At 39.1% G+C, this 72089-nt stretch overlaps 2 protein-coding genes and 2 long non-coding RNA genes across 4 annotated transcripts; 1 reads left to right on the top strand and 3 right to left on the bottom strand.

The window, feature by feature from the left end:
• Nucleotides 1-16668: 16668 nt before the first annotated feature.
• LOC121794085 (probable WRKY transcription factor 49) lies at nt 16669-18234 on the top strand. The gene is made up of 3 exons (XM_042192087.1): nt 16669-17029; nt 17130-17288; nt 17710-18234. Exons 1-3 carry the CDS (start codon nt 16824-16826, stop codon nt 18098-18100), a joined length of 756 nt encoding a protein of 251 aa, XP_042048021.1. The 5' UTR covers nt 16669-16823; the 3' UTR covers nt 18101-18234.
• Nucleotides 18235-18516: 282 nt separating this feature from the next.
• On the bottom strand, nt 18517-20396 carry LOC121796434. The gene is made up of 4 exons (XR_006049758.1): nt 20289-20396; nt 20140-20211; nt 19169-19229; nt 18517-18702 (listed from the first exon to the last, which is right to left on the bottom strand). It is a non-coding gene; the product is annotated as an uncharacterized LOC121796434 (long non-coding RNA).
• Nucleotides 20397-24188: 3792 nt separating this feature from the next.
• LOC121796435 lies at nt 24189-26068 on the bottom strand. The gene is made up of 4 exons (XR_006049759.1): nt 25961-26068; nt 25812-25883; nt 24841-24901; nt 24189-24374 (listed from the first exon to the last, which is right to left on the bottom strand). It is a non-coding gene; the product is annotated as an uncharacterized LOC121796435 (long non-coding RNA).
• Nucleotides 26069-28769: 2701 nt separating this feature from the next.
• On the bottom strand, nt 28770-29387 carry LOC121796825. Its single transcript, XM_042195603.1, has one exon. The coding sequence runs from the start codon at nt 29385-29387 to the stop codon at nt 28770-28772; it is 618 nt and encodes a 205-aa protein (XP_042051537.1).
• Nucleotides 29388-72089: the final 42702 nt, after the last annotated feature.

The following is a 72089-nucleotide window of genomic DNA, read 5'->3' on the forward strand; positions in this document are numbered from 1 at the left end:
AAATACAGATTAAAAAGGGGGGGGTAGAAAAATTTTATGGCCCAGTGAAAATAAAGTAGGGAAAATAAGGCTAATTAGCCATGGAACATCTCCAATATGCTGGGAAAGATAAAATCATACACGGGAGGTTGTTACCAAGTTATCCCTAAGTTCACATGTCCGCGTCATGTGTTTACCTATACTGTTGAACTTAGATCCTTTAGGATTCTCACCGATAAACACTGTAATCCCCTAGCCCCGTTACAACCTAGTGAAAGACCTTAAGGAACTATTCTGTGGCATCAATCTTAAGGCATCAATGGTATGGCAAAATGAAGAGCGAATGATCCTTACGTCCCTGGTGAGGAACGAGTGATCGTGTGAATCTAACGGAAGGTAAAATTTTAGGCTATCTTGACGAACTAACAGCTTGACTAGATAGAAGAAGGGAGGGGGAAGAATCTGAGGCTGTAAATGCTTGGATTGACCTTAAACTTGTGGGAATGGCTGCTAGAAAAATAACAGCTTATGCGCTTATGTGTTTCCTTTTCTTTGTCTTGTGATTTCTATGTGTTTCGTCTTTGTGTGTTTCTAGGTTTAGGAATTTTCATTTTTTTAGGATGGTTAAAAGGGGAGGATGCATTGAAACTTGCCTTATTTTTTTTCTTGTCTTTCATACTTGAGGACAAGTATGGTTTAAGTGTGAGCAGTTTGTTTAGGCTCGTTTCATGCATCTATTTTATATATAAATTCTGTGTTTTCTACGGTGCTAACATGCATTTATAAGTCCAGGTGCGTGAATTATCTGTCAGGCCCAAGAACGAAGAACAGTTACCAGGGCACAGAATTAGAAGAGAAAAAAGTGAAGAAAAAGAGCGAAATCCTCGAGGGCACAATCGTCAAATCAAGAAGACCGTTGCCCTAGGGATTTGGGCCACACCTATAAATACCAGGAAGCTTGCGATAAAGAGGAGACTTTTAGTTAGAAAATTTCCTTGGCATTTCCGGCTCGCTCTCTAAAATTCACTCACATAGCTCACGCACTTGGTTCCATGGAAGATCTGGGGTAGTTTTAGTGTGGTGTTTTGTTTAGTTGGAAGGTGTACACCACTCCGAGAAGGAGTGAAGAAACGATTTACATTTCGTACGTACTTTTTATCTCGCCAATTTCCTTGCCGGAAATCAGGCGACTGTTTTGTGACTCGTTTACAGTTTATGGTTAATCTAGTTTCGATTCGGTTTTCATTTGATTCTGATACTTACTGCTCTGAATTACTGTGTGGGATGCTTTGCGCAATTAATTTGTTGATCGAAGTTGAGATCGATGTTGATCGGAGTTGATATTCTAAATTGAGATTGAATCAGAGTTGGAATGATGTTGAAAGTTGTGGATCTGGCCTAGTTGGTGGTGAATCTGATAGATCTAGTTTAGATTTCATTTAATTGTTCGAATCTGAGTACGTAAGTTATGATCTGCATGGAAAACTCTGTTGCCACTAATTCGCTCGGTCTGATAGATTAGACTTGGTGGTTTTTAGTTTAATCATAGCTTTCATTGTTCGATCTGAAGTATGTTCTGTTTTCATGTTCTGTTCTATTTGTTTCGTATTTGATTATTGAAGAAGATGAAGTCGATCAGTAGTTATAGCAAGTTTGCTTTAGCTGTTAATTGCAGCTTTCTGTCAGTGGCCAATTAGGGAAATCTGTTTTGCCGTTTGCTTTTGCATGCCTTGTGTTTGGTTATTTTAGGAAACTCTTTTACTTGACCCAGGAATTTAGTGAATACTCTAAAGTTGCATTTGGATACGAATCATGCATGCATTTATGTTTTACGTACTTTCAATTCTCCAGATCTGATAGTTAGAATAGACTAGATTTCAATTCCCATGCCTAGTAGTTAAAACTCAATCCTCATGTTGCGTGGCAGCAGCCAACCCTCCAAAAGTTCTCTCAATGCATTCTAACGCTTCCATCCTCATGGATTCGATCCCGACTTCACTATACTAGCCAATAGTGTAGAGGGTTGAGGTTTTGAAGCGGGATTTGCTGTGACAACGACTGCATTCTGAAGTTCACGATCTCCTAGACCCTGTGCTCTAGCGAATCCTCTGGACCCAAGAATTTGCATTTAAATAAGAGCTATCAAAAAACACACACCACATAATCCCACAACTTCACCCCCACCTCCCTCCCACTTCATTTATGCTTGTCCCCAAGCAATCCTTATGAAGTGGAAAGCAGGGCAGTTAGTGGCGACAACAAAACAGAAATCACAAACAAGAAAACACAAACTCCTCACACTTAGACCAAGAATTGGGCTAAGTGTAAGAAGGTAGAACACAAAGAAGACATATACACAACAGTCTTCTCACACTTAGGCCAAGTCATGGACTAAGTGGGAGAAGAGACACAAAAAACACAGAAAACAATACATGCTAAGCACACCAACTCCTCACACTTAGGCCAAGCCATGGCCTAAGTGGGAGAAGGCATAAGAACAGCAAGAACCTAGCATGCATACTACTACACAAAACTAAAAGTAAAAACTAAAACTGAAAGTAAAATTTACTTGGTTTACTGGGGGATTAATTATGAGCTTTCTTGGGGTGTGGTGTTGGTGCATCCTTCCTGGTCTTTTGCTGGGGTTTGGAGCCCCTTGCACAGCGGAAGTCATGCATTCACAAATAAATTAGATCTACGGATCTATTTGACCGATTATGGGATTAATTAACTACATGTTAAACACATAATTGCATCCAAGAACGCACATAAATCATGTAAAAGGAATTAAAACCTAAAACATGAATTTCCTACGGATTAGAATTACCGATCTGATTCTCCAAAGAATCGACGATTGCTTGCGCCTTCTCCACGTGATGTTCTTCGTACTCAACCACGAACCTTCTAATCTGTATCCCGAACTCAGATAATGACCTTTGGGTGGGCAAAGCTTGTCAGAATCGAAAAGGGCTTGATTAGAAAGAAGACAGAATATCAGTTTTCTCAAAAACCGATTTTTCGTCCACTCCCACAGGGGAGCACGAAAATTAATGATTAATTCTCTAATAATCTCCTTTATAATCTCCTTTTATATTGAGTTATAATGGGTCAGATTAGGGATCCATGGAGGTTGGACTTGGGCCAAACCTGTTGGACTTTTACTAATTAAATTGAGCCCCAATTTAATTTAAATCCAAACAGAATATTATTATCATCCACTATAGTATAATAATATTGACTGCCCATCCAATCCCAAATTACGAGTAATCCGGGCTTTACCTCTTTAATTTATTATTTCCGTGTTTAAGATATAAATATCCATTAATTAATTTAAGCCTGCTATTTGACTTTAATTAATTAATATCTTTTTCCAAGAGTTGTCTAGTTCAAAATCTTTATTTATTATTCTGGAATAAATTCCAACCGGCCGGGTTTCTGAATAATAAAACCTTTTTCGAACATCTCTTGAGGATATTATCAAACTGGACTCACCCAGCACACGATTCATTGCAATAACAATACTAGCACCTCTAGACATTAATTACCACTACCCAATATATCAGGATTCTTGGATTGCGAAAAATCCGCACCGTTTGATAAATCAAAGTAGTGCATAATCAATATCGTATGCTCAATGTTATGTCAACAATGATTAAGAAATAACAATAACCGAGACCTCGTCTTTCAGTAAATAGCAAGAAAGACTTATCTCAACTGTTAGATCCTTCAGTGCTATACCACATCAGTGTCGTTTATTTCCTAAGGTAAGGAAACATGCGGACTGACACTGCAACCTTTCACGATAGGTAGCCAAAGCCTATCTGGGTTGTGAAATTCTATTTCTCTTCTACAAAGGACCGACTGCGTCACCTTCTGTGAACGTCGTTCACGACCAGTCTACTATGCAGAAGAATTAGACTTATTTGCTTCTTATACATTTGAATGTTTGAGAAACATCTTATAAATGCATAAGCAAACACCAATGCGATAAAATTAATTCTTCTCGCCTTGAGTTAAAAGTGGATTGTAGAGTTTATTGTATACAAGCAATTCTATTTGTGCAACATGCTCGAAATATGCTTTTCAGTATACCAATCCTAACAATCTCTCACTTATACTCAAAATCATGCTTTCGAGTATTCCCACTGCCAAAACTCTCCCACTTATACTCTAAGCAGGTCTCAGGCCATGATACATCGAACTACCGTACTTTTCACCTCATGTGTAAAACATGTTGCCATGTAGGCATTTTGTGAAAAGTTCTGCCAGGTTGTTCTCTGATGATATCTTGGAAACCATAACGTCTTGCTGCGCACTTAATCCTTAATTAATTTGATACTTCATCTCTATGTGATTGCTTAGCTTTAACAGATCGTGTTTCCCTTGAGTTAGACATATGACTAGAGTAATTATAACAAAATATAATACTCATACACATACTCGGAATCACGGTCTAAGCTATTAGGAAGTTACTGAGATTAACAACTACTTAGTAGTTTCTGATGAAACCACACTTGTAATTTTTATGATAGAGTCTATGATGTAATCACACTCCTTCATGACTCAGTTTTCAACTCCTAACGTTAACACATAGTCAGAGGATAACTCGATCATCAATCAATTATAAAATCGAGTCGAAGTAACCTAAAGGACATAACATGGATGTCTGGTAAACTAGAGCATACCGTTTAGTCTTCTTCAAGTACTATAGTATATTCTTTACACAATCCAATGTCCTTGGCCATGGTTAAAATGATATCATGCTTCTATGCCAACGGCAAAACTAATATCTAACTTAATACACATCATAGCATATATGAGACTTCCAATTATGGAACTTGTCTCATTCTTCTTGATCTCAGTCAATGTCAAAAAACACTTGACTAGAGACAAAATAATTCCGTCTAGAAAAAGAAAAACTTTTTCTTGGAATTTTCAATGCTAAAGTGTCTAAGTATTGTGTAGATGTAGGATTCTTTAAGAAAACATACATTCTTTTCTAGCAATCTAATGGCACAGATGCGTAGAATGTAACTAGATTATCTTAAATCCATCATCCTTAAACTGGGTAGACGACCAGTTTCCTACGCTAGATAACCCTCTTAGTTGTTTATCAACTTTTATAGATGTTATCATCGTAGAGTACCAAGAATACCAAATATAGTGCACTTTCAACTTTCTTGTCCTGTATTACATAACCATTAAGATGTTCCATGCAAATGATCTCCTCAAGACTTCTACTTAAAGAAAACTGTCTTGACAATCATAGTACATACATCCTAATTTATGTAGGCTACAATAGACAATATACAGATCGACTTAGGCAAAAATGGCAGGCGAGAATATAATTCTCTCTGGGTATAACCCTTTGCCATTATTCTAGCCTTTTGAGATCCATGCTTACACTTGCAGGTCCACTACCTCCCACTGACTGAAATAGTCTATGGGTAGTATCGCAAGTCTTGCAAACATTCTTGTCTATTTAAGATTGTTATTCAGAATCTATCATCTTATCAAGAATGATTATCTGAATAAGTCATTGCGTCCTTGTAGTTACAGGGATTATGTTCAAGTTGATCTAAGACTGAGTCTTAAGACTCTTTTAGACCCATGAACTTATTATGTTCGCAAAGAACGCTCCCACTACGACACGACTCTTACAATATTAGATACAAACGTTGATTTTCTTAGTGCATAAGTTTCTAATGGTATGACTTCTTGGTTAAGATGGAAAATAGATATTCTCATTATCTTGAGAATTATCATGTTTGTTAGGCTTGTAGTTCTCCTCATAATCTTCATCAAAGAATCTAGTATTCGTGTAAACAAACACATATCTTGTCGTGATGATTATAGAACCTGTACCTTTTCTATCATTTGGGACAACCTTAAAACATACCTCAGTATACAACTCCAATTACTTAGATACCTTTTCCAAAACATGTGTTGGAATAACTCCACACCTTGTGATGTGCTGGACTAGACTTGCCTCTAGTCCACAACTCGTGTGTTGTAGAAGGTACTGATGTTATGGTAGTTTCTTTAAGGTATGACTCATTGTTTCCAACGTATATCCCACAATGATAAGGTGTTATTGAGTAAAACTGTTCACTTATTGAAATTGTCTTCGAGAGACTTCGATATCTTCTTATATGACTATCCCATTCTGTAGAATGCTTGGAGTAGTCAACTAGGATTTAACTCCCACTGCTGATCTTAACTCATTTGCTCATCTCCTATGGTGTAAACCATTGAGACTTACTAGTCTTTCTATGTTGCATCTCTATAAGTATTCTGAATCCCTTGAACCACCAAAGGATTCTAACTTATAGTGCATCAACCAGACTTACTTGACCTTTAAGCTATTTAACAAACAAGTTGTTAAAATCTTGATAGTCACTTGAGTTAGACAGAATTAGTTTGAACAATTACTAAGTATTTTCTTGGCCTTATGTTTAAGTACCATAAATACTTTATCGTTCATTGTTTAAGAAGTTAAACTGTCGTGTTAAACTCAATCTTTTTGCAATTATATTGTTTAGATACTATGATGTATAATTTATTTTTCTATGGTACTATGATAGATATTCTATCCACATTTCTCAATAATGCACGCATTAAATGACATCGAACATCATTTGATCATTAACAAGTTTAGAAACTGAAACTGAATTCTTTTCAAACTGAACTGTACCAATAAAACAAAGTCTTATACATCAAGACAAAACAATAAAGTGAGCATAAAAAATAGCTCCCACTGCAACAACAGCCCAACTGGATCTAGATCTCTCTTTTAGAAATTGCATTGTTATCTAAGTCATTGTCCTTCTATAGAAGAGGTCAATCCGACTTACAGTGCATCTTCTCTTTGCCTTTTCACCAAACTTTTCTTGCATTTCTTGCTTTCAGCAGGCATTGATAATAATTCAGCTCTTCCCTCTTTCCATTGCTAGTCTTCTGTTCGATTGAACTAAGACATAGGAAAGATGGAGCCTTAATGAATTCGTCAACTATCATGTTATCTTCCTCTAAAAGTAATAAAGTGAATATAATGTCAAAGGTTTCCAACTTTTCAGTAACAGTCTTCATATAATCACTTCCTATTACATTTGGCGATGAACTGAGTGTAGAAATTATTTGAGTAACTGAATCAGAAGATTCATCAAAACTTTCTATCTCTTTTGGATGTTCCAATAGAATCTGGACAACGTCCTCATTGGATATTCCTTTATCATCGGTATAAACCAAGACTTGTCTCACTACTTAAAAGAAAGTAGTTTGACCTTCTTCCTCAAAGAACTTATCGAGTACATGCATAAAATGCATTCTCAAACTTTCTTTGTAGAATTTTGTCGAGGAAATGGAGGACATGAATTAGTGAGTACAAACTTTAAGTTTTCAGCAATGAGAATCTTATCCATTTATTTTTTCCAGTCTACATAATTTTGGCCTTCGAGTTTGATTTCTTTAAGGTTCGCAGACATTATTAAGAATTTGGCTGAGAAGAAATAAAACTATTTATCACATACTATGCTTAATACATAATCGCAAACAACCACAAAACAATTTATGTATCTCGCAACCGTGAAAACCAAAATAAGTACGCCTCTAGGGAGGTCATACAAATTCGGATTCCAACAATTTCCTGGTCACAATATCGACGAATAGTCCAGAGACCACTAAGGTGGCATGGCCGCCAAATATTGCCTAAGCTTTAACCATAAATATTAGCATCTAGGAATTTCGTTTCTGTTTTGATACTCCTTCTAGGGAAGGTCGCACGCCACTAACAAAATTCCATAGCTATCTTATAAATATATTTAAACATATAAACTTGCAATTTCGTAGGATTATGGCTCCCACTAGGGTGGGTCGCGATAATATTAGAAACATGCTTCCAGTTTAAACAATTTACCATTAAGGAGTCTAATCTTATGAACTTGCTATTTCGTAGGATTATTGCTCCCACTAAGGTGGGTCGCGATAATATTAGAAACTGCTTCATATAAAGACCAATTTATGGAGACCATATACACGCACTGTTGTAATTATCGCTTAGTCATTTTAAACATGGTTTTTGCATAATTATCACATAAGTAGATAAGGCAGATAATCCACTTAAAACATATTAACACCAAATAAACAGATAAATCTATTTACTTCATGGTAATTAATCACACTGGATAATTATTGAAATTATTTAATAAATCTAGGGAGATTTAAATAAATAATTAATTCCTTATCTTATCCAAAATAGGAATTTCAGATTTGATACGATTTATGTGGATAATGACTATCCAAATTAATTTAGGATTTATCTAGATAGAATGGAATCTATCTAAATCCTTTTAGTATTATTCTAGATTTTACATGGATAAAATCAAATCCTAAAATTCAAGATAAAACTGACCTTGGATTATCATTATCTAAATCTTACCAGGATATTTCAGAATAAAAACATATTTCTCCAAATCCATAAGAAGAAGATAAAATCCAATCATTCTAAGATTTAAACTATCTTAGATTATTTAGAATAAGAAACTAGAATATATCATATCTATTAGGATTTATTCTAGATAAAATTAACTTTATCAAAATCCAATTAGATTAGGATTATCTTATATTATCTTTATCCAAATTTATCTAGGATATTTTCTAAATATAAATAAATATATATTTATATCCATAAAATTAGGATAAAGTAGAATTAATATTAATTAATTCAACTAGGATTTAACTAGATAGAACTAAATCTATCTTAAATCCAAAAGATAATTACAATACTAGATTAACAATTATCTAAATCTTCTAAGATATATTCTAGATAGATATAAATCTATCAATATCTATAAGATAGAGATACATTTAATTATCTAAATCTACTAGGATATTTTCTAAATAGAATTAATTCTATAAATATCGACAAGATAAAGATAAACATGGATTTTAATTATCCAAATCTACTAAGATATATTCTAGATAGATATAGATCTATCAATATCTACAAGAAGTGGATAAACTTAATTAATATTTATCTTAGTCAATCAAGGATTCAACAAGATAGAATAAAATCTATCTAAATCCATATGACATAAATAAATTTAATTATTCATCCAAATTTAACTAGGATTTATCTAGATAGAATCAAATCTATCCAAATACATAAAATAAGGATATAATCCAAATTTAATTAATTTATCTAGTCTATCTAGGATTTATTTACATAGAATTAAATCTATATAAATCCATAAGAAAAAATAAAATTAATTATAACTATCCTAATTTATCTAGGATTTATCTAGTAGAATATAATCTATCTAAATCCATAAAATAAGGATAAATAACCAATTAATCTATAATTTAATTAAAAATTAAATTTTAGATAATCCATTTAAAGAGATATTCAAATCATATACTAAATAAAATCTTGAAATATATCCAAAACTGATTTTGGAAAAATGGCATCTTAGAGGCCGAAACTGTCGCAGCACGACTCCACTCAATCCGCACCCCTTGAGCAGCTCTCGGCTGAAACGGAACTCCCCAGCCTGTGCTCAAACTGCCCTAGTCCAGATCTTGCCCAGTTCGAGGCTGTTACTGTAGCGTTTCTGTAGCGGCCAGCGCTGCAGCCTCGTCACACCTGTCGCTGCCGGTGCCGCTGCGTCGACATCGCCTTCGCAGCGGCTGTTGCCCGGTGCACGCAAAGCTCCTACTGCTTCAGCGTTGTCCACCTCGAGACCAGGATACTGCCCACGAAGGGCTCCCACTCGAACCCCACCGCTGATGCAGTTTCTTGGAACAGATTGCAACCGTCAATTGCTACGTCGTCTCCGTCGCAGCTATGGTGACAGCTCCTTGAACTCCAGCGAGCAGCGAATGAAATCCCCTCAAAAGTGTATTGACTCGAAATGATTCACGGCACCGAATCCATTTAGGATTAAAGAAATCATTGACTCAACGCAATGATTGCAAAAACAAATCACATTACAAGATTCACCGTAATCAATCTTACAAGTCATGCAATTAGGTGAGATCACGAGTTCACCCAGTACTAGGATTTTCAAAGTTTACGTGTTGTAACACATAATCCAACAACGAAAACACATCTGGTCATGCATTCAAGCAATTCACATAACATGAAATTAATCCACATAATCAGAGCCAAAAATTGGCTTTGATACCAATTGCTAGGGTTTGGAGCCCCTTGCACAGCGGAAGTCATGCATTCACAAATAAATCAGATCTACGGATCTATTTGACCGATTATGAGATTAATTAACTACATGTTAAACACAGAATTGCATCCAAGAACTCACATAAATCATGTAAAAGGAATTAAAACCTAAAACATGAATTTCCTACGGATTAGAATTACCAATCTGATTCTCCAAAGAATCGACGATTGTTTGCGCCTTCTCCACGTGATGTTCTTCGTACTCAACCACGAACCTTCTAATCTGTATCCCGAACTCAGATAATGACCTTTGGGTGGGCAAAGCTTGTCAGAATCGAAAAGGGCTTGATTAGAAAGAAGACAGAATATCAGTTTTCTCAAAAACCGATTTTTCGTCCACTCCCACAGGGGAGCACGAAAATTAATGATTAATTCTCTAATAATCTCCTTTATAATCTCCTTTTATATTGAGTTATAATGGGCCAGATTAGAGATCCATGGAGGTTGGACTTGGGCCAAACCTGTTGGACTTTTACTAATTAAATTGAGCCCCAATTTAATTTAAATCCAGACAGAATATTATTATCATCCACTATAGTATAATAATATTGACTGCCCGTCCAATCCTAAATTACGTGTAATCCGGGCTTTACCTCTTTAATTTATTATTTCCCGTGTTTAAGATATAAATATCCATTAATTAATTTAAGCCTGCTATTTGACTTTAATTAATTAATATCTTTTTCCAAGAGTTGTCTAGTTCAAAATCTTTATTTATTATTTTAGAATAAATTCCAACCGGCCGGGTTTCTGAATAATAAAACCTTTTTCGAACACCTCTTGAGGATATTATCAAACTGGACTCACCCAGCACACGATTCATTGCAATAACAATACTAGCACCTCTAGACATTAATTACCACTACCCAATATATCAGGATTCTTGGATTGCGAAAAATCCGCACCATTTGATAAATCAAAGTAGTGCATAATTAATATCGTATGCTCAATGTTATGTCAACAATGATTAAGAAATAACAATAACCGAGACCTCGTCTTTCAGTAAATAGCAAGAAAGACTTATCTCAACTGTTAGATCCTTCAGTGCTATACCACACCAGTGTCGTTTATTTCCTAAGGTAAGGAAACATACGGACTGACACTGCAACCTTTCACGATAGGTAGCCAAAGCCTATCTGGGTTGTGAAATTCTATTTCTCTTCTACAAAGGACCGACTGCGTCACCTTCTGTGAACGTCGTTCACGACCAGTCTACTATGCAGAAGAATTAGACTTATTTGTTTCTTATACATTTGAATGTTTGAGACACATCTTATAAATGCATAAGCAAACACCAATGCGATAAAATTAATTCTTCTCGCCTTGAGTTAAAAGTGAATTGTAGAGTTTATTGTATACAAGCAATTCTATCCGTGCAACATGCTCGAAATATGCTTTTCAGTATACCAATCCTAACACCTTCTGTACAGGTGGGCCGGCTGGGTGAACTGGTACTTGTTGAACAGGTGTAGCAATGGGCGGCCGTGTTGAGGGGATTCGTTGTTCGACCACTTCTATCATCCTCAACACTACATTGATGGCTTAGGTTATTTTACTTGTTTGAGCCTCTATCATCCGTCTTTGTGAATCAACAGCCTCACCTAGCTTGACCATCATTGCTTCCATCTGATTCTTCCAGTCATCATTGGTTTCCTTAGCCGTCAATGCCTCTTCTTCTTGTTTCGACTGTACAACCACCACTTCCTGCCCTCCGCCCTCGTAAAATTGGACCTCACCATCCTTAAGTACAGTGAGTCCTTTGTTAAAAAAGGAAGGGAGATCAAAACTCCCTGAGGTGTCGTACATGGGCAGGTTGGTGACTGAATCAGCGATCTTCATCACTATGTTTGTTTTTAGGAACGCTCCAAGCAAGTTGCATGTAAAGAAGTGGCGATCAGGGTGAGTCTGAACCATGTGGCAAGCATGGGCTATCCAGTAACCCAGATGGACCTTAACTCCATTAACCATACACCACATGAAGTAAAGCTCTGGCGTGGTGAGAGTGGCCCCAACTTGCCCCAAGAGATTGTATCCGATGTAAACTTGGGCCAATCAGAGAACGGGATCAGTGATGTGTGCTCCTTTAGAGTAGCTAGTCTTAAATTTCCCCCCTCTTTTGTGAGCCACCATCCTCCAGGCTTCACTACGTTGAACCCCTTAGTCTTTTTAAGTGGGCCAATGAATCTCTCGTTCCATGCACCATTCTCGTCCTCATCAAGTGTCAAAAGGCCAACCGCAGGGACCATTTCCTGATATTTAATAGAAATTCCTGATTGAACAGCCGGAAAGAAATCGAATCTGCATCCGGATCTACGATGGATTTGAATGTGAAGGTTGTGAAAAATTCTCTGGCTAGAGTGACCGGAACCTCTTTGGTACAATGGTTCAGGAGCCATTGAAACCCAATCTGCTCGAAGTAAGTGGTAAACATCTTATCCACACCTAGATCCTTTAAATCCTCGAGACACAGATTCCTTCCGGCTTTGGCCACCTTCCCGTTAAACTCTCTCCCCGCGCACGCTGCACTATGTTTGGGGTCCTCAAATTTGGTCATTTCGTACAACAACTTCTTGGTTACCAGAATTTCTATCTTTTCGAACGCCCCCTCTTCTTCCTGGGGGTTCTCCATTTCTACGTCGTCCTCATCATCGGACCATGATACCTCTGGATCAGATAGCTGGTCGAAAGGGACTATAATTGTTTCTGGAACGGCTTCCTAGACTCTCAGACTTATGGGTGTTTGGCGGGGTTTCTTAGGAGTGGGTTCAGCTTCCTGTTTCCCCTTCTGTTTTCTTTCTGAAGCATAGTGTTCGTCCAAAGCCTCTTCCGTAGCAACCTCTCTGCACGGGGGAAGGCCCTCCTCTGTCCCCTCTGTATCACTCAGCTCCAACTCTCTTTCTGCAAATGTATCTTCCGAGCGCTTGAGTTGCCGCAACTGCCTTCTCACCAGTCTCTCATCCGCTGGGGCATCCTTGTCATCTGAGATTACATCATCGAGTACAATGATTTTTGCTTCTATCATCGTCGCATCTTCCTCTTTATCACCGGCTCCTTCCACAACGACTGGAGATTCTGCTTCCTCTTCATTGTCCATTGCAATCTCTCTACCAACATATTTCGTTCCCTCATCAGGGTCCCCTAACATTCTTTCTAGTAACTCTTGCAACTTATCAATCTGTACACCTTCCTTTGTTTCCATACCTTCCCCCTCAAACTCAACCACCTCAGTCGGCTCCACTTCTCCTTTATCCCTTGCCTCTGTACACTCTACACTCTCTGTACCGCCTCCAATGCCCCCTACTTCCATCCGTCACTCCCTTCTATTCATATACTTGTCATCTCTCCCAAGGAGTTTGCTAGTGGCTTGGGTTTCATCATGTGGGAGAGGTTCTTGAGGGGGTAGGGTTTCGGTTGGAGTATTGGGGTTATCTCTGATTGAGTTCAGTGCATGAGATGTGGGAGTCTCAATTAGGGATTGCGGCCTTGGTGGAATTTCTAATGGGGTTATTTCTATCCGTATTGGGTTTTGCTAGCAAACTTAATCCGGTAAAGGCCTTAACTTCAATGTCTCTTTAACTTGGAGTTGAGAGCTAACATAGATAAGGAACCATAGGCTAAAACTGATCAGGGGATAATCCGGGGTGGATCTTGTGTGTTGAATGTTTTTAGAAGCCAAACCCGAGCTTACTATGCGACTGTAGGAGTGAGGGTTTGCTGAGTAGAGCCTAGGAGACGTGATCAGCTTATCCTAGGTGTAAAATTACACGATCAGTGATCAGCTGTGTGAGAGCGTAAAATCAACACGATCCCGATAAATAATGGAAAGTAATTAGACTTTAGCATTCATGTGAACAAGAGTCTTTCCTCTCTATTGTGTTTCTCTTGCATTTTGTGCCTTCTCGTTTAGTACTTCACTCGCCCTCTTGATCAAAAACCAAAATCAAACTAATCTACTGTTTTTTAGTTAGGTTACTAGTTTTAGCAATTAATCTCCTCCCTGTGGGTTCGACACCTTTTATACTGCATTGCACGTCTTTATACTTGCAGAGGTAGTATTTTTAGGGATTTATTATTTGTTTTGTGTACTTATATTGTACCTAAAAATCACAACACGGCCTGTCAGCGTCTTCATAAAAGTTGGCCACCTTGGGTTGATCCTATCGGCGAGATAGTACCCAGTGTGGTATTGACGTACGTTGACGGTGAAGTCAATCACCGACGCTACACCATATAAAAGATCTTTGAAGATGGGGGAAGAGTAGAGCACGTTCAAGTCGTTGTTGGATCCGGCCGCACCGATGTATGCATGCCAATCCCATAGGCTGTAGTCGGTGACCGTTTCAAGGATGAGCATTGGGTCGCCGCCTTTATGGCCACTTAAGTACTGCCCCCTCCAAGTAGTCGGACAATTATTTCTGCTTCCAATGGATGCAGTCAATGCTTCCAAGCATGCCGGGAAATCTGTGGACTGCTTCGTGAAAATGAATCATCCGTTAATAATCTTCGGTGGTGGGTGCCCGATGAAATTCCTCGCCAAAAGCAGCACGAACGGCGGTGCAAAATATTCTAAGTTATAGTATTCCAGTGGACTCCCCCACATTCAAATACTCGTCAAAAATATCCGCTGATTTTTCGGTAGCATGTTGTCGGATGGCAGAAGTTCACTTCTACAATGGCGAAAGACTTTCGTGACCAGTTGCGTCTGGTCGTTGATTGGAAGTATTCTTCACGGGCGGAGAATGTGTTGACATCGGCAAAAACAAGCATCTTGACATGCGGAAACGGTGCAAAAGTAATCCTACCCAAAACGATCCCGAGCTCCCCTCACTCGCCCGCGTCGCGCAACATGAAACCCTGTTACGTGCAATGGTTGAATGACAGACATCGACCGATCACCATTACAGGTCGTCGTTGAAGGATATCATCAACAGTATGCGGCGCGATTTGGGGTTGGGAGACATGGCGGAGAGTGGCGACGAGGGGACTACCGGCGGGGATGGCGAGGGTACTGGCGGCGGGGAATCTGAGGAGTGAGACGGCGTTTTTTTTAACTATGTAATTTTTTTAATAATTATGTATTTTTTTTAAATAAACATTACATAGTACTATGCAATTTCTCCGTATTTGTGTCGAAATTTTAATTCCGTAAATTGTTTAATTTGGTGAATTTGTGAATTTTATTATTGTGGGAAGTCCGTCGGGATGTCCTTGGGGATGTCCACCACTGTGCAGTGGGATGTCCTTATGACGTGGCAGTGGAATGAGAAGTCTTTATAACGTGGCAGGAGATTTTTTGAGATGTCCGCGGAAATGTCCGTCCGGATATCCGCACCACTGTGGATGCTCTAAAAGCAACTCAATTGGTCAGGCAGAGACAATAACAGCTAAAACGGTTCCATTCTCATATCCACACGTGACTGTAGGCCATCAACCACCGCCAAGGGTGGGTGTGAGTATGGGTTGACTTTTGTTGAAAGCTTCACTATTATTTGTTTCTTCTCCTCTTCCACCGGAAACAGACACAAAACCTTCATTAACTGCAGCTAAACCTATGCCATTTTGTCTTCATCCGCCTTTATTATTTCTCGAACTTTTCTCTAAAGTCAACCCTAGCCTCCTTTCCATATTCATATCCAAACTTACATTTCCCTTCCTTTCAAGCAATCCCATTTAAGATTCAACCCTCTTGTGATCATGAATCATGATGAACACTATCAATTTACACCTCTCTTTTAAGTAAAATAACTATTGATCGAGGGAAAGTAGGAGAAACTATAAAACAAAGACTCACTGCTGAGCAATATTATTTGACATTTTTTTAAGTATATAAAATGACTGCAATCACTTCTTGATAAATTTAGTTTGAAGCTCAGCTGCTCTAAATATTTAAGATAAACTAATACTACTACATAATTTAGATAGATATATGCTTCTATTTTAGCAGTTGACTCTTGATCTTACCTGAAGATGTGTGGTTTAGGTAGGCTTTAATTTAGTCCACCTTTAAAAAAACAAAAACTACATTCCAAAAACTGTAAAAACAAACAATGGTCCACCTATATGTATATAATATTATCATAATTGACAAATCATGGAAAAATATGTGACAAAAAACAGAGGATATATCTGTTTATATCAACCATATAATTTCATAGCATTGAATTCGATCGTTTCACCTTCACGTGTTCAATTATCATACTAGAACATAAAGCTTTTTTTAGTAATTAGTTAAATACACGGCTAATAAATATGAAGTATAACAAAACATAATAAAAGTGGGATTATTTTACAATGAAGTTTGCATAGTAGTTTATTAGTAGTATTTGGTTTTGACATATATGGTAGTAATTTTCACAAGTCAACCTTGCAATACAAAATGAAAGGCTAAGTAAATCCTATAAAAAGGAAAGAACTCAAGCACACCACATACATCATATAAACAACACCTTATCGCCAAATTTAAGCATGTATAAATAGCAACCACCGACTAAAGTTTCGAATGCAGACACAAAAATCATCAGTTTCAAACCATCCTCTTCATCTGCTCCACTCTCCAACCTAACCTTAATCACTTTGCACCTCAAATTTTATAAGTATACAGAATTATTGAATGTTGAATCCAATAATGACGATGGATGAATTAGTTAATGCGGCAGCAGCTGGCAGTGAATACGAGCTAGTCGATGAGTTGTCGTCTCTTTTCATGCTGCCTTACAACGTGCCATTCTCATCCGATTCCCACCTTCTCGCTCCAGTAACGCTTGATGAAAGCTATGGAATCCATGGCCTTGGTGATCATATTTCAGAATCTGACAGGTACTGTAATAGTATTTGATTATTTTGAGGATAATCAAGGTTTCATTATATAGTTAATTATGCCACTAGCTAGGGTTTTGATTGTTTTGGATATATGCAGAATTTCAATGATGGAAAGAAGTCATGTGAGAAAGGCTAATCATGACAATATCAATAAATATACTCTGAGAATCAACAACTGTGGCAATGTTATGGCGGATGATGGATATAAATGGAGGAAATATGGCCAGAAATCAATCAAGAACAGCCCAAATCCCAGGTCAAATTAATTCTTGGATAATTGCCAAAATAAATCATAAAGTACACCATGTTGTATTTGTGAATTTACACCATGTTGTATTTGTGAATTTATCAACGTAATACGTACTTATGTAGCAATTGAATACATAATTGACTAAGTGTATTAAACGACATCGTTTAAATAGCTGAGCGTTTTGTTCGCATGGTACTTTTTGTTTGTCAACATCACACATAATTTCTTCCAAATCATAGACTATGGGACAATTGAGAAAAATGTAAAAGTTATGATATAATTGGTCACTTTTTAAGTTGCGGGATAGACCAGAATTTGACATCTTCATGATATTGTTTTCCTATTTACCCTTAATTCTTTACTCCATCCTCACTTTTTCATTTATATACATAATAGAATTGATATGGTGATTTTACCCCCCACGCAGAAGCTACTATAGGTGCACAAATTCAAGATGCAATGCAAAGAAACAAGTGGAGAGGTCCATTGAAGATCCTGAGATTCTAATAATCACCTATGATGGCCTGCATCTCCACTATACCTACCCATTCTTGTTCTTAAACAACCAACCTACCAAGAAACACAAAGGCCACATAACAGAATCAAAAGCCCATTACTTTCCGGCCCAAACAGAAAATGGGCTCACTGATTCCATGGCCCAACAAGGCCTGCTAGAAGATGTAGTGCCTTTGACCATCAGAAAGCCTGCCAATTCATCTAAATCATCATCTTCAACTTCACACGATCGATCATCACAGCCTTCTTCGCCGGCCTCATCCAACTCCCTTTCTACTTACTCATATTTAGGCTTAATATGAATTTAGTTTATATAGAATATTCTTATATAAAGTATATGGGTCACATTACAGATCATTAAAGTTGTCCCTAATTAAATGTTGCAATGTAATAAGCTAGCAATGTATACAGTTATGTTTCTTAAATCTCAATTACAAAAGGAATCATAAAGTTGTGTGTGGTATTACTCCCTCCGTCCCCAAAGATTTTGAACTATTTTATTTTTCGGCCGTCTTTGAAAAGTATGAACTTTCTAATTTTGAAAAATTCAAACAACATATTATCCCTATGTCACGCCCGCATTTTCTAAGGATAGAAAACACGGTTGATCGCGACTAGGGGAGGATTAAAGAAGCGGGAAAGAAGGGGAAAACAACACAACTCGACCATAGCCCGAAACAAATGGGAATAGCTCGAATAAAATCAGAGTATCATTTCAACAATCGACAACTCCAAATGAAAATATCTCAACAATACACGAACTCAAAAGAAACAATATTTAGCGGAAGCATTTCGAGAGAAGAATAATATTATGTATGAAGACACAATATATTCGGAATATTAAAAGCAAACACAAATCTTTACCAGCTCTGCTCAACACCCACCGTGCTCGTCACAGCTCAACCTGCAATTTTTTAAAAAGAAACGCAGGGCTGAGTACTTGATGCACTCAGTGGACTCATGCCGAAAACATTTTCAATAAAAATATTTATCATGCCATTAACGAGTGACCTCGGGGTTTTAACTTTGAAAGGGCCCGAGTCACTAAAACATTTCACCAACATCATCATCATCAACCTCAACATCATCAACATCACCATACCATATCTGAACATACATGACGAGGAATGTGGCCACATTCCAAGCCACTAGACCGGCCAACTCAAAGAGATAGCGCACGATCTACGGGGTGTACACTAGCCTGAGTAGGGACTCGCTCCCTAGTCAGACCCGAATTCGATTAACCATACATGGCAAAAGCCACTTCAGATAGGTCCCATAGCAACACAAAAAAAAAAATGGCATGACAAACATATTTCGCAAAAATAAATATACTTAGGACATAGTCCTTATTTAAAAAGAAAGCCCACCTCAAATGCTTAACTCATCGACACTTTCTTGTTCCAACCGCAACAACGTGCCCAAGTTCCCCTTTTTTTTGAAATAACATGATATGCAAAATTAGACTTTGCAAAATAAATAAATTTATCAATGCATGCATCTTAAGTGGGTGCTCAATTTATCCCTTTCTCCTTTTTTAGCATAACCTCATATCTCAAACTCGTTCCAACGTTAACTCAAAATTTCAGAACTCGGACTCATCAATTAATCAAAACAACATCAACAAAATTATACTTCCATCCGTCGGCATTAACTTAACATAGCTCAAAATAAAAACCCCATAGCAAGCAATTTACTGGCCAAATCCGATCATATGCAGGCAAAATAAAGGAACAAGAAATACATATTATACTCCCTCACAGTACACGTTTATACTCCCAATCCAACACAGAATGAATAATTAATAACAATCAAAAGAATTGAACTTAGATATTCCCACATCACTACACGTATATACTCCCCTTCAAAAAAAATTATTAACATACATCCAACTCAACACAAGAAAGAAACAGAAAATAGGAAAACTTAAAAAGTACTCCAAGCCAACTCATCTCCCTCTTTCTCTGGTTCTCAAAATTTTCGTCCAACATCACAAATAGGAAGTACCCATCTCTCTTCTAAAACTCACGTCTCTCTCTCCCTCCACATTCTCCTACAAATTCACAGAACAGATCCTCTCCTCTTTTTCCCAAATCCCAATCTTTTACTAAAATTCTAGTTGTTCGTTTCAAATATTTATGGGCAGGTAGAAGAATTTAGGAATCGGAATTGAAGAGAAACTCAAAAGGCACATTCTAAGTATTAAAGATCGAAGCTTTAGGAGGGAGCATCATTCAACAGTTCCAAAATTTTCAAAAGGAATTTGTTCCCGTGTGTGATTATGTGAAACTAAATCATGGAATGGGATGCAGAGGATTCAGAAAAAAAATAGTGGATATACCTTTAGAAAGAAGCAAAAATTGCACAAGCAGAAGGTATTGAAACAAATCACGGCTTTCTCTGCTCCTTCACACTGTGATATTCAAGAATCTTGATTATGGAATCAACAAGTATGCAGATTTTCGTAGTCAATGAAACGAGACGAAATACCTTTACGGAGGAGAAGAAAAAAAATTGCAGAAACGGCGGATGATAAAAGACACAGTTGTGGAAAGAGATATATGTTAATTCTGTAGAGATGTGGTTTGCTTGTTGGAGAGATTTTAGGGAATGGAGGTATTGGTGAAGTAACCGTGTACAATGAGATTAGGAGAGGCTTTGACTGATTAATAAATGAGAATTAAATTGGGCTAGAATAAAAATAGATAAAAGTGATAGATCCAAATATTTGATTTAGGATACTAATTAAATTGTAGTGTTTTCTTTTAGTACCTTAGTGTTATTCCGAGTACTTGTAAACAATAGCTCAATTTTTTTCCATCCACGAGCCACACGTCATTCTTGTCGACTACATTCACCACACGATTTACCAACAACAAAGCAAGCATTTACTGTTTCCATTCGCAACCCAACAAAACAAAGACAGACAATATTTTATTCAAGATCCATCACCTCGCTCATTATCAAAATGAAATCTTAACGTAAAAAGTAATAAAAAAGGTCGGGGTATTACAATCTACCCATCTTAACAAAAATTTCGTCCCGAAATTTGCTTACATCATTCGAATAAAAAATTTCTCCATTAACTTGTAATCCAATTTCCAAGCAGCTTCCTCGTATCGCTTAAAAAATTAACAACTATAGTTGAAATAGTATCATCCCCTAAATTCCTTTTGTCATCCAATTCTCAAACGACTTCCAAGTATTCACGATGTTTCCACATACATCACTTTCACGGTTTCAACGAATTTATTTCTCAGCTCTTGCACAATCCAATTTATGATAGCCTCGATTTTTTCATAATTCAGAATATGAGTACGGGCTCTATTGCTCTCGATCGTAGGGCTCCATTTCCTTTCTCTTACGGCAGTAATCAAATTTTTTTTCTATAATGTTATTGTATACCACTATTCGTAATTACTCCGTCACTCCTTTGTTAATCTCGTATCAGTCAACCACTTATATAGATATCCCGTATAGCACTAAAAGGTTATTGGTCGTAAAAGCATTTTCACCACATTTTGTTTCTCAAGATCTAATATCTAGATGTATAGCATAATGTTTGATCCCTTAGCAGCTCGCTATAAGCGGTACGTAAAAGCTGAAAATTTAACACATCGTGTTCTTGGTTATATCGATGCCTCTAGTTGGTGTATCACTTTTATGCATATCTGATTATAGAAACTCTTTCCCCGTGTGCATTCGAAAAGTTCAACCTCACCCTTTCCTCCAAGTCTAGTATCAAGAACTCGAAAATCGATCAAGCAGTCTTACTTGGATATGAATGGATTTCAAAATTGTAGCAACACTGCTGAAAGTGTCTTAATCAGAAAGGCTGCAGAATTGATCAAGAAAACAAGAACAACATTTCTAGCTCGACTCTTCTTAATCTCATCACCAACTTGAGAAAATTGGTTTGTAAACAAAGCAAGGACTAAACCCATTGAACTTAACACATCCATTCTGAGAATTAAATGGTTTAAACGGTATCAAATAAAATCCATAGAGCTTGAGAATTTACTTCTGATGAGAGCTCGAAAGAATGTGAGATAGGTCATGATAACAGGATGAAACTGAATTAAGTCTCAAATTCCATAGTAGGCTGCCAAATAAGATTTTTCAATTGTCAAATCAAATTTGCAAAATTCGGCATCAATGAATGATGGTTCAAACATGTCATGACATGAGATGGTCAATCGTGGAAGGATTTAGAAGCATAGACAAATGTCATAAAGTAGAATTGATCATGGTTCGACGACATCATGCTATTGAATAATGAAATCACATCAATGGATTCACAGGTTTGCAACCGACGTGAAGTGAACTCGTTAGGAAAATCAGCTAGATCAAACATGTTAAGGAAAAAGAGAACACGATAGCCTTAACTTGGTGTTGCAAGAAAGAAAAATCATTGCTTGAACAATATATGTAGTGAAATTGAGCTAAAAAGAATTTCACTTCTGCAAGAAAGAACTTGCCACATGCATAGTTACGAAATAAAAAGGTGGTACAAAGGTTCCAATAAGAATATTCCATCCTTTGAAGAAACATGTATGGGAGATGTGATCATACTGAAGGTCATAACTGGAAACAACTTTAGAAATGAAGTTTAATGACGGAAGCTCATAAGGTCAAAGATTTTCCTTACGAAAGATAAATCAAAAAGACTACTAATCAAGATATCCAAAGTTACGAAGGCAAGAACCAATTCTCAAGAACTGAAAGTGAGTCATGACTCGATATAGGAAAAGAAATAATGGGCATTACTTGCAAAGCATGAGTCAAACAAGGTGGTTAAATAGGCAAGGGCTCACGGTTATTCAATACTTATCGAAAAAAAAACTTAGAATCCAAGTAAGTACTATTGATTAAAATCATTCATTCTAGCTACGAAGGTCACACTCTCTCGTTAATCTTTCTGAGGCCGAACATGGTAACATCGTCCTATGAAACCGCGGATTCCAAGTTGATATTCATCACGTCATTACAACAAAATAATTGTAGTCAGTCAAAAGCCATATCTTCATAATATTCTTTGCACGTGATAACAGTCATTCTCTTAAAACATTTTAATCATCCGTGTGCTTCTCTGCCTCCAATAAAGGCCGTCTCCATCGTGTTGCTACTTTTAGGAAATCACGCAAGATAGACTATACTAATTTAAATTTTGATTACGATCTCTCGTCGTTGCATGGATACATCGTCTAACAAATCTTCTTGTCTTGCACCCTCTTTCATGTTTGAAATCATTTCGTCTACGTGATCTTCCTCTTCTTGAAATTTTCCTCGTATTCCTTTTGATCTTATCGTTTAGGGAAAACAATAGGAAATAGTAAATATCCAACTAGGGATAAAATGGTCCACACACAGCTTGCTCTAAAGTTTAGCGTAGTTCCAAGAAATAGCAAAAGTTTCATGATCCAGCGGTCTCCATCCTCTATCTCAATCCTCTCGCCTCATATCTCGATAATTTAGAAATTTCGCCCCACTTTCCATTCTCGTTCATTTTCATCACTCAGGAAAGTGATAGATTAATTGTCAACTTACAACTATGGTTCGCGCACGTTCCATCTAGCTTAGTCTTAGGCACTCTAAGTTCACAACACATTTCACCACTTCATAGATCAATAAATATCACATTTAAAGTCATTCACACTTCAAATAACAAGTATAATACACAACATTTCGCTTCCCAAAACACAACGCTTTCACATTTCACATCTACTTTCAACACAAACATTTTCGTCAAAACTCACACTTTTCTCAAAAGAAATTCAACATCTCACTTTCAACTTTAAAGTACAAGTTTTGACTCAAAACTCAAAGCATACTTGAACATCAACTTTCATCTTTCATGTAAAAACAAACAATCTGTCGTCCCTCATCCAAAACCCGTTCTTTTCTCAAACATCAGCAAATACTCTTCTCAACTCGAAATCAATCCCTCACGGAAAGATTTTACTTCGTTGTTCGCATAAACATTTTTCTCCTCTTTCACTCTCAAAAATTTTCTCATCTTCCTTTCTCCAAAACTTTCGCATAAAAATTCTCATAAAATAAATTACCTCTTTCACGGTTGAGCGTGGCGAAGCGGGATGTTGAGCCTTCAATACACAATTATTATTTATCTTCTTTTTTTTTATTTTATTTATTATTTTAGTCTAGCGAAACAAGTCTAGACTAAGACTGAAAAAGACTCTCGGGTCCAGAGTGGAAAGAAAAATTGCTCTGATACCACTTTGTCACGCCCGCATTTTCTAAGGATAGAAAACACGGTTGATCGCGACTAGGGGAGGATTAAAGAAGCGGGAAAGAAGGGGAAAACAACACAACTCGACCATAGCCCGAAACAAATGGGAATAGCTCGAATAAAATCAGAGTATCATTTCAACAATCGACAACTCCAAATGAAAATATCTCAACAATACACGAACTCAAAAGAAACAATATTTAGCGGAAGCATTTCGAGAGAAGAATAATATTATGTATGAAGACACAATATATTCGGAATATTAAAAGCAAACACAAATCTTTACCAGCTCTGCTCAACACCCACCGTGCTCGTCACAGCTCAACCTGCAATTTTTTAAAAAGAAACGCAGGGCTGAGTACTTGATGCACTCAGTGGACTCATGCCGAAAACATTTTCAATAAAAATATTTATCATGCCATTAACGAGTGACCTCGGGGTTTTAACTTTGAAAGGGCCCGAGTCACTAAAACATTTCACCAACATCATCATCATCAACCTCAACATCATCAACATCACCATACCATATCTGAACATACATGACGAGGAATGTGGCCACATTCCAAGCCACTAGACCGGCCAACTCAAAGAGATAGCGCACGATCTACGGGGTGTACACTAGCCTGAGTAGGGACTCGCTCCCTAGTCAGACCCGAATTCGATTAACCATACATGGCAAAAGCCACTTCAGATAGGTCCCATAGCAACACAAAAAAAAAAATGGCATGACAAACATATTTCGCAAAAATAAATATACTTAGGACATAGTCCTTATTTAAAAAGAAAGCCCACCTCAAATGCTTAACTCATCGACACTTTCTTGTTCCAACCGCAACAACGTGCCCAAGTTCCCCTTTTTTTTGAAATAACATGATATGCAAAATTAGACTTTGCAAAATAAATAAATTTATCAATGCATGCATCTTAAGTGGGTGCTCAATTTATCCCTTTCTCCTTTTTTAGCATAACCTCATATCTCAAACTCGTTCCAACGTTAACTCAAAATTTCAGAACTCGGACTCATCAATTAATCAAAACAACATCAACAAAATTATACTTCCATCCGTCGGCATTAACTTAACATAGCTCAAAATAAAAACCCCATAGCAAGCAATTTACTGGCCAAATCCGATCATATGCAGGCAAAATAAAGGAACAAGAAATACATATTATACTCCCTCACAGTACACGTTTATACTCCCAATCCAACACAGAATGAATAATTAATAACAATCAAAAGAATTGAACTTAGATATTCCCACATCACTACACGTATATACTCCCCTTCAAAAAAAATTATTAACATACATCCAACTCAACACAAGAAAGAAACAGAAAATAGGAAAACTTAAAAAGTACTCCAAGCCAACTCATCTCCCTCTTTCTCTGGTTCTCAAAATTTTCGTCCAACATCACAAATAGGAAGTACCCATCTCTCTTCTAAAACTCACGTCTCTCTCTCCCTCCACATTCTCCTACAAATTCACAGAACAGATCCTCTCCTCTTTTTCCCAAATCCCAATCTTTTACTAAAATTCTAGTTGTTCGTTTCAAATATTTATGGGCAGGTAGAAGAATTTAGGAATCGGAATTGAAGAGAAACTCAAAAGGCACATTCTAAGTATTAAAGATCGAAGCTTTAGGAGGGAGCATCATTCAACAGTTCCAAAATTTTCAAAAGGAATTTGTTCCCGTGTGTGATTATGTGAAACTAAATCATGGAATGGGATGCAGAGGATTCAGAAAAAAAATAGTGGATATACCTTTAGAAAGAAGCAAAAATTGCACAAGCAGAAGGTATTGAAACAAATCACGGCTTTCTCTGCTCCTTCACACTGTGATATTCAAGAATCTTGATTATGGAATCAACAAGTATGCAGATTTTCGTAGTCAATGAAACGAGACGAAATACCTTTACGGAGGAGAAGAAAAAAAATTGCAGAAACGGCGGATGATAAAAGACACAGTTGTGGAAAGAGATATATGTTAATTCTGTAGAGATGTGGTTTGCTTGTTGGAGAGATTTTAGGGAATGGAGGTATTGGTGAAGTAACCGTGTACAATGAGATTAGGAGAGGCTTTGACTGATTAATAAATGAGAATTAAATTGGGCTAGAATAAAAATAGATAAAAGTGATAGATCCAAATATTTGATTTAGGATACTAATTAAATTGTAGTGTTTTCTTTTAGTACCTTAGTGTTATTCCGAGTACTTGTAAACAATAGCTCAATTTTTTTCCATCCACGAGCCACACGTCATTCTTGTCGACTACATTCACCACACGATTTACCAACAACAAAGCAAGCATTTACTGTTTCCATTCGCAACCCAACAAAACAAAGACAGACAATATTTTATTCAAGATCCATCACCTCGCTCATTATCAAAATGAAATCTTAACGTAAAAAGTAATAAAAAAGGTCGGGGTATTACACCCTACACATCATTTTATTTACAACTTATAACATTACAATTATCAACTTATATCATTATAATAATATGGACTCCACTCTCCACTAACATTATTTACACTACACTTTCTCTCTCTTACTTTTCCCTTTATTTATTAAAATCCGTGCCGAACCAATTGTTCTTACTCTTTGGAGACGGATGGAGTACTGTTTATCAATGTTTCCCTAAATAAGAATAGTACTACTATACTTGGTATGTGCACAGGTTTTAAAAAATGTAAAGAATAGTGGATTGTAAAAATTAGTAGAATATGAGGCCCATTTTTTTATATTGGTTTTATAATAAAAATGTAAGTAAAGTGAGTTAGTGGAATGTATGACCTACTTATCATTTATGGTAAAAGTGAAATGTGACTCTTATTGTGGAACGGACTGAAACGACAAAATGTGACTCTTATTGTGAGAAAGAGGGAGTATGTGTTATTCACGACTAATGTAGCAAACTACAAAATTCTATAGTGTCATTACATTAGACAAAAACACCTCTATAAGACTATAACTTAGCACCAAATCAATGAAAAATCTACTATTAAATACTCCATAAACTGCTGCTGCTGCTACTACTACTAATAATAATATAAAACTTGATCCACATCACATTATTTCCATGGCAGGTCAGCACTTGAGCCGTGGTGCAAAATTAGTGAGCTGTGCTGTGTATGAGATAGATGGATAAGGTCAAGAGATTTGCATAGCCAATTAATAACCTAGTCAAATCTTCATCTTTTAGAAAAAGACATCTTATTTTAATGGGACTCATCTCATTTATAATGTCTTTCATTCCTAAAATTTCGAGTATTTATAACGTAACGCAGTCATATTTAGATATGAACAAGTCAACATCATATATACGAATTAACATACTGCATGTGACCTGTGGATCATGGATACGCTAATAGTATTAACTTATTATACATTGGAGCAAGGGGCTTTACTAGCAACAATTGTAAGAAAGAAGAAGATGATTTGATATAAATTTAAATTATTTATTTTGGATAAATTTATAATATAAATTTAAAATATTTTTTCAAGTATTCAAACATTGAGAAAAAATATCATATTAGTACTCCCTCGGTTCCATTAGCGTTGACACATTTCTTTTTCGCAATCGTTTTCAAAAATGTTACTATAAATAGTTAGAGTAGAGAAAAACTAAAGTAAGAGATAGAATAATATACTGAAGACTCTTCTTAACATTATTCTCGTATCTTACTTTACTCTCTCTCCACTTGCACTATTTATTACTCTCTCTGTCCCAGCTAAGATGACACACTTTCCTTTTTTAGTTTGTCCCAATCAAGATGACACATTTCTATTTTTTGGTAATTTTCTCGCTCCAATTAATACACTCAACCACTTTTTTCTCACTTCAATTATATATTTAACCTTTTTTCTCACTCCAAATACTTACACTCACTCTTTATCTCTCCAATTAAACACATTAACTAACAACTCCTAAAATCTCGTGCCGACTAAAAAATGTGTCATCTTAACCGGGACGAAGGGAGTATAATTTTTTCAAAATGAGGGCAAAGAAACGTAACAATAGTGAAACGGAGTGAGTACTTGGATGGAAAATCCAATAAAATATCGTATTTAGTATGTGTGTGAAAAGTTTAAAACTGCCCTTCACCCGGAGACATTTCAAGCAAAGAAATGTCAAAAAATATCAAAAAAGGCTATAAAAATTCTTTAGGAACTATCTATAAATATAACATTAATTTATAATTCAGTAACTAGTGAATGTGTAGTTTACTCTTATTTTTTAAGAAAGTAAGGTTGCTTAAGCTATTTATATTTTTTTTTACTTTGCTTTTTTACCTCTAAATTAGAGCATTTTTTTGATGAATCAATGAATGGAATATAAAGGCAAAAAGTAAAGTACAAGCAAGACACGGGCATACCCGAGGGATACATGCCTAAGAGCCGAAGCTATGTAGGCCGGGGGGAAGTAAACTCTAGGGAAACAAAGCCCTAAGAGTTGGTATCACAAACTGAAAGCAACATATAATATCAATGCATCAACATTATCAACATAAGACATGACTTCGGTTAAGGTCTTCAAGATGGGATCCACTTGATTTGCATCGGTACTTCTTTCCATCAAGGTGTGCTTATACTCATTGCTACCGTCCACGTTACCCCAATAAAGGTAGGGGTAGGGCCTCGGTAAAACCTCCTAGAGATAAAACCCGATGGGAAAAAGTCCCTAGGAGGAAAAAGAATACCCTCGTGGCCGAGAGCAAGGCTAAATTCCCAAGTGCTCGGTCACTTGTTCATGCGGATAAAGGGAGTATAACACTGCATATGTTACCTTCTTCACTTCGAACACCAAGTGCTTGGGTTCGAATGTTGATCCGTCGAGAATCAAGGCATTCCTGCCTCTCCACATTAGGCTGACCACTGCGATGAGGGCTAGCCTTCTAGCCTTGCGGATGATTGCCGCTGCACTTCTTTCCTTGATCACCCACTTGATGGCGCTCGGTATTGTGGTGATGTTCCTTTGCATTCCCAACCAAGATTTGATCTCCTTCCAAACTGCCCATGTCTTGTTGCATTTGAAGAAGAGGTGGTCCACGGACTCCTTGTGCGCCATGCACAAGGGACAGCGTTGATCGATGTTCATGTAGCCCAGTCTGTCCCTCGTTGGAAGTCGTCCTTTAAGAGCTTGCCAAGTAGTGAAGGAGTACTTTGGCGGGACAAACTCCTTCCACACGAATCTGTGCCATAGTCGTCGTTCTCCTTTTGGCCTGAACCAGTCGTATGCCTCGACCGCTCCCTTGCTCCCGTACCATTGTCCCAACAGCTTCTCCACCTCTCTTCTCGGGTGGTCGGTAAGCAATTCGTCTCGGATTTCCAGCAGCATCTTGAAAAGTGGTGAGTCTCGCGACCTTGCCGTCCACTCCCACAACGTCCTGTTCTTGAGAAACTCACTATGGATCCATTTGATCCATAGGGAGTCCTTCTTGGTGTGAATGTTTGTAACATCCCAAACTTTTGTGACTTCTTTTTATGTAATTGGAATTTTGGGGAATTCTGAAACGTTTGATTCTATGTGATTAAGTGCTTTGTGTGAAAAAAATTGACGTGGTTATTGTGGAATGACGAGCTTGAGATTTATGTTATTCCAATGTGGGGAAATAATTAATAGGATCATGCATTTATTCTTTCTCAAGTCAATTCATTGAAAAATTCGGCCCTCCCTAATTATTGAAATAGTACTTCTTTTGTGGATTTAATTAATTGTTTTGGGACTTTTTTCCAAATTAAATCCAAACCAATGGACCTTAAATTACACTACATGAAATTCGACCTCCATCCTTTTATCCTTGGGAGTTTCGAAAATCTCCAATAGGAGATTGGATTATTTTTCATTTGATTTAATTGGTGCTTTATTGACTCTCTTCTTTTAAATTAAATCCAATTAAATCATGTCACATATTATTTCTTCACCCAAAATAAATAGAGAGTTGGAACATTTCCTTGGCTACTTTAGCCTAATAATTTTCGGCCCCGTCACAAATTTTTGGAGGATAATGTATTTGTTTCCTATTTTGTGGAATTCCTTTTATTCAATTAAATACCATACTAATTCCTATGTCTAATTAATTGGGGATGTGAATATTTTTCTTCTACTTTTCCTTCATGTCACACGCCTCCTATGCTTATTTTCTCTTGTGGGAATTTAATTAATTGTTGCCTATTTTATGGGAGCCTTTTTCTTAAAGAAATTACCTAATTTAAATCCTATTCTATTTAATTGGGGATTTAAATAATTTCCTTGTGCAAAGTCCATGAAATTTTCGTCCACTACCATATTATTTCCTACTTGGAGATTTAATTTATTTTGTTCCCTTATTCATGAAATACTCATTATTTTATTTCCTAAGTTGTGAGTATATCTCTCTCCAAGTAAATATTGTTATTTTTTTTCCTTGCTACTTAAATCAGCAAATTTTCGAAATTTATCCCCATTCACACGCCTATTTTGTTCCTTAAATTGGGGAATTTTATTTTATCCTCCCACAATTTAATTATTTTTTTTAAGTGGGTGTGAATTAAACGTAATGTATAAATTAAACTAATCCCTAAACCTAGCCCCCACTTTTTCAACGCTCCCTCCTCCTTTCTCCCTCCCTCACACGTCTCCTCCCCCTCTCCACTCTCCCATCTCCAAAAATCTTCCATTCAAGCTTATTCTTGCAACCATTGAAAGTACCTTCGAGAGTTTCCGACGGATCGCTTCGTTCTTCTCTTCTACCGATTGGTTTTTGTAAAGGAAGGTATATTTGCACACTTTTTCTTCTCCTTCTCTTTTGAACCATGTTTTGAGTCCTACATGCATGTAGAGAGTGTAGGTTTGATAGATCGCAAGTTTTAACGGGAGGAAAATTGTGTGTTCGTAAGAACTTGTTTGATTTTTACGTTGTTGATTGGAATCATGTGTATTGATCGAAATATTTGTGAATAATATGAGGTTGTATGCAAATATGTATATGAGGAACGTGTAAGCATGATTATGTGTTTTCAAGCATGAAAAATCGGTGGTTGTGTTGTGGAAGTTTTAAAAACCCTAATTCCGAATTTGAACCAGAAATCTGTGATGCACGACCAGTGACTTATGATCTGTATTCGACCCATCAAACGAACGAATTTTGCTACGAAAGTTTTACTGAGTAAACTTTAAGGTGTTTTCTGTGTCTCGTGTGAATTTCAGCCTGTTTTATCGAAAAATGAATTTTTAATAAATTTTTGAAGTTGACTGCGCAAATCTGCCAGAAACGTGAGTTCTCGCCATGAATGTTTCGTTTTCTGTTTGACTGACCAAATGACCTCCGATTGATGTGATTCTTGAACTATATGAAATTTGAAGTGTCTTATGAGTCGTGTTAAATTTTCAACCTTTTTGGGCATTGGATGAATTTGTGGTGGATTTTTCAAATGAACTGCGCAAAACTGCCAGAAATTCTATGTTACGACCAGAGAGTTTAATATGTGATATGACTGACTAAATGACGTGATTTCGGTGTGAAAATTTTTATGGATGAACTTGAATGTGTCCTCTGTATTGTGACCAAAATTTAGCATCTTTTGAGGTCGGGTGATTTTATAGTAATTTTTACAAAATGGTCGCGCAGTTCTGCCAGTTTTCTGCCTTGTTAAAATAACACTTATTTTCATGTTTAAAAGTATTATATGATACATGTATGTCCAAGGAACGTGTCTAAATGATGTGATCACGTGTGATAAATCGAAATGTGTTACGATGTGTTCTCCCATCTTTGTGACGTATGTTGGGTCGGGGATTTGAGAAAAACGACGAGAGAATCGATAGGACATGCATAGTAATATGTTGTTGGGGGAAACTAATTGTGTTGTCTTTGACAAGGGTGTTGTGTAGTCATGAACTCGAGGATCGAGAGTTGCTAAGTTGGGTTGTGAATTGCTAAGAGAACGAGGTGGGCTTTCTTTTCAAACTTCTTTACTTTTCCGAAAAATATTCTGTGGAGATATAAGGGTGGTTTTACTGTTATGTCATGCCATGTTGTTTTTGTTATGAGATTGTGTGCCTGATGCCTAGTTCGTATGAGTTTACTCCGTTAGGCTATATGGCTGTGTTGTGAAACGAATTCGGGTCCGAGTAGGGCCGTAAACCCTATCGGACTGTGTACACTGGTGGGATCGTGAGCCGTCCTTGCAAGTCGGCCGGTCTCGTGGGCGAATAGTGTGGCCACACTTTCGTCGCACTGTGATTGTGATTGTTGGTTTGATGTGAAAGGTGGGGAGATAAATTGTCTGGCCAGACTTGAATATTTTTGTGTTTCTCGTGATATTTTCTTACTATATAAAACTCGAGATCACTGGTATGGATAACATAACTATTATTAAAATGTTTTCGGCATGAGCCCATTGAGTACAACAAGTACTCAGCCCTACATATTATTTTCTTATGTGCAGGTTGAGCGGGATGTTGCGGTGGATGTTGAGCCGACTTAAGTACTTAGGATGCGTTGTGTCGTCATACATAGGCGTCGTCCTTGACTCTCCTCAAACCGTATTTTCCGCTGCTATAACTTGAACTATGACTCAAGACTTAATCTTTCCTTTATGTTTTATGTTTGAACATGTATGGTGGTGATGAGCTTTAAACTAGTGTTTACGTTGTCTTTTGAAAATTTTATTCTTCGAGATTTAAGTTAAGTATTTGTTCAACTTTAGATTCAGTGGTTGTATTTCTTAAGTCTAAATTTTCCCGTTGTCCTTTTAAAAGTATTTTACCTTATGTCTTTTCAAAAAAAAAAACATTTTAACTTTAAACTCTTCAACCTAAGTTATTTTTCTTCCTTTAAATTAATCAAGATGTTCTTTTTAAATTGTTATCCATGCATGTCGGTCACGATCGCCGCGTTGTGGTACCCTTGTATGGGCGGTCGTGACAATGTTCCACAGGTTCCGAGCAAGGAGTGTCTTGTTCCACGCCCCGAGGTCCCGAAATCCAAGTCCCCCTTCATCCTTCGGTAGGCAGAGTTGCTTCCAAGACACCGGGGGGTATTTGGTACCCCAAAAGAACTCGCGGCAGATGGAGATGATTCGGTCCCTTACATTAGCCGGCAGGGGAAAGACTTGTAGCCAGTAGCACTCGACTGCCTGCACAGCAGAGCGCACAAGTTCAGTTTTACCGGCATAAGAAAGATTCTTACCTGTCCATTTCTTGGTGAGGGATGCAATCTTCTCAATCAGCGGCGAGTAGTGCATGATGTTCAGCTTGCTCGACGCGAGGGGCACTCCGAAATATTTCACCGGCAGGGAACCCAACGGGAAGCCGAAAATGCTCTTTATCTCCTCCAGGTCCTGGGTTGGCAGCTTGCCACCTGAAAAAAGGTTAGATTTATCCTTGTTGATCCCCAAGCCCGAGCAGTCTGAGAATTCCTCCATAGCATCCGCCAAGATCTCCATGGACATGTAGTCGCCCTTAATAAAAAACATAAGATCATCTGCGAAGGCTAAGTGAGTAATCTTTTCTCTCGCACATTTTGCATGGAAATTAAAGTTGGAGTTTGTCATTTGAGCTGCAAGCAAACTAGATAAGTATTCCATGCAAAAATTAAAAAGAGTTGAAGACATAGGATCTCCCTGTCGAAGTCCCCTTTTGCCGGGGAAGAATCCGTGCGGGCTCCCGTTGATCGCGATCAAGAACCTAGGCGTCAAGACACACTGCATCACCCAATAGGCGAACTTCGGGTGGAAATTTAGCCCATGAAGGATGGATCTGAGGAAGTCCCAATCCACCGTGTCATACGCCTTTCGGAGATCAATCTTGACCATACACTTGGGTGCATTCTTCCTGTCCGCATACCCTCGCATAAGCTCCTGCGCAAGGTGGATGTTGTCCATTATATGCCTCCCCGGGATGAATGCCGACTGAGCCATGTTAACCAGCTTGTTCAGTAGTGGCGTCATCCTCCTCGAAAGAATCTTCGTGATGATCTTGTAGAAGACATTGCAGCAGGAGATAGGCCTGTAGTCGCCTACTGTTGGGTATATAGAGGTCTTCGGAATCAGGGAAATCACCGTTGTGTTGAAGTTCTTCAACAACTGGCCTGTTTCAAAGAATTCCTTGATTGCATCCACCACGTCCTTGCCAACTCTCTCCCATTGCTTCTTGAAGAATGCCGAGGAGTAGCCATCGAACCCCGATGCCTTGTCGTTCCCGATGTCAAACAAGGCTTCTTTGATCTCCTCGACCGTGATGGGTCGCACCATGTTCCTACAATCCTCCTCGCTCACAAAGGGGCCTTGCCGAATGATGTCCACTTTGATGGGTTCCGGCTCTTTCTTGGTTCCCAGGAGAGTCGAGTAGAATTCCACAAACTCACTGATTATTTCCTCTTGATTCCTCGTGATGGTGCCATCTCTCCTGTAGAGGAATGCAATATAATTACGTGAGTTGTTCCTATTAACAAGAGAATGGAAGAACGAAGTACTACAGGAGTAAATGTTTAAATTTAGCTTTTTTGCTTATAATACTCCCTTTCAGAATTCTCAAGGTAGGCAGTCTTCTTCTTCTGATTGATGACCTGGACCCGAATGGCTAGGTCGGATGTGTCCATGTCCGCCTGTTTTTGTAATGCCTCAATCATTTCCCCGGCTTCCTTGGCCCTCTTTGAGAGCTCACTGAACTCGTTAAAGTTGAACACCTTGAGGTGCTTCTTGAATTCTTTCCCTCTTTCGGCGAGCACATATTGAGCTTTCCCTCGGATGTTGGAGGCCCAATTATCGTCCACTAACTTGTTGAATCCTGCATGCTTGAGCTAGAAATTAATGAATTTAACTGGCTTAGGGTACGAGACGATGTTACCAAAGAGGGTGGTGACGGCCGGTGAGTGGTCCGTGTACGCTCCCGAAGGTAGAAACTCCGTACTAGCCAAGTATCCTTTAGTGAACCAAGCATTGTTGATCATCGCCCTATCAATCTTGCTTGAAATAGCATGGTTTGTCAAAGTGTACTTGCATCCCGTAGACATGATATCTTCCAAACCGAGAAAGGCACACGTGTCCACCATGTTCTTTATCTCATATTCGGTTGGGACGGAGCCCCTACTCTCTCATCTTCGGTGAGCACGTTGTTAAAGTCACCGCTAACAAGTGTCGGCTCGTACTGTATCACATGCTCAACTAACGAGTCCCAAAGAGGGCGTCTATCCGGTATAGTGTGTAAACCATAAACCAAAACAAAATGAAACGAGTTATTGGAAGTCAAGCACCTGATTTTGGCATAGATGGCTTGTTCTTCCACTCTGATCGGCTCGAGTTCTACTTTTCTTGGATTCAAGATTAGAAGCATTCGGCTATTTTTGATTATCTCAAAGTTATCCACGGCTTTCCAATCTCTGAAGTTGTTCTCAAGGAAGAAAGTGTAGTTCTCCTTCTTGAACTTTGTTTCCAAAATACCCATGACGTTGATTCTGTGTGTTCTCACAAAATCGACGATTGCAGCTTGGGTGGGGAGTTGCTGCAGTCCCCTTATGTTCCACGTTGCGACGATCATTGGGACACCCCGGGATCTACTTCTAATCCATCCTCCCAATGGGGGGTGACATCCCTCTTCCTACACTGGGACTGGAACGGGTCTTGGCCTTCCTTGATCTGCTGGGGTCCCCAACCTTGTCACCTTGGCCTTGTCGGGTACCAGCATCGGCTCGCTGGGCAAGGGTGTCGTCCGAAGTCTTCGCAAGGCTGTCGGTAGCGGGGGCGAAGAACGTGGCCTTCTCAAGTCTATCGGTCTCGGCATCTGATTCCTTTGCAGCCTCTCCATCCCCAACCATCGGTGGCTAGGCTGCCAACAGTCCCTTCGGATGCTTCTTATGCTTCTTCTTGCTGCTCACGCCTCCCTCCTTGCCGGTAGAGACGTTGTTAGCTTGTTGCTCAACCTGGGCCACATCTTTCCCTACTTCAATTTCTGCTTCGATTCGTTTGTCGTCCTTAGGGTCAGGCCCTACTCCAATGTTTTCGCATTGGTCCGTCTCCCGTTGGATCCTCGGGTCTCGGCTTCTGCTTCTGTGTCGCCTCTCTGCATTGACAAAGGGGGTCGGCTCCGCAAGAGGTGCGTTCCCCGGAATGGCTGCCAAGATCGGCGGAAGGACAGCAGCGAGTATATCATTCGCAAGGTTTTGCTTATATGGGTGGGGGTCGATGGGATTGGGTGGGTACACTAAACAAAGTGTAGTGACTTATGAACATTGCTTATAAAATTTGATCTGTCTAATATTTCCTAATTACAAGCTAGGCAATAATATAAATATAACAGTATTTTTATACATTTTGTGATGCTTATACTATCCAAGAACATGCAATAAATAAATACAGCGATTGTAAGATATAGTTAACAAAACTCATCATTTTGTTATTGCCATAGTGTTACTATAAGTAATCATACGAGGAAATGCAGTTGTATGCTTACCTAAATACCCGCGTATTATTACAAGTACAATTTACAAACATATAAAATCTCGAAAATAATACTATATTCAAAATGTAAATAATCAGAACTGCATAAATAGACCAGTCGTGTATCCAAATTAAAAAACGGAGGCGACGGAATAAAATAATAATTAATACTCAATATAATAAATAATAAATATATATAATACTTCAATATGTTTTTTATAACAAAATAAACTCTATTACAATTCAAATAGTGCTAGCGTTCCTTAATCGAGACACCTGATTTGTACGGGTATCCATATCTTGAAAAAGTTTCAAGATTCTTCCATTATAAACACTAGCGAAGACAGATCTTTCACTGTATATTATCAAACTGTCATTCAACCACTCATCTCACATCCTATTCCGCAAGTCGATCTTCACAAATTTCACTGCTGAAATACTCTTTCAACAGATGCAGCCGCTAAGACCAATACCAACTCAATCAGACGATAAGTTTCAACAATCTCCTGAGATAGGCTACCCAAATCGACAATACCAACCAATCGTGCATCTCTTCTCACAACATCAACAAAAGTTTCAAGTTGTCGAGACAATACCGTATGTTCAATCGATGAGAAGTCCTTTGGATAAAGAGTAGCACGATGAACAAGCTTATCAACATTAAAAGCAGCGAAATCATTTTTGGGATCGGGCCATGACATACAACTAAGCAATTCTGTGGATGCCTTAGGGAAACGAGATTCCATCTATTGTGTAACTAAATCAACGGTCTAACTGTCACACAAGAAAGATTAAATATCAGGATTACTCTAATTTAGTAAATGAATATGATATTAAATTTTCAAATTACCTGACAAAATATTTCAACGCAGTAATGATGTAGTTCTTGATGTTTGAACCATTCCTCATTCTAATCCGTTCAGGAGCATCATTATCCGTGTTTTTTATTGAAATGTATTGGGTAAGGGCTCCTGATACGAGCATATCTTCAAGAATATCCTTCATATCTTATTATTTATTTAGTATTGATTTACCTTATCTTTTCCATAGTTTATTGATGAGTAAAGGCCAAAAGTGGTCCTAAATGATAAGGCCTATTTCATGCATCGGTTTATGGGTAAAATGTGTACTACTTGATCGGTTTATCGCGCAAAACAAGTGTTAATTGTGCAGAAATGCCGCTTGACCAAGGCAACGAAGCCAAACTGATCAAGCAAGTACAATCGGCGGAAAAGGCCAATAAATCAGGGGAGTTGATCAAGGGGAGTAATCAAGCAGTTAGGCAGGGACCACTGGCATCCAGAAAGGGCGATTGAAGAAGCGCTACAGAATACTTGTTATCTGTCAGCGTATTCTGAAGTTTCCCGCCGAGATTCTTCTCGGTTTTACTTGCTTTCGTAGTTTCCCAAAGTGTTAGCTTAGTTTAAACTTCTCGTTGTACTGTTCTCAGTTTTATTTTAATAAAATTTATTTCATTTTCATCCTCGCATTTATTGTTACGTTTTCGCCTACAATTCACTTGACCAATTAGTTAAATTTACCTTGATCAAGTCAACAAGTTTAATTCTGCCTAGAGTAAAATCAGTAGTTAAGAACTCCCAAGTTAAAACGTGGCAGCAGCCAACCCCCTGTTCACTACTCACCCACTCGACACACCAACTTCTCTGTGGGATCGACCTCGAACTTGCCGCTTTAATATTAAAGTAGTGCAAAATTGGGAGTTTACAAATTACTTTGGTAGGAAATGAGCGAGAGCGAGTTTGCATCGATCAAGTGGCAAACAACATTTGCTAACTGATTCAATCGGTTCGGTTATCTTCAATATAACTTGGTCTGAATTCGCGCCCCTCTCGTGGTCCTTCCAAAATGGCGCCGTTGCCGGGGAAGCATGGTGTTACTTCATGTTTGTGCGTAGTGCGTAGGAGTAAATAGTTTTCTTTTTTTTCGTTTGTCATTTATTTTTCCTGTTGTTGATGAAAAGGTATCACCGTGGCGGCCACTGGAATCACCCTCTTATATACAGAGGAGCTAACGCTCATTGGAGAGTCCAGGAAGCCGGCGTTGTCACCACCCGTTTCATGGCAGCATTAGAAGCAGCAGCAGCCGCTGAACAGAACACACTACCACCACCACCAGAACGAACAGAAGCAGAGAAGGCCCTTGTCGCTGACGACTCTGGAATCAGCTCTCTGCACGCTCATGATGAGAAGGAGCCCACACATGCCATTGCCGCTACTCCTGGGATGCGGACCATCGCGATCAGATCAGGAGTACTGGCCATTTTGTCCTACTTCTACGGTCTTTCAAAGGAATGTCTGTATGCCTTCCTGGAGGAGTTCTGCCGATACTGTGACATTCAGCCCGTGCAGGCTAGATCCACATCCGAAGATTGCAGGCTCAAAGCTATTCCCTTCGTTTTAAAGGGCGATGCGGGCGTCTGGCTGTCAAGACTGCCAGAAGGATCCATTAGAACATGGGTCGAGTTCCGCATGATATTCCTAGACCGCTTCTTTCTAGCATCAAAGACGAGTGCCCTCAAACGGGAGATTACTGAAGCCAGACAGGAGTACGATGAGCCCCTCGGTCAATACTGGGACAGATTCCAATGGCTGCTTCAAGCATGCCCCAACCACAAGCTGGGGGAGCGGGAGATCTACTCAATCTTCTATGGCGGACATACGGTGAACAGCAAGAACGACCTCAACCTCGCAGCTCAAAGGGATTTCTCGAAAACCCCATTTAGCCAAGCCAAAAATATACTGCAGAGGCTGATCAAGGCTAAGCGGTCGTATGAGACATCTCGAGGCCAGTATAGAAGAGGGTAGTACACGCAGCAGAGACACGCAATGATGAAAAGTTGGAGGCTCGAAGCCTCCTCCCCAGCCCAAATAGAAAACCCTAGCCCACATACACCAACCGCCGCTCCACTACCAGAGGTGGACGAAGAGGCTCAACGGCGCTTGACAAGAATCCTCCGGAGTATGCCCTCCGATTTGGTTGTTGCGACTGTTTATGCCACCCTGAAGGCCGGATTGGTAATTTCCCTCTCGAAGGACCAAGCCACAACCTCCACACTAAAAAACCCTCCATCTCCCCAAACACAAGCCCCCCTTCGCACCCCCGAACCTACACCCTTCGTCCCCTTTGTACTGTACGATGGGGATGATTCTGATGAAGAGGGAGGGGCACAGCACGCCGCCGCTCCGGCCGAAGGAGCACCGTCCGTACCACCGCCACATGTAGAAGGCACGGCTACTCCCAACACTCTGACACCACCCAGTGGCAGAGGCTCCAACTCCCTACTCTCCTGGAGCCGACACAACCAATCGAGGTTGTAAACATTGACGACGATTCTACGGAGGACCTTCTGCCTCCTCCCAGCGAAATATTACAACAACGGGAGGCATAATGAAACTTCATTCCTCATGCAGAGGATGAATCGATCCTAGAGGGGGGAGGAGCTGCTGCACCACCGGGCGTGCCGGGTGGAAGTCAACAAGCTGGTAGAGGAGGTGGATGCCAGAATGGCTAGCATGCAGAGGGTAGAAGAAGGGCAGGAGGAAAGACTCCGTGTAGCGCGGCAGTTGTTAAATGAGTCGGATGAGCCGGAAAACCAAGGAGCCATTGGGGTAATAAACTAGGAGGCCGAGGAGGCCGAGAAAGAAAGGAGGGCTGTTGAGGACAGCCGCTAGAAAGCTGAGAGGAAAAGGAAAGGGAAGGAGACTGTTCCTCCTCCTCCAAAGAAGATGCGCCCCGCAACTCGGGGCATTGTTATTGCTGACCAGCCTGCCCCTCCAAGAGAAGGAGATGGGGACAGTGACGCTGAGGAGAGGGAACTCCTGTGGGCACGTACATCCCGCAAGCAACTAGGAAGCCTGCACCCCTCCCCCCGCCGAATATGCCAAACAAACTGTGGTGTTGACCATGGACCTCCTCCGGCAGATACTGGTGTTTGAAAACCCCAAGTGGAATGAGAAGGTCCACCATAGGGTGACAACCATGAAGCAGATGAAGGCATGTAAGAGACTCCACCAGCCAGCCCTGGAGACGATCCGGGTTGAGGAGAGATTTACCCAGTATATTACTGGAATTGGTTTTGACTGGCTGCTGGAGATCGAGGATACCTTCGTGCCTGTGGACCTGGCTAAAGAATTCTTCACATCCTTCCGGTGTACCAGAAGCACAAACTTAGAGGCCAGAAGCGTCTCTTTTCGGGTGTTCGGGCGTACGCAAACGATGAGCCTGAACGAGTTCTCTGTGCGGATGGGACTCCATACAGAGACCCAGAGAGCTAGTGGAGAGTGGTTCGGCCGCGACATTGGCCTTCCTCAGAGGAGGCCAGATTTTGATCAGTAGGAAGTCTGGCAAGCCCTGTGCAACGGACGTGCCCCCGAGTTTAAAGCTTCTGAGTCCAGAGGGGACCATATTGTTGATCCGGTCCTCCGCCTTGCCCAAGCCTACCTAGCCTGCAATCTCCTTGGCCAAGCGAATACATTAGCAATCATTACTCTGGCCGAGCTCTACTTTATGTGGTGCATGAAGGAGCAAAGGAGGGTGCACCTGGGCTACTGGATTGCCTACTCCATAAGTCACATTGCCAATCGCCCCGCCCGCCACCTCAACGTCTGCCACCTTCTCGGAGCATACCTAAGGCGAAATTGGACCTTGGAATTCCAGGAGGGTGTAGAGCTTCTCAGTCGTTGCCCAAAACCAGAACTGTTTAACATTGATTTCTTTGTAAGAATTCAGGTGCGCGATGGGTAACTTTGCTTTAACTCGAAGGCTCGGAAGGAGAGGCAGGCAGGGTAACAGGAGAGGCAAGCAGAGCAACAAGAGGCCAGACGCGAGAAAAGGAGGAGGCCGGTCGATCACCCGGCGAGCCCAGCGAGGCCACAGAGGCGGAGGTTGGAGATGGTGCCCACAACGGAGGCAGACCCAGAGGAGGTTGCATGCACTGACCGAGAATGGAGGCTCCATATAGAGCAGATGCTTACCTAGCTGGTGGAGAACTCACAAGCCCAGCTGGTTGCTCAAGCTAAGATTCTGCAAGCGATCCGTCAACAGACCCTTGCTAGCCAACCGCCACCTCCCTCTACAAGCTCTCCTCCAACTTGGCGCCCATCATCCTCTCGGCCACCCTCAGCATCTCCCAGTCAACCCCCCAGGAAACCCTAGTAAAACCCCCCCAATTCTCAGGTCATTTCATTTCAAACAATTTAATTTTCATGTTGGTCTGTATATACTGATGTTTCTTTTGTTCTCTTACACTTAGACCTTTGTTGGGTCTAAGTGTGAGAAGTATGCATGTTGTTTTGCTATTTTTGTTTGCCTGCCTATATCTGTTTGGTCATTGTTTCTCTGGTTTTAATCAGCATGTTTTAATTGTTGGCACTGTCTCACACTTAGCCTAGTGTCTGGTCTAAGTGTGAGAAGTTTCCCTTGTTTATTATTGTGTCGTTGCCTGTGCCTAACCCTTTTTTCCACTGCATCCAGTCCCTCGAGGACGAGTTCATATGCAGTGGGAAGGGGGGACGGGTTAGTTACAGTAGGATCATTCATGCACAAAAATTTTCAAAAAATTTCAAAAGAATACAGTTAGTAGTAATAAATAGGCAATATGCATGAAATTGGATAAGTGGAAGACTTGACTACTTTTTGGAAGAGTTAGAAAAAGGATTCAGTACGCTTACATGTAAAAACTTGATTACAAAAACTTGATCAGTTTGAACGACGCAAGTATGATGGAAACGCTCAATTTTAAACCAACAGTGAAGCCTCTCTATATGTGAGTTATAAGCCAAAAGTAGAACACTTTCTACTATTTTTACAGAAGAAAATTTTATGAGAGGCCGAATTTTAATATTGAGATGAAAATTGCACAAGTAGTAAGGACTAAAGGCACTAGGTCTTAGCCATTTGAGCTGTTTCTCTTCCTTCGTTCCACGAACCCGCCTCGTTAATCAAGGCACCCCTTAGTTAACCACTTTGAGTCTACATACTCTTACTCGTTCTTTGAAACCTTAAAACCAAAATTCAAGTTTCATATCACATGAGGAAAGGGGTCAAAGAGATGAAATTTTTCAAAAAAAGACAAAAAGGGATAGCAATAGAGTAGTCGGAATAAAAGGTAGCCGGGATGATCAAGTTAGACAATCGGGTTGATCAAGTTAAAAAAATGTTGAGAAAAAGAAAGGGCATGAAAAAGTTGTAACCTGACCCAGAAAATCAAAAGTTAGGAAATAAGCCGAAAGTTAAAGGCTAAAGGTCAAAATTTGACCAAGTATCCAGTAGAAAAGAATTAATATCCCACTCTGATCCAGCAAGTTTAGTCAAATCTTTGGTCTTATGACTCATGTGGTTTTCTTTTTACAGTTTAAATTTTTATCTTAAACTTAGAACCCCTAGAACCCTACCCTAATACGTTACTACCCTTGAACCCCGTCACGACCCAAAACAAAGACCTTAAGGAACTATCTTGTGCAGTCCGATTCAAGGTATTAAATTTGTGGCAATACCGAGTGAACAGTCCTAACATCTCTGGTGGGAAATGAGCGACTGAGTGAATCCAACAGTGGTTTAAATTGAGCAATCTTGACAAGCTGACACCTTGATCAAGCAAACGCGAAAGAGAAGAAACATAAGCTACTGGAAAATGGATTGACCTCGACCTCGGGGTGTGATTGTTGGAAATTTATTCGGTCTAATGCATACATGTAAATATGTGTTTTTGGTTTTGAGTCTTATTTTTCTTTTTCGTCTTCTTTCGTTTTTTGAAATGAGCAAACCATGCCTGAAATTTGCCTTATCTATTCTTTTCTTTTTCTTTATACTTGAGGACAAGTATGTTTTAAGTGTGAGCAGCTTGATAAGGCCTATTTCATGCATCGGTTTATGGGTAAAATGTGTACTACTTGATCGATTTATTCTGCAAAACAAGTGTTAATTGTGCAGAAATGCCGCTTAACCAAGGCAACGAAGCAAAACTGATCAAGCAAGTACAATCGGCGGAAAAGGCCAATAAATCAGGGGAGTTGATCAAGGGGAGTAATCAAGCAGTTAGGCAGGGACCACTGGCTTCCAGAAGAAAGGCACGTGAGGAAATGAGCTGGATGTGGCGCACCATTCTGTTATCAAAGACAACGTTCTAGAAGGGGACACGTGCTGGCATATGAGACGCAAGGACGAAGCTGAGTCATAAATCTGTTACTCAGAAGCGTCGACATTCTAGAAGGAAAAGCACCTAGCAATCAATGAGTCGCTCATCCTCAGCGTGAGTGAATATTCTCTGTCAAGATCGTTATTCAGCTGGAGGGCGAGTAAAGCTTATAAATAGAGGATGTGCCATCACAAGAAAAGAATTCGATCATTTACTTTCCGTCTAGTTTAGCTTAGTTCAGTTCTCTAGCTTAGTTCAGTTCTCTAGATAGCTTAGCCTAGCTTAGATAAAGTGTTGCTTAGTTAGAAAGGGCGATTGAAGAAGCGATACAGAATACTTGTTATCTGTCAGCGTATTCTGAAGTTTCCCGCCGAGATTCTTCTCGGTTTTACTTGCTTTCGTAGTTTCCCAAAGTGTTAGCTTAGTTTAAACTTCTCGTTGTACTGTTCTCAGTTTTAGTTTAATCAAAGTTATTTCGTTTTCATCCTCGCATTTACTGTTACGTTTTCGCCTGCAATTCACTTGACCCAGTATTTAAATTTACCTTGATCAAGTCAACAAGTTTAATTCTGCCTAGTGTAAAATCAGTAGTTAAAAACTCCCAAGTTAAAGCGTGGCAGCAGCCAACCCCCTGTTCACTACTCACACACTCGACACACCAACTTCTCTGTGGGATCGACCCCGAACTTGCCGCTTTACTGTTAAAGTAGTGCAAAATTGGGAGTTTACAAATTACTTTGGTAGGAAACGAGCGAGACGAGTTTGCATCGATCAAGTGGCAACGACATTTGCTAATTGATCCAATCAGTTTAGTTATCTTCAATATAACTTGGTCCGAATTCGCGCCCCTCTCGTGGTCCTTCCACTAAACATATGCCGATTTTATGATTTTGGTCCAGAACATTATCTTTTGAATTATTTGATCCAAGACATTTGAAAACAGACCAGAATTAGTCCTTTTTGGACTGTGCCGTTTAAATCTAACAGTCAACGTTTATTTATTGATTAACTATATCTTTTGCTTAGGGTATTATTATATTTGATTTACTATATTTTGGTAGGATATTATTTTATCCCCACATATTATAAATATGTGTAAGAGACTTCATATAATTCATTTAATCAATATATCAGAATTATTTTACTTTTATCGTCTCTTTCATTCCCTGCAATTAATTTTTGCTCAAAACCCTAGTTGGACGATAATTGGCTGACCGACAGGATTCCCCCGCGAACGAACCAATATTTTCTCAACGATCTCTCGCAGTTATCACCCCATACGAGTTTACTTGTATCAACTCCCAACTTGTGGAAATAAGACTCATATGGTATTGGCCCATTTATTTACTTAAATAGGTCAATGGCAAACTTATAAATACCTACCAAGAGTGTAGGAGCCGTCCATATTGAGAGAAGAGAGAGAGGAAAACATGTAGAAGGAAAGAAGAGCGAAAAGAGTGTTCTCCAAGTTTTTGCACTACGCAGTCTCGGTTTTTGTCACAATCGAAGGTCCAAAAAATGTTCGATCGACTTGTACTTTTAACTGGAGGTAGAAGACTCTTGGAGCTTTATTCTGACCGATGGAAATTGAATTTGAACGGTTAGATCTTCTGTTACGAATTTCAAACGTGACTGCAGTATTCTTGAGATGTTTATTTTCATCTGTTTGGTTAAAGGGTCCATGATATTGTCTAAAGGTTCGAAGTTCAAGGAAAATTTATATATGTTGGAAGTTTCAAATTCAAATGACTCAGTGGAAAACAATGTTCGCCAGATTTGTGGCATAAGAGGCTGAGTCATATTAGTGCTAAGGGACTTGAAACTTTGGTAAAGAAGAATGTTTTCCAGGTGCTCAAAGTTGAAGAGAAGTAAAATCGAGTATCTTTCGAAACTAATCCTCCTCACCGGCAACCAAATTTATTAGATTTGGTTCAGTCAGATATTTGTGGTCCTTTGAAGGTACGGAATAATGGTCATGCATCTTATTTTGTGATATTTATTGATGTCATTCTAAGAAGTTATGGGTATATTCCTTGAAGACTAAAGATCAGGTGTTTGGCAAGTTTAAGGAGTTTTAGGCCTTAGCAGAAAGACAAACTGGAAAGAAATTGAAATGCATCAGGACAGACAATGTTGGATTGGTGGTGAGTATTTAAGAGAGGGATTTTGCACGTGTATCATGTGCACGTGTCCCTCCCTCCTTTCACCAAGATTTATAATTTCCCACTTTTGCAGCAAATATTACTAAGTATAAGCGCCAAGAGCAGGGTCGAACCACACGGACCATGGACCTACTCGAGATTGTTTCTACGACACGGGGTTGGTGTTACCCACCACACCTTAAGCACTTGAGCATGGACTTAAACACTAGAGTGGGAAACTTGAACTTTAAACATGAAAACTGAGTTTGAGAGCTTAAACTAAATCTAACTAAGAAAACATATATGGAAGAGAGTGTTGAAGCTTTAAGAGAAAATATATGAGCTAGAGACAGAGACTTGGCATGGAAATTCCTAAACTTATGGCAACTTGAAACAAACATTTGCTTGAAATCATTTCAAAAACAAGAGTAATGGATTTGCAGCTTAAAACAAGATGGAGATTGACTAGTTGCAGGAAGAAAATAAGCAAGCTTCGGGTATAATTTACGTCTAAACTAGAACAAAACCAGAACATCTACTCCATGAATCTTGAGCAAATCATAAGCAACAACTAGATCTCAACATCTATGCTACTGGAAATCATGTAAACAACATGGATCTAAACATCTAAACCACTAATTGCGAAAAACATCCAATAAACATGAGTAAATAACATCATCAACATGAAAATAAACCAAAGCTTCATAAACTGGAAATAAACCGAGATCCAACAGCGGAGTCGTCAATTCTTCTGTTCAACCTATTTAATCTAACTAGAAAGCAAGGTATGAAGGAGCTTCTAAGATGGAGGCGTCAATTCCACCATTGAAACGGCCAACACACTGTAAATCTACACTTAAGTCTTGAAAACATGAAATGAAATATAATCCCGACGTCGGAGTTGTCAATTCCTCCGTCGAAACTACAGAGCTAAGCTAAGAAAGTATTACCTAAACTAAACTAAGCTAAGAGAATGTGGCGTTAAACACCTATTAGAGCTTCCTACCTAAACTACTGTAGCGTTATGCGCCGCCTCTTCATTGTGGAAAGCTTCTATTTATAGAGCAGCTTCAACTTCAATCCCAAGGCAACTTCTCATCTGATTTGACCATTTTACCCTTGCAGTAATTTAGGACCTTCATGTCTTTGAGTGGTGAGCTCCTCTTGATCAACTCAGTGCTCCTCTTGATCAACTCAGTAATCTCATGTGTTCATGTGGTGAGCTCCTCTTGATCAACTCAGTGCTCCTCTTGATCAACTCAGTCATCTCATGTATGTTGGGGTTGGCAGCGGAAGCGTGCGTTCAAACAGATCACATAAAATTCTGATCTATTTAGAAGATTATTTAGACAAATTCTATTCGCGTAATTTTCACATGTATCATGCTCATAACTTGAATTCAAACATGCTTTAGCACAAATAATCCCTAAAACATGTTTGCTGCGGAGTTAGACAATTTACCTCGTTGATTCACTGAAGAATCGAAGATGGCTCGAGTCTTCTCCACATGAAGATCTTGAGTACTAAACTGCGGATCTTCTGACTGGTTCCTGAACTGTAATATGATATCAGTGTGGGATGATCTCAACAGAATACTTAGGACTCAAATAAAGAAGACGGAAACTACTCATGGAGAGAGCAAAAATCGTCCCCTATGATGGATAGGAGATGGACGAAAATTTTGGTGAAAATAAGTCACATATTGGGCCCAGTCAGGGATCTATGGAAGAATTTGGATATGGCCTCCCCCAATATAAGCTTATATTGAAATATTACGAGCAGCCACTACAGAAGTAATATTCCACTGCCCATCCAAATCCGAAATTACAAGTATTCCGGGTTTCCATTTGTTTGTCATCAATTTCCCGCGCTTAAGATAGAAACGTCCATTAATTAATTAATGTCTACTATGGATTTAATTAATTAACATATTAATAATTCCAAGAGTGGACTTAGCAAGAAACACTTATTTATTATTCATAGAGTAATCAAAACTCCAACTAGCTAGGTTCCGAATTTCTAGGTCCTCTTGTGGACGTTATCAAACGAGACTCACCTCGTGCACGATTCAATATAATAGCAATCCTAGCACCGCTAGATATTAATCACCACTACCCAATATACCAGGATTCTTGGGTTGCGGAAAACCCGCACCATTTGGTAAGTCAAAGTAGTGCATAATCAATACCGTATGCTCAATGCTAACGTACATTGATTAAGAAATTAATTATGAAGACCTCGTCTTTCAGTAGATAGCATAAAGACTCGTCTTGCTGTTAGATCCAATTCAGTGCTATGCCACACCAATATCATCTTATTTCAGTAAGGCTTACAAATATGCGGACTGACATTGCAACCTTTCACGATAGGTAGTCTAGGCCTATCTAGGTTGTGAAATTCTTATTTTTCTTTGTTCAGAACTGACCGTGTTACCTTAAAGTGGACGACGCCCACAACCAGTCTACTAAAACAAAGACTTAGACTTTGTTATGTTGCTTATACATTTAAATATGGAATAAATATCCATTAAATGTAAAACAAAACAACATTATGACAAAAATAATCTGTTTCATTCCTTTGGAAAATATCATATATAGTTTTACAGTATTCAATCACTCGAAAGGTGATTTCTAGTATACAAACTGTAACTATTTATTCATGTGGCGAGCTCCTCTTGATCAATTCAGCTAGCTAGCCAGGCTCCATTGCTCCGCTTGTCTCCAATTGATCAATTTGTCTTCAGCTTTGGCCATTTTTCGCTCCTTTTCCGAGTTGATCAAGTTGTTCCTACACTCTGCCACTTCTACACTTTTTAGCTCCTGCACACTTAAATTCACCACTTTTTTCACACATTATCAATCTGGTTAGTGTAATAAACCCCTATAAAACGATGCTTGTAACGAGCCCTATCAAACTGCTCACACTTAAACCATGCTTGTCCTCATGTATGAAAGAACAACAAGAAAATGGCAAGTTACATGCATGGGTCCCTGACCAACTCCTAAAAAAACTAAACTGACTCAATGGACATTAACACACATAAGCAACACATATGCAACATTTGAGAAAATATTTACATTTCCATGTTTGACACTGGCTCAACTTCTGGCAATATTCCTCATAAGTTTAAGGTCACTCCAATTATTTTGCAGTCTCAAATTCCTCCCTCCTCTTCGTTCAGTCTGGTCAACATATCAGTTCGTCAAGATAGCCCCTACTCTAGCCAACTGTTGGATTCACTCAATCACTCATTCCTCACAAGGGAAGTTAGGACCATTCACTCATTTATTTTGCCATACCACCAATGCTTGAGATCCATAGGCACAGACTAGTTCCTCGAGGTCTTTCTCAAGGTTGTAATGGGGCCAGGGGTTATGATGTAAATAGGTAAGGATCCTATGGGTTCCTAAGTTCATAAAATCTTGTAAAACGACTAAGGACATGTGAACTCAAGAACAATATCTGTAAACTTCACCAAATATAAACAATATTCCTAGGCCATTTTAGCCTTATTCATCTAACCTTTTTCACAGGGTCCGGTTACATCATTTTCCTTCCCTGTCTGTCTCTCTCTTTTTTTTTCTTTTTTTTTTGGGTTGGTCAGGTTACATTTTCTCCTGCACTTATCTCTCTCTCTTTTTCTAGGCCAGGCTATAATTCTCTGCCTTTTTCTCTTTTTTTTCTACCAGCTTGGCTATATTTTTTTTCTTTCTATCCCTTCTACCCCAGTTGGTTAGCTACTCCATTCTATCCCCTTACTCACATGGCATGGAAGCTCATGGTTTCAAAAGAAAGATGGATTCAAATGTATGCTCAAAATTGGGTCACTAGGGGGTGCCTTTACAATAAGGCGGGTTCATCTGGTTCAAATAAATAGGCTCAATTGGTCATTTCCTATTGCCTTTAGTCCTTACTAGCCTATGTTATTTCCCTCTAAGAATCAAGTGGCAACCTCTCTAATTTTTTTCATTTCAGTAGAAAGTGTTCTACTTTGGCTTATAACTCACATTTGGAGGGCTTCACAGTTGCGTAAAAATCTGGACTCTTCCATCTTCTTACTTCCTCTAAGCTGACTTCGACTTACTTTTAGAAAGACGGGTCTCACAAATCAACATGCATTTTCTCCTTCATTGACTCTCACTAAGGGTTTTATGTCTTCTGTTATTGCCAGCTCATTAATGTTTTCCTAACACAACTTGGACACACATATACACTGACTCGACATGCTTCATTCAAATGACTTACTATCCTTCCAACTGACCTATCAACTGATCAAGTTATGGTTCGACATGCTTCACTTAGTTCATTCAGATGATTAACAGGTATAAAAGGTAAACATAGATAAGTCAAGTCATGCATATGTCTAAATACTCCACACTACTTCCCCCTTCTCACTTTATCTTAACTTACCCTCAAGCTAGCATGATAAAGTGGAAAAGAGTAGTAGTGCTGCAACACCAAAAACTGTCTAAACATGAAAACCACATTATCAGATAAAAAACTTCTCACACTTAGACCGTGCATCAGGCTAGGTGGGATAAGATATCAACACAAATCAGAGAAAACATATAAATAAGGTAAAAACTTCTCGCACATAGACTGGGCACCAGGCTAAGTGTGATGAATATACTCAAGAAAAAAACAAACACATATTTACAGAAAATTAAGAACAAAAACTTCAGTATTTGGTCATGGGGGTGGTCACTTCCTAAGCTGATCCCTCCTGAAGTCAGCGGCTCTGGGGTCTGTTTCATCTCTTGCAACTGGTCTTCTGCTTGCGCCTTGGGCTGTAGATAGTGGAGCACTTTGCCGCTGCAGTGTCACGACCGCCCTTACTAAGGATAGCAAGGACGGGAAAATCGCGACCAAGGGGTGGGACTAAGAAGCGGGGACACAATAAAAGATGACACTTAATGCAAGAATCTAATTAACTCCCAAAAGAACACTTGTTTTACTCTACAAAAAAATATTTTAGTTTAACGAAATAAGCAACGGATTAAAGTCTCTAAGTATTTGACATAATAAAGGACGACATTTAATATGAAAAACCCAATTAACTTCAAAAAGAAAATATTTTAGTTTATTGAAAGGTTAAGCAACAGATTTTAGTCTCAAGATACTTAAAGTCATAAAACATTATTAAATAGTGCGGAAGACTTCTACCAATTTATTCCAAACATGGCAGTAGAAAAACAAGTATCAAAGAGAGTCATGGGATGACGCCCATGTATGAAGACACGACGTATCCGGGAAATCCCTAAAGCTCACTCAACATCCGCTGCAACATCCCGCTCAACCTGCACATAGGGAAAACATATGCAGGGCTGAGTACTTATTCTACTCAATGGGCTCATGCCGAAAACATTTTAGAACAGTTATGTCATCCATACCGGTGAACTCAGGTTTTACTTGTAGTTAAGAAATATCATCGAGAACACAAAAATATTTCATAGCCTGGCCAGGCAAACAATCTCCCCACTATCTCAACAATCCAACAATCACATCATCTTTCCACAGTGCGACGAAAGTGTGGCCACGCTATTCGCCCACGAAACCGGCCGACTAGCAAGGACGGCTCCCGATCCCACCAGTGTACACAGCCTGATAGGGTTTGCGGCCCTACTCAGACCCGAATTCGTTTCACACATAACCATATAGCCTAACAGAGTAAACTCATACGAACTAGACATCAGGCACACAATCTCAATCAAAACAATTCATGGCATGACATAACACTTTAAACCACCCTTAAAGCTCCACAATCATACTTTTGAAAAATAAAAGAGTTTAGTTAAAGAAATTCCACCTCGCTTGCTTAGACAACACAATACACAACTCAAAAGCAACCCTCATTCCGTGTGCTCACGTACGCACAACAACCCTTGTCAACACAACAACACAATCAGCCTTCCATCAATACAATTTATCATGCATGTTCTATCGTTCCTTTCATCGTTTTTCTTAAATTACCCATCCCGAACGTTCACCAACATAAGGAAACACACCATAGTATACCTCAACATATAACACATAACCATGCCATAAGATACGTTCCTTAATCACACATGCATCATGTAATCCATTCAAACTTGACAACAAGTATTATATTAACATGACAGAAATTTGGCAGAACTGCGTAGTCGTTTTGTAAAAATCATTAAAACTCCATCTGACCTCCGTTTGGGCTGAAGTTTTATCACAACACAGTAGACACATCAAAGATCATCCAGTTAAAATTTCACATCAAAATCACATCTTTAGATCGGTCAAATCAAAAATGAAACTCACTTGACGAGAATACAAATTCTGACAGAACTGCGCAGTTAACTTCAAAAATTCATTAAATATTAATCTTTCGTCAAAAGAGGCTGAAATTTATACACAACACAGAAGACATCTCAAATGTTACTCAGTTAAAAATTTGTGCCAAAATCAAGAAACATGGATTCAATGGAAAGGATGAGAAAGAGAATTCAAATATACCTTTCTTGTTCAAAAACAATCGGTAGGAATGATAATTGATGCGATTCTTCGATTAATCTTGAATTTCCAACTCCAAATTGATGCAAGAACAAAGGATTGGTGGAGAATTGATGGAGAAGGAGAGGGAGGGAGAAGAAATCGTGTAGGAGAGAGGAGAGGGAGAGAGTGGCGTGAAAATGGGGCGAGGGTTAGGGTTTTGCTTATTTATAGTCTAGAATAAATCACACAATTAAATAAAGCAATTAAAATTGTGGAAGAATAAAATAGAGGTCAATAAATAAATCCCACATTTAAAATGAAAATAGGCGTGTATGTGGGAAGGTGGGCTTTCGAAAATTAGGCAATTCTTGGAGAGAAATATCTTCACAAAATTTGGTAAAAAGATATTGGTTATTTCATAAATATGGCAACAAGATAATTAAAATAACTCTCCAAGAAGGAATAAGAAGGGGCGTGTATTTTGAGGGAGTAGCAAGGAAATAATTAAATCATCCACTAAAATAGGAATATGATTTAAATTTGGTAATTAATTTTTTTTTTGTTGGAAAAGACTCCCACAAAATAGGTAGCAAATAAAATTTTATTCCACAAGAAAAAAAAAGGCATATGGGGCGTGTGATAGGGAGAGAATTAAAATGAAAATATTCACATCCCCAATGAATTTGGCATAGGAATTAATATGGTATTTATTTGAATAGAAGGGATTCCACAAAATAGGAAACAAATATAAATTCCTCTACAACATGGGAGGGCCGAAAATTTGGGTTATATTCCCACAAGGAAATAATCAAATCTTAATTTAATTAGGGTGAGGAAACAAAATGTAGCAAGATTTAATTGCATTAAAATTAAATGAAAGGAATCAACAAGGCACCAATTAAATCAAAAATAATTCATCCTCCTAATTAAATAGGGGATTTTTCGAAATCTCTCAAGATAAGGCTTAGGGCTCGAATTCCATATAGCACAAATTAGGGATAATTTGATTTGGATTTAATTTGGATAAGTATCTCAAAATAATTAATTAAATCCAATAAAGAGAATATAATTTCCAATAATTGAATAGGCCGAAAATTACCACTAAAATAGCTAGAACAATATGCATGATCTCATTTAATTATTTCCCCACCTTGGAAAAAAAGTATGACACTTCATTCCACATCACTCACGATAATTTATTTCACATAATCAACTCAATCACATTGGAACAAATAAATTCCATAAAAGAAAAAATTTCCACTCGACATTCATATTAAAATTTCAACTGAATCTTAAATTCAGCCAACTCTTTAGGAGCCATTCGGTATGGTGCTTTCGATATTGGCGCAGATTCGGGTTCCAAATCAATGGTGAACTCTACTTGCCTGTCGGGCGGCGGTCCAGGCAAAGTTTCAGGAAACACGTCGGAAAATCTCGTACTATTGCCATGTCCTCCACCTTCAAGTCCTTCTTCTCCTCACCATTCAAGTACACAAGGTACGCCGGACGCCCTTTTCTTATCATCGTGGTTGCTTGCAAAGCAGAGATTATGGAGGTTCGTCGGTTCATGGAGATCCCATACAAGGTAGTCGGTTCATTGCCAGGGGCTTGAAAAGAAATCTATCTCTCTTTACAGTGAATCGTTGTGTGGTTCTCGGTAAGCCAATCCATTCCCAAAATTATGTCTACGTTCTCCAAAGGCATAACGTGCAAAAGTCGAGCTACTACTCCTAACTCTCCTAACACAAAATCTACGTTCGAGCAAGTTCGTGCAATATCAATCAGACCTCCAACGGGTGAAGACACATTCAAACCCGATTCAAGTTTAGCAGTAGGGAGTTCTAAGGCATTCACACATGACATCGAAATAAAAGAGTGCGAAGCACCCGTATCAAACAACACGATAATAGGTAGTTGCTGGAGCTTGCCCATACCTTCCAAGTTATCCTTGCCCATGCTGGCCTGTTGCTCCTGCCCTTGATTCCCTTTCAGTGCATACGCCCTTGCCGGTTGTGGGGCCACTTGCCGAATCGGTTGCGGTTGTTGCGGTTGCCTCTGTCCGTGTCCATTCCTCATTTCTCCTTTATTGTTCAGACACTCTCGAGACATGTGTCCGTTTCCACCACAAGCGAAGCATCGAATGCCTCCGACTCTGCATTCCCCAGCGTGAAACTTGGAGCACCGGTTGCAGAAAGGTGCCCTCTGTTGATTTCCCCTGCGTTGTGGTACAACCTGTCGGCCATAGTTTTGTGGCTGGCGGAAGGCGGGGTGGTGTCGCTTGTTGTCAAAAGGAGCTCGGTTGCCTTCCCACTTCCTTTTGTCTCGATAGTTCAATTGGGGTGCGGGCAGTGTAGGATTCGCTTCCCTCGCGTCCTTAGGTAGTGTCTCTTCCACATCTAAGGCGCAACTTAAAATCTCGGAGTAGGGAATTCCTTGGCGGCTGGCCACTGCTACTCTTATCTCGGTCCGAAGGCCAGATCAAAACTTCGCGACCATCTTCTCATCAGTGTCCACCAACTCGGGCGCATATCGGTTCATCTCACAAACTGCACAGTCATACTCTGTCACCGTCATGTTTCCCTGTTTCAAGGTGTGGAATTCTACCACTTTGGCCCGTCGGTAGCTCATGGGAACGTACTTGTTGTACACCTCCTCCTTAAACTCGTCCCATGTCAGCGCCTCTCTGCGGGCAGGGTCCATTGTCCTTCTCTTAGTTTCCCACCAATAATCGGCAGGCCCAGTCATCTGATAAGTCACGCATGCCAGACGTTCCTTGTCGGTGCATTCCATAAAATCAAAGATACGCTCTAGGTCGCGTATCCAGGCCTCTGCCTAAAGGAGTTGGCAGCGGAAGCGTGCAACATCTAATGATCACATAAATTTGATCTATTTAGTAGATTATTTAGACAAATTCTATTCGCCTCATTATCACATGTATCATGCTCATAACTTGAATTAAAACATGCTTTAGCATATAAAAATCCCTAAAACATGCTTACTACGGAATTAGCCAATTTACCTCGTTGATTAAATCAAGAATCGATGATGGCTTGCTCCGTCTCCATATAAAGATCTTCAATACTCGACCTTGGATCTTCTGACTGGTGTCCCGGACTATACGCTGATATTTGTATGGGCAAATCTCACCAACGTACTAGGACTTGAACAACGAAGACAGAACTCAGCTCACGGAGGAGGCAAAATTTCGAGCTCTCTCTTTCTTAGAGGGGGACGAAAATTTGATAGAGTAATAATGTGTATTTTCTGTCTCCTTTATTCTCCTATTTATATTAAGTCACATATTGGGCCCAGTCAGGGATCTAAGGAAGAATTTGGAACAGGCCTCACCCAATTAGCTTTTTACCAATTAAATTGAACCCACAATTTAATATAAGCTTATATTGGAATATTACAAGCAGCCACTATAGAAGTAATATTGCACTGCCTTCCAAATCCGAAATTACAAGTATTCCGGGTTTCCTTTAATTGCATTTAAATTATTTCCCGCGCTTAAGATAGAAACATCCATTAATTAATTATTGCCTGCTATGGACTTAATTAATTAACATATTTTAATCTCCAAGAGTGGACTTAGCAAGAAACTCTTATTTATTATTCATGGAGTAATTAAACTCCAACTAGTTAGGTTCCGAATAATAAAACCTTGTTTCGAGCTCCTCTTGTGGATGTTATCAAACGAGACTCCCTTCGCGCACGATTCAACGTAATAGCAATCCTAGCACCGCTAGATAATGATCGCCACTACCCAATATACCTGGATCGTTAGGTGATGAAAAACATGTCTTGCTATTAGATCCATTCAGTGCTATACCACACCAACGTCATCTTATTTCAATAAGGCTTAGAAATAATCGGACTGACATTGCAACCTTTCACGATAGGTAGTCTAGGCCTATCTAGGTTGTGAAATTTTTATTTTTCTTTGTTTAGAACTGACCGTGTTACCTTAAATTGGACGACGCCCACAACCGGTCTACTAAACCAAAGACTTAGACTTTGTTACGTTTGCTTATACATTTAAATATGCAATAAACAATCATTAAATGTAAAACATAACAACATTATGACAAAAAATAATCTGTTGCATTTATTGGAAAATAACAATTAGAGTTTTACAGTATCCAATCACTCGAAAGGTGATTTCTAGCATACAAAACCCTAACAATCTCCCACTTATACTCAAAACAGCTTTCGAGTATACAAAATGGTAGTGCACACGTCTAAAATTTCTCCCACTTATACTAAAAGCGAGTTGAGGTCTTGAATGAGTCGAACGCCCATCCCTTCAACGTGGCACTCGAACGGTTTCACCGCCAAAGCCTTTGTAAAAGGATCTGCCAGGCTGTTCTCTGACGCAATCTTAACCACTTGTATGTCTCCTCTCTGCACTATATCCCTGATGATATGATACTTCCGCTCTATGTGTTTGCTCGCTTTGTGAGCTCTTGGTTCTTTCGAATTTGCCACAGCACCAGAATTGTCACAATAAATGGTGATGCTCTTGGGAAGATTCGAAACCACACCTAAATCCATAAGGAAATTCTTGAACCATACAGCCTCTTTTGCAGCCTCCGAAGCGGCCACATACTCGGCTTCCATGGTCGAGTCCGCGATACATTTCTGCTTCACACTCTTCCAAATTACGGCTCCACCTCCTAAGGTGAACACATATCCTGAAGTAGATTTTTTCGAGTCCTGATCAGCTTGAAAGTCTGAGTCAGTATATCCCAAAGGACAGAGCTCGACAGCATTGTAAACTAGAGCATATTCCTTAGTCCGTTTAAGGTACTTGAGTATGTTCTTTACGGCAGTCCAATGTCCTTGGCCCGGATTCGACTGATATCTTGCCACCATGCCAACAGTAAAGCAAATATCAGGTCTAGTACAAAGCATAGCATACATGAGACTTCCAACTGCCGAAGCGTATGGAATCCTTCTCATTGCTTGTATCTCAGACGGCGTTTTAGGGCACATCTCTTGAGATAAATGGATGTCGTGTCTAAAAGGTAAGAAACCTTTCTTGGCGTCCTGCATGCTAAAACGACTAAGTACCGTGTTGATGTAAGGTTCTTGAGATAAGCACAACATCTTCTTTTCTCAATTCCGAATAACCTTGATCCCGAGGATGTGTCCCGTGTCTCCCATATCCTTCATCTCGAACTGGTTCGACAACCATGTTCGTACTGATGACAACATCTTTTTATTGTTTCCAATTAGAAGAATGTCATCTACATATAAAACTAAGAACACCACATTCCTCTTATCAACTTTCTTATACACGCAGCTTTCACTTGGGCACTTTTCGAATCCAAACTTGTGAACAGTTTGATCGAAACATTGGTTCCACGATCTAGATGCTTGCTTGAGGCCATAAATGGCTTTCTTAAGCTTCCAAACCATGTGTTCTTTGCCCTTTATGGCATATCCTTCGGGTTGTTCTATGTAGATGGTCTCCTCAAGACCGCCGTTTAGAAACGCAGTCTTAACTAGGGCTGGCAATTTTTGACACGACACGATAACACGATACGAACCGGCACGAAAATAATGGGTTTGGGTCAGAGCTTATTGGGTTCGTGTCCTTATCGGGTCGACCCGTTAAGGACACGAAAATTTCGTGTCGTGTTCGTGTCGTGTTCGTGTCGTGTTCGTGTTATCCGTTAACAAATAATATTTTAATATTATTAATTCTTATTATTTTCATTTTTAATAGGTTTAACCGTTAGCAGGTCGTGTTGTTATCGAGTCGTTATCGTGTCATCTCGTGTACGTGTTGTTATCGTGTCGTGTTGACCCGAATTGGTTCGTGTCGTTAATGGGTTCGTGTCGTGTTCGTGTCGTGTTCGTGTCTGAGGATTTCGTGTCGTGTTCGTGTTCGTGTTTGAGGTTTTCTTAACGGGTCGTGTTCGTGTTTGTGTTTGCTGTTATCGTGTTCGTGTCATTATCGTATCGACACGATAACGACCCGACACGCACGATTTGCCACCCCTAGTCTTAACGTCCATCTGCCATACATCCCAATCCATATAAGCTGCAATAGACAATAGTATCCGGATCGATTTGAGCATGGCCACTGGGGAGCAGGTCTCGTCATAATCGACGTCTTCCTTTTGGGTATACCCCTTGGCCACTAGTCTTGCCTTAAACACTTCAACTCGTCCATTGAGTCCACGTTTATGCTTATATATCCACTTGATCTCAATGGCAGTACAGCCTTCGGGTAGGATGGACAAATCGTAGACGTCTTTGTCTATCAAAGATTGTAGTTCCGAATCCATTGCTTTCACCCATTCGCAATGATCGACATCTGCCCGCGCCTCCGCAAAGTTCCAGGGATCTAATACATTACTGTCCGAGGAGTGATCCATAGATTCTCCCAAACCAATGTACCTGTCGGGCTCATGCGAGACCCTCCCACTGCGGCGCGACACTACAATATTTTGAGTAGAAGTTGAAGTTTCAGGAATTGTTTGTACACTTGGTACTTGTTCTTGGTTAATGGAACTTGTGACAGAAGTTAACTCATCAAGAGTCACTTCACTGCTGGGTTTATGATTCATTACATAGTCTTCCTCTAAGAATGTCGCGTGAGTACTCACAATGACTTTCTTGTCTCGGAGACTAAAGAATTCATAACCTTTCGTCCCTTTGGGGTATCCTATAAACAAACATACCTCCGTCCTTGATCCTAGCTTAGTTGGATCCTTTTCCAATACATGAACCGGGCAACCCCAAATCTTGAGATGTTCTAGATTGGGTTTGCGCCTAGTCCACAACTCATAAGGACTAGTAGGTACGGATTTTGATGGTAAATTGTCTAAAATATGGCTTGCAGAAAGCAAGGCATGTCCCCAAAATGAAATAGGCAGACGTGCATAACTCATCATCGATCGAACCATATTTGACAAGGTCCTGTTCCTTCTTTCAGCCACGCCGTTCTGCTGGGGCGTGCCCGGCGCAGTCAGTTGGGATTCAATACCCGACTCCAATAAATAGTCCAAAAATTCGGCACTGAGGTATTCGCCTCCACGATCAGATCGTAGGCTTTTGATATTCTTTTCATGATACTTCTCCACAAGAGTCTTAAAGTCTTTAAACTTGTCAAAAGACTCTGACTTGTGACGCATCAAATAGACATATCCAATTTTCGAGAAGTCATCAATAAATGTGATGAAGTATCGAAAACCACCTCTTGCCTCCGTAGACATTGGTCCACATACATCGGAATGAACGAAGTCAAGTATTTCCTTGGCCCTATTGCCCTTAGCCTTAAAAGGCCTCTTGGTCATCTTGTCTTCTAAGCATGACTCACACTTATGAAAAGGTTCCTCCTCTAGACCTTTAATAAGATCTTGTTGAACAAGAGAATGGATTCTCCTTTCATTTGCATGACCAAGTCTAAGGTTCCATAAGTACGTTTCGTTCATTGAACTTGAAGGTTCCTTTCGTTTCTTTGAAATTTTCGATGTTGTATTGAGTTCTGATTTGCGAGTATTAAATTGTGTAGGAGTGATTGTGTACAGATTGTTTTCCATGATACCACGACAGATATAAGAAGCATCTTTCTTAATAACGCAGTTGTCATTAAAAGAAATCGAATATCCATTAAAAACCAATTTAAAAACTGAAATTAAATTTCTTCTAAAAGAAGGTATCAACAAAACATTCTTCAAAATCAAAAATCTATCACTACTAAAACGCAAATAAATGTCTCCCACTGCAACGGCCGCCACTTTGGTAGCGACGCCCAGCTGGACTTCGATATCACGATCATGTAGCCGTCTTGTCACCTGCATTAAGTCAGGATCAAAACAAATATGATCAGTGGCTTTTGTGTCAATAACCCAAGTGCGAGTAGATGTCAAAGTCAAACATGACTCAACTACTAAAGCTTGGTGCATACCTGTAGCCTTGCCCCTTTTTGGACAGTCTGGCTTCCAATGCCCCTTTTCTCCGCACTTGAAACACTTCCCCGAGGGCTTCTTATTTGCCCTTTTCTTCTTTTTTCCCTTAGCCACTTTGCCTGATTCTGAGTTCGGTGCCTTCCTTTTTCCTTTGCTAGGATTGAAGCCAGTGGAACGAGGTGCCGAAGTCATCATGGCAGCCTTAGCCTGGACCATAAGGTCCTCTGCTGACTGAAGTTCAGTCAATAGCTCACAGACGAGCCTTCCTTCATTGTCTTCGACATGATACTCCGAAAGGCTTGAGACTTAGCCGTTCGATTCTGAGTACCAAAAAGATTCTTGAGATTTTGCATAATTTCAGTGGCAGTTTCCATGGCAGAATGTTGATGCTTGAGTACTGTAGACATAGATACCAACATGTAGCACTTAGCCATCTCATTCGCCTTATGCCACTTTCTATGTTCATCTCTGAGTCCTACCGCAGCGTTAGCCGCCGGTACTGGAGGTCGCGGGGTTGTGAGCACAATGTTGTACTCTTCAGCTGTAAGAACGATGTCCAAATTTTGTTTCCATTCTATGTAATTTTGGCCCTCGAGTTTGTTTTCTTTGAGAATTGCAGAAAGAGGATTGAACGACATTGTGACGATTTAAATTGCACTGCAAAACAGAGTATTTTACTATTTGTCATAAACTTATGTAAGAAATTTGATTAGATTAACCATAAAACTTTTCAAAATCTTACAACTGTAAAATTAAGATTTTGTACCCTCCAGAGGAAGTCAATACGCATTAAAATCTTACAATATTACTGGTCACAACACCGACGAATAGTCCAGAGACCACAGAGTGGCATGGCCACCTAATATTGGAAACCACATTCTAGTTCATACCATTTATATTTGAGAAGTCCGCCATATGAACTTGCTATTTCTTAGGATTATTGTCCCCACAGTGCAGGTGACGATAATATTAGAAAAAGGCTTCATAAATTGCAGACCAATTGGTGGAGACCATATACAAACGTTGAGTTCGTAATTATAGCTTAGATATTTGGGTTATGGTTTTTCTTTAATTATCCTTCTGTTGGTAATTAATTTGCTAGATAATTAAATCTTTTATTAATTGGTATCTTCCTTTAGGAAATTATTGTTCTAGAATATAATTCTTATTCATGTCTACTATAAGATATGTCTAAAATAAATTATTTAATTCTTAATAAGACAAGAAAAATTAAATTCAAATTAATTCCATTGTTCAAGATTAGGAAGAGATATTTTATTATTTAATGTATTCATACATATCTATCCTTTTTAGGATCTTAGATATATAAATGTTAGGAAACTATAAATTATTCTCATCTTTATCATCTAGGAATCAAAATAATATTACTTATTTCCATAGATATAGAAAACAATAAAATTATTCCTAAAGTCTAGATAAATATTAGGAAACTATTAAATTATTCTCATCTATATCATCTAGGAATAAAATAATATTATTTATTTCCATAGATATAGAAAATAATATAAATATTCCTAAAATCTAGACGAATCTTCCAAAAAGATATTATTTCCATTAAATAATAATATTTTAATGATATCTTTTAATAAAATAATTAAATAATCATTCAAATAATCCTTCATCGTTATCTCATCGTACGAGGTTCGCACGAACGATGAACGACGAAGATCCGACGAGTTCGTCGTTGAATCACGACGCACGCAGCGTCTCAGCCACCGGCGCGCAGGTGGCGCGCCGGTGTCTCGGCCAGTGGCTCGTCAGGTGTCGCCAGCGTCTCGGCCAGGAGCGTGCGCTCCTCTCAGCCAGCGGCGAGTCCCCGTCTCGGCGTCTCAGCTCGTCGAGTGCCGACGCTTCTCGGCCAGGCGCGCACGCGGCGGCGCGCGCCTCTCGGCCAGCATATCGACGTCCGTCTCGGATGTGTCGACCGTCGGGTGCCGACGCGTCTCGGTCAGCGTTCCGTCGGGCGGCTCGAGCTCTCGGCCAGCAGAGCGCACGGTGGCGCGCCTGCTCTCGGCCAGCTCGGACCCCCGTCTCGGCCTATCCGATTGTCTGGGTGGCGCGCGCTCCCGGCCAGCAGCTCGCGCGACAACGCGGCTACTCTCGGCCAGCGCCGCCATCCCTCTCAACCCTTCCGCTTAGGGTTCTCGGTCTGGCGGCTCTGCTCCTCGGCACGTTCTCGTTCGAACTTCCGCTCCATGCCTTCCACCGTGTCGACCTTGACTCGGGTGCGTCTGGGTCATGCGGTCTCGGCCTGCGGCGCGCACGAGCCCTAGCTCGCCTGCGCGTCGCCACGTGATTGCAAGTCCCCGGCTCCCACTGTCTCGACGTCCCTACCTCGATCGCACGTGGTACGTTCGAGCAATTCAAGTTCTTTGATTCGATAGTTCTTAAGTTCAACATGCATAAAGATTAAACAAAACACAAGAACATTCTTCGCAATCAAATTGGACATGCATACATGAATTTTGCAAAATTTAAATCCAAATAATCAGAGCCAAAGACTGGCTCTGATACCAATTGAAGGGGTTGGCAGCGGAAGCGTGCAACATCTAATAATCACATTAATTTGATCTATTTAGCAGATTATTTAGACAAATTCTATTCGCGTAATTATCACATGTATCATGCTCATAACTTTAATTAAATAATGCTTTAGAATATAAAAATCCCTAAAACATGCTTACTACGGAATTAGCCAATTTACCTCGTTGATTCAATCAAGAATCGATGATGGCTTGCTCCGTCTCCACGTGAAGATCCTCAATACTCGACCTTGGATCTTCTGACAGGTCTCCCGGACTATACGCTGATATTTGTGTGGGCAAATCTCACCAACGTACTAGGACTTGAATAACGAAGACAGAACTCAGCTCACGGAGGAGGAAAAATTTCGAGCTCTCTCTTTCTTAGAGGGGGACGAAAATTTGATAGAGTAATAATGTGTATTTTTTGTCTCATTTATTCTCCTATTTATATTAAGTCACATATTGGGCCCAGTCAAGGATCTAAGGAAGAATTTGGAACAGGCCTCACCCAATTAGCTTTTTACCAATTAAATTGAACCCACAATTTAATATAAGCTTATATTGGAATATTACAAGCAGCCACTACAGAAGTAATATTGCACTGCCTTCCAAATCCGAAATTAAAAGTATTCCGGGTTTCCTTTAATTGCATTTAATTTATTTCCCGCGCTTAAGATAGAAATATCCATTAATTAATATTGTCTGCTATGGACTTAATTAATTAACATATTTTAATCTCCAAGAGTGGACTTAGCAAGAAACTCTTATTTATTATTCATGGAGTAATTAAACTCCAACTAGCTAGGTTCTGAATAATAAAACCTTGTTTCGAGCTCCTCTTGTGGATGTTATCAAACGAGACTCCCCTCGCGCACGATTCAACGTAATAGCAATCCTAGCACCGCTAGATAATGATCGCCACTACCCAATATACCTGGATCGTTAGGTGACGAAAAACCCGCACCTTTGGTAAGTCAAAGTAGTAGATACTCAATATCGTATGCTCAATGCTAACTTACATTGATTAAGAAATTAATTATCAAGACCTCGTCTTTCAGTAGATAGCATAAAGACTCGTCTTGCTGTTAGATCCATTCAGTGCTATACCACACCAACGTCATCTTATTTCAATAAGGCTTAGAAATAATTGGACTGACATTGCAACCTTTCACGATAGGTAGTCTAGGCCTATCTAGGTTGTGATTGTTTATAACTGACCGTGTTATCTTAAATTGGACGACGCCCACAACCAGTCTACTAAAACAAAGACTTAGACTTTGTTACTTTTGCTTATACATTTAAATATGTAATAAACAACCATTAAATGTAAAACATAACAACATTATGATAAAAAATAATATGTTGCATTATTGGAAAATAACAATTAGAGTTTTACAGTATCCAATCACTCGAAAGGTGATTTCTAGTATACAAAACTCTAACACTGTCTTCGGGGGCTCTCCCAACCCATCAAACTTTGGGGGATTCTCCTTTCGGAAGGTCTTGATGTAATCCTTTTCTCGAGGTTGCAGTAGGGGTGGTGGTGGAGGTGGGGGTTGATTCCCAACACTTCCCTCGGACCGTCCCTCTTCATTTCCCCCTACTCGTGGGCCACGTCTATCTCGGTGGCATCTTGATCTAAAACACAAGTTAGTATCATTGTTAGTATTCGCCGTTATCAAAAACAAAACTTGCTTGCATTCATTCACGTGCACGAAACGATAGACCACAAGTACGCAAAGTTAAATAAAACGTGGAACTTTTATAGAAGCTTGGAAAGGAAACAAAACATTCGTTCGAGACCATAAAAATAAAGGCGTACTACTTCTACTCGTCTAACAACTCCAAACAAAAACAAACATCGAACTAATTATCGTTATTTTCTTCCTCCTCTGGGTCCTCCTCTTCCTCTTGGTCCTTTTCTTCTTCCGGATCCTTTTCTTCCGGGTCCTCTTCTTCGTGATACTCATCAAGCAAATGGAGGTCTTCGTCGTCCTCCATGGCATTCCATACATAATCGTCCTCTAAGCCCGGAACCACTCCAACTCGTGCTCCGGCTTCACCTCCTGCCACGGGTCCAACCTCGACCATGTGTTTATCCTCCCATACTATCTCATCTTTCTCCTCTTCCGCCGTTGGTAGTAACTCAAAGCGGGAATCGACTAGAGCACACTTCACGGCCTTCAAGAAACTGTTCATGTCACCATCCATCGCATTACTTCGATGTTCGTACCAAGTGAACCGACTGGCCGTTGCTTCCATCCAATCTTTCCAATTATCGGGCATCAACTCAACTAGTCTCCTTATGCCACCATAGGACGATGCATGGTACCCGCGGACCTCTCGCCACAGGGTTTCGAAATGGCGACGACCTCTCTTAGAGCTTTTCCTTCTTCTCTCTCGTAGCGGCGGTAATCGTCTATTGCTTGTCGCATCCTGGCACTATATTGATCGCTCTTAATTGCGGTTTGTTTCGTTCGTACCATCTACGTGAAGACGAAGATTTTCCTTAATAACCGAAGATTCCTCAAACTACATTTAACTCGTTGTTTGTGATATGTCTAAAGCTTGTCACGTATCACTGAATTCAAAATCATCTTAAGGCTTTCTATGTTCACATGCTTACGCCATAACACTTTCACACATACAACACATGCTTAGGACATCATGCCAATCTTGCTCATGTCCCACATAATCATACCATAACAATATCATATTCGCACATACAACACGTGCTTAGATCATTTTGCCAATCATGCTCATATTCCACATAATTACAATATCATTACAGTATCATTTTCACACATAACGTTTATTCACATGCGTACACTTGCCAAAACATCCTCATCATATCATCATCAATTTTATACATCGATCTCACATTCTTTCAACAACTTAAAACATACCTCACTTTCTTTGGTTGAGCGTGATGCTTTGGATGTTGAGCCTTCGTGACACTTCTAGTCTAAGGTTCACTAATCTAGACTTAAGGTAAAAGAAGACTCTCAGACCAGAGCGAAAGAACGAAGCTCTGATACCACTCTGTCACGACCGCCCTTACTAAGGATAGCAAGGACGGGGAAATCGCGACAAAGGGGAGGGACAAGAAGCAGGGAAGAAATGGGGGACACAATAAAAGATGACACTTAATGCAAGAATCTAATTAACTCCCAAAAGAACATTTGTTTTAGTCTACAAAAAAAATATTTTAGTTTAACGAAATAAGCAGTGGATTAAAGTCTCTAACTATTTGACATAATAAAGGATGACATTTAATATGAAAAACTCAATTAACATCAAAAAGAAAATATTTTAGTTTATTGAAAGGTTAAGCAACGGATTTTAATCTCAAGATACTTAAAGTCATAAAACATTATTAAATAGTGCGGAAGACTTCTAGCAATTTATTCCAAACATGGCAGCGGAAAAATAAGTATCAAAGAGAGTCATGGGATGACGCCCATGTATGAAGACACGACGCATCCGGGAAATCCCTAAAGCTCACTCAACATCCGCTGCAACATCCCACTCAACCTGCACATAGGGAAAACATATGCAGGGCTGAGTACTTGTTGTACTCAATGGGCTCATGCCGAAAACATTTTAGAACAGTTATGTCATCCATACCAGTGAACTCGAGTTTTACATGTAGTTAAGAAATATCATCGAGAACACAAAAACATTTCATAGCCTGGCCAGGCAAACAATCTCCCCACTTTCTCAACAATCCAACAATCACATCATCTTTCCACAGTGCGACGAAAGTGTGGCCACACTATTCACCCACGAGACCGGCCGACTAGCAAGGACGGCTCCCGATCCCACCAGTGTACACAGCCTGATAGGGTTTGCGGCCCTACTCAGACCCAAATTCGTTTCACACATAGCCATATAGCCTAACGGAGTAAACTCATACGAACTAGGCATCAGACACACAATCTCAAACAAAACAATCCATGGCATGACATAACACTTTAAACCACCCTTATAGCTCCACAATCATACTTTCGAAAAATAAAAGAGTTTAGTTAAAGAAAGCCCACCTCGCTTGCTTAGACAACACAATACACAACTCAAAAGCAACTCTCGTTCCTTGTGCCCACGTACGCACAACAACCCTTGTCAACACCACAACACAATCAACCTTCCATTAATACAATTTATCATGCATGTTCTATCGTTCCTTTCATCGTTTTTCTTAAATTACTCATTCCAACATTCACCAACATAAGTAAACACACCATAGTATACCTCAACGTATAACACATAACCACGCCATAAGATACGTTCCTTAATCACACATGCATCATGTAATTCATTGAAACTTGACAACAAGTATTATTTTAACATAACAGAAATTTGGCAGAACTGCACAATCGTTTTGTAAAAATCATTAAAAATCTATCTTACCTCCGTTGGGGCTGAAATATTACCACAACACAGTTCAAAGATCATCCAGTCAAAATTTCACATCAAAATCACATCTTTAGATCGGTCAAATAAAAAACGAAACTCATTGGACGAGAATACAAATTCTGACAGAACTGCGCAGTTAACTTCAAAAATTCATTAAAAATTCATCTTTCGTCAAAAGAGGCTGAAATTTATACAAAACACAGAAGACATCTCAAATGTTACTCAATTAAAAATATGTGCCAAAATAAGATCGTTTGGTCGGTCAAACACACGTCGGAATCTACTGTTTGAACACCAGAGTTTTCATGCTTCACAAATTCGAATTAGGGATTATCTATTCATTCATCCAAACACATATATTCATGCTTCCAACACATAATCATGCTTCAAAAAGATCTCACAACCATGTTCTCATATATTCACATATCATTCACCAACGAATCATCCAAAACCTCACACATACACATACATAAACGCATATCCACATACTTTCTAATGCAAAACATCAATCACAACCGATTAATTTTTAGATCTATGATTTCTACACTCAGTATATGCATGAGGGAATCAATAAACTTGGATTCAATGGAAAGGATGAGAAAGAGAATTCAAATATACCTTTCTTGTTCAAAAACAATCGGTAGAAATGATAATTGACGCGATTCTTCGATGAATCTTGAATTTCCAACTCCAAATTGATGCAAGAACAAAGGATTGGTGGTTTATTGATGGAGAAGGAGAAGGAGATGGAGGGAGAAGAAATCGTGTGGGAGAGAGGAGAGGGAGAGAGTGGCGTGAAAATGGGGCTAGGGTTAGGGTTTTGCTTATTTATAGTCTAGAATAAATCCCACAATTAAATAAAGCAATTAAAATTATGAAAGAATAAAATAGAGGTCAATAAATAAATCCCACATTTAAAATGAAAATAGGCGTGTATGTGGGAAGGAAGGTTTTCGAAAATTAGGCGATTCTTGGGGAGAAATATCTTCACAAAATTTGGTAAAAAGATATTGGGTATTTCATAAATATGGCAACAAGATAATTAAAATAACTCTCCAAGAAGGAATAAGAAGGCGCGTGTATTTTGAGGGAGTAGCAAGGAAATATTTAAATCCTCCACTAAAATAGGAATAGGATTTAAATTTGATAATTATTTTTTTTTTGTAGGAAAAGACTCCCACAAAATAGGTAACAAATAAATTTATTCCACAAGGAAAAAAAAAGCATATGGGGTGTGTGATAGGGAGAGAATTAAAATGAAAATATTCACATCCCCAATGAATTTGGCATAGGAATTAATTTGGTATTTATTTGAATAGAAGGGATTCCACAAAATAGGAAACAAATATAATTCCTCTACAACAAGGGAGGGCCGAAAATTTGGGTTATATTCCCACAAGGAAATAATCAAATCTTAATTTAATTATGGTGAGCAAACAAAATGTGGCAATATTTAATTAGATTTAAATTAAATGAAAGTTATCAACAAGGAACCAATTAAATAAAAAATAATTCATCCTCCTAATTAAATAGGGGATTTTTCGAAATCTCTCAAGAATAGGCTTAGGGTTCGAATTCCATGTAGCACAAATTAGGGATAATTTGATTTGGATTTAATTTGGATAAATATCCCAAAACAATTAATTAAATCCAAGAAAGTGAATATAATTTCCAATAATTGAAGAGGCCGAAAATTACCACTAAAATAGTTAGAACAATATGCATGATCTCATTTAATTATTTCCCCACCTTGGAAAAAAAGTATGACACTTCATTCCACATCACTCACGATAATTTATTTCACATAATCAACTCAATCACATAGGAACAAATAAATTCCATAAAAGAAAAAATTTCCACTCGACATCCATATTAAAACAAAAGTCGCAGAAATTTTTGGGATGCTACATGCATGCTCCTTTTTTTTGGATTTTCTTAGGAAAATATTCACAAGAAATAAAAATCGACTAAAATAATTTACAAAAGGAGCTTCTAAAATATCCAAGGACTTTATAAATGCAACCAATAAACAAAAGATGGAGAGAACAAAAAAACTCCCTGGACTTGTTCACCCCTTAAGCTTCTTTGAGACACATGTGATTGTAGAGCTTCCTTCTTCACTCTAGTCATGGTCTTTTCAACTTTAGAAACACCTTAGATAAGAAGTCCTGCCTAAAACAAAGAAAACGATCAAAAACAGAAAATAAAAAAAAACGAAAGCTATTCACAGTGTCATAGAAACAAAATCAAGTAAATAACACCATAATCCCCGGAAACGGCACCATTTGAAGAGAGTGATTTTGCACGTGTGTCGTGTGCACGTGTCCCTCCTTTCAACAAGATTTATAGTTTTTCACTTTTGCAACAAATATTACTAAGTATAAGCGGCAAGAGCGGGGTCGAACCACAGAGACCATGGACCTACTCGAGATTGTTTCTAAGACACGGGGTTGGTGTTAGCCACCACGCCTTAAGCACTTGAGCATGGACTTAAACACTAGAGTGGGAAACTTGAACTTTAAATATGAAAATTGGGTTTGAGAGCTTAAACTAAATCTAACTAAGAAAACATGAATGGAAGATTGTGTTGAAGCTTTAAGAGAAAATATATGAGCTGGAGACAGGGACTTGGTATGGAAATTCCTAAACTAATGGCAACCTGAAACAAACATTTGCTTGAAATCATTTCTGAAACAAGAGTAATGGATTTGCAACTTAAAACAAGATAGAGATTGACTAGTTGCAGGAAGAAAATAAGCAACCTTCTGACACAATTTACTTCTAAACTAGAACAAAACCAGAACATCTACTCCATGAATCTTGAGCAAATCCTACACAACAACTAGATCTCAACATCTAAGCTACTGGAAATCATGTAAACAACATGGATCTAAACATCTAAACCACAAATTGCAAAAAGCATCCAATAAACATGACTAAATAAAATCATCAACATGAAAATAAACCAAAGCTTTATAAAACTGGAAATAAATCGAGATCCAACGGCGGAGTCGTCAATTCTTCTGTTAAACCCATTTAATCTAACTAGAAAGCAAGGTATGAAGGAGCTTCTAAGATGGATGCGTCAATTCCACTGTTGAAACGGCCAACACACTGTAAATCTACACTAAAGTCTTGAAAACATGAAATGAAATGAAATCCCGACGTCGGAGTTGTCAATTCCTCCGTCGAAACTACATAGCTAAGCTAAGAAAGTAGTAACTAAACTAAACTAAGCTAAGAGAAGGTGGCGTTAAGCGCCTATTAGAACTTCCTACCTAAACTACGTAATGTGAATCTTAAGGGTTCAAGAAACATATGTTTCCCGGATTTGTTCTTGCAAAAATATTCAATAACCCAAACAAGAAATAAGATAATAAAAAGATGGAAGAGAAGAACAAGATGATAGGTGTTATGATTTAGATTAAAGCTCAAGAAAGGAAACTCAATGGCCACTTTCACAAACAAAAATCTAATGGCTCCACCAACTAGCAACACAAGAACTAGCAAGCATACCTTAACATTCAACCTAAGCCCGACAATAGATTGAAATGCAACCACAGGGGATTTTGATAAATCTTCAAAAATGAAGATGCTGCTCACAATGGAGTCTTTGTTCTTTCAATATCATTCAAAGTCTGCTATGAAAAAAAAACCTTAGCAAGAGTATTTATACTAGAGTGAAAAAGAAGCAAAATAAAACAAATCTTGGCCAAAAAGTCACATTCCGGATAGAACGCCCGACCGGGTGTTTTTCACGGCTCATTTCACCCGCCCGCGTGAAGTCTCTGGACAAAACTGATTTCTCGGCAAAAACACCCGGCCGGGGGTGTTTGGGTTGGCAAAACACCCGCCCGCGTGTTTCTTTCTACATTGCGCGACTTTCTTAAAATGATCATAACTTCCTCATCCGGGCTCCGATTGAGGCATGCAAGATACCCACGCGAAGCTCTTTTGACGATGAAGACAATGGTGGTCTGAGGAGTGCATTTGGATTTTATCTTCATAGTGAAATTCCAGTTTGAATCAGACCTCTGAATTTGGCTTGGCACCTTGACATGTCTCCACCCTCTTCTCGGACCCCAATCAAACCATGGCCCTCGACACCGTTGTATTCTATGATTGTGAATACCCGGATTCACATCATCCTCTCCTTCTTTGTGAAACGATTTGTCCTCAAATCCGGTTGTTCGATTTTTCTTTAGGACACCTGGATTCACATCATCCCCTCCTTTTTTGAAGGATTTGTCCTCAAATCCCGATCAAGTACACCTACAAAATCGAGCGAGTCCAAATCAAATATCATATTACCATACAAGAGGTTGATTTCACTTCGGAACCAAAAGGACATTTCACTAACAAGGAGATGGTTATCACAATCACAATCAACAAACCAACTTCCACCACCACATTCAAAATCGAATTTAGCAATGAGAATATCAAGCACAAAGGAGATATCATTCTTAAGATTATGCAATGAAAGATCATCATCAACCATTGACACATCATTTTTGCTCAAATTGACGCACTCATGTTCAACATATAGAAAAGATTCATTATAACTAAAATGAAGCTTGCACACAAAGATACCAATCAATGAAATATATTCATCAACGTAGATTTCACACCATTGCCCCAACAATTTCAAAAAATGGTCAAAAATATAGGAGCAATGTATCCATTTACTCCTAGGAACAATAAGCACAAAGCCATACATATGAAACTTGTAAAAAGCAACCACACCTAGCATACGAGTCTCATCAAAATAAGTCCCACATAATTGCTCTAACAATTTTAGAACAACTCCATAAATATTGGAGCAATGCATTCTCGTGCCATTAATCACAATACTATCCACAAGAGACACTTGGGTGGAAAAATTCTTTACGATGTGGCCATAGAATATCCCAATCCCACTGAAGGGTTTTACTAATTTCCAATAAAAGCATGTAGTAGACCAAGGAATAAAATCAACAA

Source organism: Salvia splendens, chromosome 3 (assembly GCF_004379255.2).
Source record: "Salvia splendens isolate huo1 chromosome 3, SspV2, whole genome shotgun sequence".
Lineage (NCBI taxonomy): Eukaryota > Viridiplantae > Streptophyta > Magnoliopsida > Lamiales > Lamiaceae > Salvia > Salvia splendens.

Bases quoted from the DNA above. Each gene is read 5' to 3' on its own strand.
- LOC121796825 (XM_042195603.1), bottom strand. From the start codon at position 29,387: ATGCTGCTGGAAATCCGAGACGAATTGCTTACCGACCACCCGAGAAGA.
- LOC121794085 (XM_042192087.1), top strand. From the start codon at position 16,824: ATGTTGAATCCAATAATGACGATGGATGAATTAGTTAATGCGGCAGCA. The intron at 17,030-17,129 runs GTACTGTAATAG...GGATATATGCAG, and splicing joins CATATTTCAGAATCTGACAG to AATTTCAATGATGGAAAGAA. The intron at 17,289-17,709 runs GTCAAATTAATT...CCCCCCACGCAG, and splicing joins AAGAACAGCCCAAATCCCAG to AAGCTACTATAGGTGCACAA.